This window comes from Leucopleurus acutus (genome assembly GCF_964270905.1).
Source record: "Leucopleurus acutus genome assembly, chromosome: 10".
NCBI classification, from domain to species: domain Eukaryota; kingdom Metazoa; phylum Chordata; class Mammalia; order Artiodactyla; family Delphinidae; genus Leucopleurus; species Leucopleurus acutus.
Genome location: NC_139153.1, coordinates 104813876 through 104885964, shown reverse-complemented (window position 1 = coordinate 104885964; position 72089 = coordinate 104813876).

The following is a 72089-nucleotide window of genomic DNA, read 5'->3' as shown; positions in this document are numbered from 1 at the left end:
CCTCAGTCATATTAAAATGTGGCCGGATATTCAGGCTTACTGGACTATTCCTGTAATTTTCTCTAGGTTGATTTCTTCAGATGAGAATGAGGAATTAAAATATTCTAGTTTGCGAGCAAAGCTCAAACCTCAACATTCAATATGCTGAGAGGTCTGATGGTGTAGACTGTGAAGTGTGCTGACGAGAACACCAGCTCAGTGGGAAATCCACATCACTGCCATCCATCCATCCATCCATCCATCCATCCATCCACCCAACCATCTATCCACCAATCCACCCATCCATTGATCCATCCACCCATCCATCTATCTATCCATCCACCCATCCATCTATCTATCCATCCACCCATCCATCTGTCTATCCATCCACCCATCCATCTATCCATCCATTGATCCATCCATCTATCCATCCATCTACCCATCCATCTATCTATCCATTGATCCAACCATCCATCCATCCATCCATTGATCCAACCATCCACCCATCCATCTATCCATCCATCTACCCATCCAACTATCCATCCATCCATTGATCCATCCATCCATCCACCCATCCATCTTTCTATCCATCCATCCAACCATCCATCCATCCATCCATCCATCCATCTGTCCATCCATGGACTAATAGTTACTCAACACCTGCTATGTGTCCAGCACTCTTTTAGGAACTCAGGTAGCAGAACTGAATAAAATAGGCCTCTGTTCAGAGCCTCTTGTAGTTGAGGCTGGTGCACATGGGAACGTTCTCCCATGTGGGGAGGCGTTGCTTGGTCTCTGCCCTCCCCCAATGGGTCAGTGTCCAGCAGGCCACCTGTTAGGACACCTCTAGGAGCACACATCAGGAGAGTAGTTTTCATCACAGGCCCGACTGATCTTTTGAAATTATTCTTTCTTGGAAGTGGGACTATTAAAGGAATTAAACAACAAAAGTCATGGCATCCATCCCCCAAACTGCGAAAAGAGCCATCACTGGCATGGAAATGAGGAACACACAACTGCCAGGACCCGGCTCTTCCCAGAGCACGTGATCGGTGGGGGGAGGGGGCAGGTGGCGGCCTGGGTTTCCAGTCTCTCCAGGCACGTTACCTCTGGGTCCCCGCCGTAACCGTCCTGTCAGAGGTCCACTTGTTTTCTCCGTGTCTGTGCCAGAATTTTGGACTGGACACGAGGCTGCCCACCTACAAGGCTACACACTCAAACCCTCGATGCTGTGGAAACAGCCACGTGGTTGAGCTCTGCCTGTGAGGAGGGAGAAGCAGTTCTGGGGAGGAGATAGGAGAGTGGCCGCCTCCATGCTGGCACTGGGATTCCATGGGCGCTGCGCTGCAGGGGAGCTCGGAGGAAACCCTTTCTCATGATGGGGTTCGGTGGTGACGTGCCTTGAACTCTCAGGAGACACGACGTTTTCCAGACACTTAACCACAGGGTCTGGGGGGTGTGTGTGTGTGAGTGTGTGTGTGTGTGTATCGCACATTCACATTCGTGGCCTGTGCTCTGGAACACCGTCTGGGGTTACGGGGCAGCAGGACCGGAGGGACAGGACCAGGGGGATGAGCTGTCCTGTCACCAGAGCCAAGCACATCCTAACGCAGCCTGTGGGATCCCAGTGTCCCCATGTTCCTGAGAAGGATGCCACGGGGCGTGGACGACACAGCACAGGTAACGAGCGGCTTAGGCTGGGAGCACCCAGCAGAAGCCCTGGCACGCCTCCTCCTGGTGGGCCTCTGGGACTGGCAGGCCTTCCTTCAGCCCCTGCCCGCGGCCCAGCTCCTGGCCTCCACATGGCCTGCGTCTCTGGGGGTGCTCTTGCATGAGTCTGGTCTCACGCCCCAGGTTCTCCATCACGTGCACCTCCCCCAGGACCGTCACGGCCACATCACGTCCTCTGGCCGGCAGTCCAGGACGGGATCTCTGAGCGGCCAGGGCCGGCTTTGTCTTCCTGAGACCGAGGCTGCCTTGACCAGTGACCAAGGGTCTCAGGATCCTGGACACCACCGCCTGGACCCAGAAGAAGCGATGTGGGAGCAGCACGTCCCTGTGGCGCACTGGTTCTGACCTGGACACAGAGCCTCTGACCGTCCAGCACGTGGCTGTGGCTGAGGACTGACCCGCCTGCTTCTGGGATAAGGGGCACCGTGGCCCCCATCAACTGGTCTGATTGCAGATCACATCCTGTTACGTGAACAGCTAACGTGGTGTCACACTCTTGCACTAGCAGGAGTCTTTGCTTAGGTGACTGTGCACCTCTTCAAAACAACATTTATGTGAATTGGAATATTCCAGAACCGTGAAATAATTTGGACAGTCCCCTGGGATACGTTAAAATGGGATTTTGCCAGAGGGTCAGAAGACAGTGGTTGTGAAGTCATATTAAAAACTGCGAGGAATTTGGGGAAGAGCCTTTTGGGGTAGCTTGTTTCAATGAGAGCACAGGAGAAAAGTGGGGTCCACCTGGTCTCTTCTGACCTCAGTTAGTGGAGCCATGTCTGAAGAGAGAAATAATCACCCTGACCAGCTTCTTTTTTTTTTTTTTTTTGCGGTACTCGGGCCTCTCACTGCTGTGGCCTCTCCCATTGCGGAGCACAGGCTCCGGACGTGCAGGCTCAGCGGCCATGGCTCACGGGCCCAGCCGCTCCGCAGCATGTGGGATCTCCCCGGACCGGGGCACGAACCCATGTCCCCTGCATCGACAGGCGGACTCTCAACCACTGTGCCACCAGGGAAGCCCGGAGGCGTTTACTTTTACGCACAAGGTTGGGTCTCCTCCTCTCCAGCTCCGTCTTGCCTTTCCTTGCCTTCTCTTATGAATCTTTAGAATCAACTTACTTAATTCTAGAAATCGTAACGATAAAGCAGTCACTGTGCACAAGTCCATAAAATGTTAGTTCAGAGGACGTGCAGGTGTGTTAGAAACACCCCAGGACCTCATTCAGAGTCAGCGTTGGCAGTTCTAAGACGTGGTTTACTTAACTACTACGTTTTCCTGGCCTTTCTTTTATTTCCTAGAAAGTCAAGATAAGTTCTTGTCAAGGGCACGTTGGGCTGTCTGAGCTTCGGCAGAGGTTTATATTCCACGTGCCACAACTTACCTTTTAGTTTATTTTCCAAGTCATTCCAGGGTCTGCAGGTATTTATTTTTTGCTCTCTGAGGGAAAGCACTTGCATGGGGAAAGGCCGGAAGGGTCTGCGTGTTTCTGGGTTTCTTCGTGGGGGGTGTCCTCACTGCCTTTCCCGACTCGCCTTCTCTTGCTGCCGTTTTCAGGAAGGTGTACAGCATCCAGGCCTGGCACCAGCGCGAGTCTGGGGCGGTCATTGTATGTTTTCCCCAGGAAACCTTGGAAAGATCTAAACCACATGCTTAGGAAGGCGTGTCGGCCCGCCCTGCACAGCAGTGTTTTGCTCTAACTTTCGGGTCGATGACAGCGTTGGGGACGTGAAGGGAGTGGCCTGTGCCTTGTTCGTCCGGCCTCTCCGGTGAGCCAGGCCCTGCGCCAGGCCCTGAGACACGGGCGCCTCAGAAAGCGCAGGGGTCCCACTCCTCCAGATGCTTACTGCCTCTTGAGGGGTCCTCGTTCAGTAGGACAAGGTGTCCGGCCCCCGGAGGCCTTTGCATCCAGCAGGACTTCCTGGAGGAGGTGCCGTGTCCAGCCAAGGCCCAGAGGGTAAGTGGACGTGAGGTGGAGACACTTAGATGGGGGTCCCTGGGGGCTTGGTGGGGGCTATGCCTGGACCAGCACCCAGCACCCCTGCACGATGACCCTCGGCCCCTGTGAAGTTGTTGGGAAAGGGCCGGAGGGCGGCCAGGAAGGAACGGCACGTCATTCCCCAGAGGCGTCTCCTCCCCCTGCCCTGCCCCATGAGCCAGCAGGTCTCCTGGAAGTGTGGTCGACAGTTCCAGAGATGTTTTTGTAGTTAATTCACAGTTTCCAAGGGCTAATCTTGGTGGGGTTTCTCGTGTTGACTATAAGTCAGTACACCCTATTCCATAATTCCTTTATCTTACCCAAATAAAGACAATAGATAGTGACTCCCTCACAAATTCACACCTTTCTTGACAGAAAAATGGTGATAATATTGAATGGACCCGTTTATCAGCTCCTGTTTCCATACCAGCATTTGGAAGGATAAACAGTGATATAAACAGTTACTTAAGAGAAGGGTTCACTAGCCCCGAGGGCCAGGACGAGGCTCACCAGATCCATCAGGACAAGAAAGAAGACCGGGAGGAAAAAAACCTAAGCGGAATCAAGTGAAACCCAAAGGAAAGAAAGCTATAGTTACCTTTTAAAGGAATTCTTCCATTTTAGCTTCTTTCGGCAGCCGAAGGGGACCGAGGTTTTCTTGGCTTGTCCAGAGGCAATGACTGGCCTCCGCCCCCTCCCCGACCCCAGCCAGCATCCTGCAGACCCCGGGCAAGTGAGGGAGGCTGGAGGCCTTTCAGCTGGAGGTCGTCTGTGTTGGGACAGCTACTTCCTGAAACTACTATGGTTTTTCTCCCAAAGAATCATCTATGTTGGAAATATCAAATATGGCAGATCTCCTCCCTAAAAAGGAATAAAGGGCAAGTTTAGCTGCGCATGTGTGATTTTTTTTTTTTTTTCTCCTCTGGTGCCTGAAATAAAAGCAAGTTGCCCGAAGGAAGTGTAATGAGGGAGGGAGGGAGGGGAAAAGGTGAAGTCTAAATTCAGACTTTGATTACTTATCTTAAGAGACTACAGATAAATAGGCCAGCTTGCACCAGCAGATTAGCCAGTGGACTATTACTGTTTATTTAAATTTAAGAAAAACAGGCAGAGATGCTGCTAACCCTTAAAGCCAGCCCTGTCCTAGGGAGTAGGGTTAGAATCGTAGCTTCCAGAACTGAATGTTTCCTTAGAGATGATCTGTGTTCTCTCTCCACTTCCCTTTGATAGATTTGAAAACTGGCCTCTGCAGAGTGCCAACAGGACTCTTAAGGAAGGTTTTTTGGTAATTAAATATAATCTCAAAATCTGTGATACGCGCAGAAGATGGATAGCTGGCAGATCTGTCCGTGTTAGGCAAATTTATGTTTGCTGAGACAACTACCCCTAACAGCAAACACTGCTTGTGTCGGCCACCACTCCGGCTGAGCTAAGACCAGCCTATAACATCTGAGCAGCTGTCGTCAGGGGCAGTGAACCCAGAAATTCAGAGGCTGAGCTGATGTGTGATGTGCTAATTAACATGTTTCATGCACTTTGAACTGAAATTTGCTCTTATGACTATTAAATGAAATGACTTTTTGCTAAAGAGAACCAATCTTTAGGGCTGTGGGTCTATTCTTGAAGATGGCTGGGTTGGGTCTCCGGTTTTACGTTTGCTCCCAAATCAATGACATCAGACGACCTTGACCTTGACACTGAAGCCATTGACTCTTCGTAGTCGGCTGTGACCTCAGGGCCATTGGGCCCGACTCCACCTCAAGCAGAAACGTGCCAGGCTATTCCTGCCTCGCCAGCCAGCCTCCTTCTGCACCCTCATGAAGGAAGGTTCTGGGTCGACCCCGTTTTTCTGCAGATCTTTCTTATTTGAATAAATCCCCGCCTCCCCTCTTCTCCCCCGGCCCCGCCACTCTCCGAGCCTTTGATGTTGGGAGCCTTCGCCTGTGGGCCCAGTCGTTCCACACCACCCCCTCGCCAGCTTGGCCATGCCCGGTGTGCTCAGCTGTTTGTGCCTCAGCTGGTTCTCAGACCCTCTTCCCCGCGGGCCCCGGGGGAGGCCTCTGGAGCTAGTCTGACCCACGAAGAGCAAAGCAGAGGCCCCTGCCTTATTTCCTGGGACCGAATTCTGCCATCTGGGCAACAGCTCTGACATTGAGGATGGGTCGGGATGGTGAGTGCACCTGAGGCTTGAAATCGTTTCGCCTGCCAGCTTTGAGGGAGCCCGGCTGTTTCCCCGCCCCGCTCCATCTCACCTGTGGCTCAGCCCAGGCTGCCCCGCAGATGAGGTCGCTCCCCGGGGCAGTAAGCATCTGGAGGAGTGGGACCCCTGCGCTTTCTGAGGCGCCCGTGTCTCAGGGCCTGGCGCAGCCTCCCCGACCCTGCACCTGCCCCGCGGCTTCCGGCAGCCTCACTTCTGTAAAGTTCGACGGTAGACTCCTCAGAACCTGAGCCAGGAGAGGGTTTTCCTTCTATGTTGCCCTCTCGAGGCCCCGACCCACTCCGCCTTCTTCCCGCAGAGAAGGGAAGACAAGTCACACACAGACGACGAACGAAGGGAATTCTCGGGCTCTTGAATTTCAAAGGCCTGGACTCTGACGTAAGACTAAGGACGAGCCTTGGCTGGCTGTCGAGCCTGGGGACACGATGGTGAGGATAGGTGGGCCCCGCACCGGGGGGCCCCTTCTCAGGGGCCTCTGCTCTGGCCCTCGCTCGCGGGGCCGCTGGTGGTGGCATGGCCGGTTACAGAGAAAGTCTTGGTAAAGAACTTCAGGGGTCCCAGAACCGAGTGGGAACAGGAAGAACCCTACGGAGTGCTCTGGTCTGGAGCGAGCGGACGTTTGCTGGGCACCTGGACATGGCGTGGGTGTGGCCCAGAGGGCAGATGCCAGGAGGTCATAATCTGGGGACAGCAGTGACCTTCCTAGACCAGTGGCCGGAAAGGAGAGGACCAGAAAGGCAGGACTGAGCGCGGACGGACCCGAGGCCAGGCAGCCCTTGGCTACCTCCCTCCCCTCCTGTGCAGCTCTGGGGACACTTCAGCTGGTCCAGCGGGTTCCCATCGCTCTGGAATGGGGCCCGCCAACGACAGCAGCTCACTTTCAAAACAAGAAAGTGGCTTCTTATGCACCAGTTTTTGAATGGAGATTAATGCCCACCATGTACTTGGTAATAAACAGCCTCTTATTCTGAGTTAAAATGTCTGTTGTGCAGAGGAGTTAAGTGGGAAACACCATCACCCGACCCAGCAGCAGGCTGCGAACCGTTTCCACAGGGCTGAGTCCCGTATGTCAGGGTGAGTGACAGGTGATGAGAGACTGAGAAGAATACGTAACGTTCACTCATTCATTCATTCAACAGACACTTACCAGCATCCGTGATGCCGGGAGACACAGTCATGCGCAACGCAGATGAGGTCGCTCCCTGGCAGGGCGCGGACACCTCGTCCTTTTAGAGTGTAACCACATCCCCGGGAGGAAAGTCTACCCGACCACACGGTCAGTGGTGCCGAGGGAACAGGCCTAAGTGTTTCTGTCTGTGTTTACCGTGGACCTTTCACTGGGGTGTGTCCACACCCACCAGTCCTAAGGAATGGGGTGGATCGCTGATTACACCTGATATTCTAAGCGTTTTTCTTGCATGGCTCCTGCCGTGGATTTCCTGCAGGTGTGTCGTATTTCCAACTGAGTTTACAAAAGCATTAACAGTCATGTTTTCTCAGGGGCAGGCCTAAAATATATATTGTCATTGTTTTTTAAAGGCTGGGGGAATAGGTACAGTGACATGTTAAATTGCCTTTATGTTAGGTGTGGCAGGGCTGAGCTTTTCTTGAATAACAGCTTTGTTGAGACATAATTCACAAGCCCTACACTTCACCTATTTAAAGCGTACAATTCAATGCGTTTAGTACTTTCACAGTTGTGCAGCTGTCAACACAGTGGGTTTTAGAACGTGTTCATCACCCCAAAGCCGCTGGCATCCACTCTCATTTCCTATCACCCACCTCCTGCCCTTGGCAACCACGGATCTGCTTTCTGTCTCCATAGATTTGCCTGATCTGGACACTTCATGTAAGTGGAATCATACGAATAGATCTTGTGGGACTGGCTTCTTTCACCGAGCATCCTATCTTCAGGATTTATCAGTACTTTATTCCTTTTTACGGCCAAATAGTATCTCACTCTATTGGATAGACCACATTACACTTATCCGTTCGGCAGCTGATGGACACTTGGGTTGCTTCCACTCTGTCTATTGTGAATAATGCTGCTGTGAACGTTCGTCTACAAGTTTTTGTGGGCACAGGTTTTCACTTCTCTTGGGTATATACCTAGGAAGGGAATGGCTGGGTCATATGGTAATTCTATGTTTAACCTTTTGAGGAACTTCTAGACTATGTTTCAAAGCAGATGCACCATTTTGTATTCCCACCAGCAGAGTACAGCATTCTAGCTCCACCGCATCCTCACCTCACCAGCACCTGCTGTTGTCTGTCGCTGCGATCACAGCCATCTGGCAGCGTGTGCGGGGACCTCATGGTGCTTTGGGTTTGCATCTCCCTGATGACTGAGGACGTGGAACTTTTCGCGTGTTTATTGGCCATCTGTAAATCTTTGGAGAAGTGTCTGTTCACACGCTTTGCCCATTTATAAATCGGATTAGTTACCTTTTTATTGCTGAGTTGCAAGTGTTCTTTATATATTCTAGATACAAGCCCTTCATCAGATAAACGCTTTGCAAATATTTTCTTTTATTCTGTGGGTGTCTTTTGAACCATAAAAGTTTTAAATTTTAATCAAGTCTAATTTACATATTTTGTCTTCTGGTGCTTCAGGACACAACTTCTTGATCTTGAACAAATAAACATTTTTGAATGCCAGTTCTCTCTAGAGAGACGATAGTAAGATTTTCTGTAATGTAATGTTGAACATGAAAGCACTTTTTAAGTTTTTAGCTTATAGGTGAAAGATTATGGTTATTTGAAAACAAAATGTTTATCGCATTACAGACACAAAATGCTAGCTCTCTTTCTACTAAATATTAGCCCTACCTTCACTGGCAGGATCTTTCATAAAAATCCTTTATGGCAATGTATGCATGTGTGTCAGGATATTTCTGTCATGTTATCACACAGGAAACGGTGGCTTCGGTATCCTTTATTGGTAAAGTTACAGTTTCTCTCTGTTATCTTTGTTTCGTGTCTGACCCTGGAGAGGGCCCAGGGCCCTGTGAACACATAGGAAATCTTCTGGGCTGTTTGGAGACTATTTGCAAGGAGCTCTCAGGAGGTCAGCTTTTCTTTTCTGAACTGAACAAAGAATAAGGTAAAGCCAACTTTGAAAACCTTTCAGGGAGAAGAAAACCATGGAGCCTGTCATCTCTGGACAGCCAAGCGCTCCTTGCAGAGCTGGAGAAAAGGCCCGCCCCCGGCGCTGGGACTCAGCTGCGCCTGGACTGGCTGGGGTGATGCTTCTGTTCTCCTTGGCAAGACCAACGTTCCGAGGCTTATTGGTACCTGCGGACGTTGATCAAACTGCAGAGCAAAGCAGGCCACAGCCCAGAGTCCCCGCATCCACTGCATCATCGTCTTTCTTGATAGATCTGCCCGTTAGCAGTGAAACGAGAAATGGGCAAGTTCAAATTCACAGGGGAGCTTCCGGCTTATCCACCTGTTACGGGCTGAACTGCGTCCCCGCAAAGCCCGCATGTTGAAGCCTGACCCCCCAGAACTGCATAAGGTGAGGTGATGTATTTGGAGAGAGGGTCTTTAAAGGGGCAATTAGGTTAAACGAGGTCACTGGCGTGGGCCCTAACTTAACCTGCCTGGGTCCTTATAAGAAGAGGAAATTAGGACACAGGCACAGAGGGATGGCCACGTGAGGACACGGAGCAGCTACACGCCCAGGTGAGGGGCCTCGGGAGGGACCACCCTGCCGACACCTTCATCTCAGACTTCCAGCCTCCCGGATGTGAGAAGATGAACTTCTGCGTCTGAGCCGCGCCCCTGTCCGTGGCATTTGCTACAGCTGCCGGAGCAAACTCTGTACCATCCATTTTCACTAACCTCTCTGAAAGGTCTATTTTTTTCCCCTTAGAAATGGGGAAAATGTAACAGTTAAGAGAATGCAAATTATCTTGTGTGGATGTGACCATTACGGGTTGCTTCAAGCAGATGTGTATCTTCCCAGCTGACTTTTGGAAAGCAATTACAAATCGCTTTTCTTTTGTTTTAGTTTTTTTTTTTTTTTTTTTGGTGGTACGCGGGCCTCTCACTGTTGTGGCCTCTCCTGTTGCGGAGCACAGGCTCCGGACGCGCAGGCTCAGCGGCCATGGCTCACGGGCCCAGCCGCTCCGCGGCATGTGGGATCTTTCCGGACCGGGGCACGAACCTGTGTCCCCTGCATCGGCAGGCGGACTCTCAACCACTGCGCCACCAGGGAAGCCCCGCTTTTCTTTTTATCTTCACTGATGATCAATGAAACAAAGCAGGTGACGCGGCTATTATTATTGTTAGCTACAGTTCGCACAGAGGAAGTGGACACACTTTCCTAAGAAATTTGGCCAGAAAGTAGCAGAGAAAGGGCAGCCCCCGTTCTGGGACCCCTTGCCCCTCGCCCACGGGTCAGGACTATGTTCCTGGGACCAGGCTGGTTTGCTTCTGGGAAAGGCACTGCAAGTTGAAATGATGTCAGTCCAGTCTAATTTATATTATATGTATAAATATTTTACATTATTTATGTCATAATGGAGGTCAGAATATGGACCAAGTGCTGGATTCTCAAATTATTACTCAAAAAACCAACATACCATATGTGGTCAGGGCTGAGTTAGGTCCTGTACAGCGTGCTGTGAAAATGGGCCTAGAGTACCTGCTCTAATAACACCTCACTTCATTTTTAATATAATCCCCAAGAAAGGGTCTGCGCAGAATGGGACGGTGGGCTGGAGGTGCCCTGGTTTCCAGAGGCTTTGCCTGAGGCTGAGGGCTGGAGCCATCCTTGGGAGAGGCTGGGGGCGGTGGATCATCTGACGTCTGGCCCCGGACTCTGTTCTCCCAGGGCCGTTGAGAGGCAGGCGTGCCGCTGGGGCCCTGGGCAGAGCTGGGGCCTGGGGGTCTCTGGCTGAAGCTGGGCTGGTGCAGGGAAGCCGCAGGTGTCCTTTGTTTTCAGGGCAGCCAAAGGGTCAGCAGCTGCTGCTGCTTTGGAGTCGGAGCCACTCCCTGGGGAGACAGCCAGCGCCTGCCCCTGGGTAGCTCCTGATACCTGGACGGAGCCGTGAGCAGCGGGGCCCCTTGGAGGGGGGGACAAAGCGGCCACCCAGACCAGATCCCCTTTGCCGAGAGGACAGGGATAGGCTCATGGGGGCCACTTCCTCATGGCCCTGCCGAAGGCACCCCGTCTCCAGCAGGGAGACCCTGTCACACTGGACGTGAACTGAGAGCATCCGCTAGGGTGTCTTTGGCCACCTGCGTCCAGCACCGGTGAAGCAGGAAGAGGTCTTTTGTCTTCTTAAGTCCCTGTCCTGAGCCTGCAGCTGGAGGGAAGGCCACCTGGAGATTTCTGGGAGGAGCTGAGAGCGCGGGTGGGTGTGGACGGTGGCCCGGCCTGGGCTCTGCAGGTGGTCCCCATCACCGTCAGCGACGTCACCAGGAGGCCCAGCAACTCCTCTGGGCCCTCGAATGGGGAAGGTGAGCCCGCGCCATTGAGAAGACGTGATCAGATGGAGACGTGGTTGGTCATGTCGCCCTTTCTGTGTCTTGACAAGAATCTCACAGCAGCCAAGTTAGAAGAGAAATTGAGGGCTTTTCAGTCAACCACAGACTTCACTCTCTTCTAATCCATTTTAAATATAAGCAAACAAAAAGCTCCAAAATCCAAAATGGGCCACTTGGTCATTTTTCTAAATTTCCTCCTGCCTGCCTCTCTCATATGCTGCACTAGTCTATTTTTCTTTCTATCCATCACCTATCTATATCTATCATCTATCTATCAATCATCTATCTATCATCTATCTATCATGTATCATCTATCTATCATCTATCTATCTATCTATCTGTCATGTATCATCTATCTATCATCTATCTCTCTATCTCTCTATCATCTATCTCTCTATCATCTATCTATATATCTATCATCTATCTATCATCTGTCTATCTATCATCTATCATCTATCTATCTATCATCTATCTATATCTATCATCTATCAATCATCTATCATCTATCTATGTATCATCTATCTCTCTATCATCTATTTATCTATCATCTATCATCTATCATCTATCTATCAATCATCTATCATCTATCTATCATCTATCTCTCTATCTCTCTATCATCTATCTATCATCTATCTATCAATCATCTATCATCTATCTCTCTATCATCTATCTATCTATCATCTGTCATCTATCTATCTATCTATCTATCTATCATCTATCTATCAATCATCTATCATCTATCTATCCTCTATCTATCTATCTATCTATCTATCATCTATCTATTTATCTATCATCTATCATCTATCTATCTATCATCTATCATCTGTCTATCTATCATCTATCTATCATCTATCTATCTATGTATCTATCATCTATCTATCATCTATCTATCTATCGTCTATCTATCATCTATCTATCTATCACCTATCTATCATCTGTCTATCTATCATCTATCTATCATCTATCTATCATCTATCTATCTATCATCTATCTATCTATCTATCTATCATCTGTCTATCTATCATCTATCTATCATCTGTCTATCATCTATCTTTCTATCTATCATCTATCTATCTATCTATCATCTATCTATCGTCTATCTATCATGTCTATCTATCTATCATCTATCTATCTATCATCTATCTATCTATCTATCATCTATCTATCATCTGTCTATCTATCATCTATCTATCATTGGTCTATCATCTATCTATCTATCTATCTATCTATCATTTATCTATCATCTGTCTATCTATCTATCACCTATCTAAATTTGAGAGGAAGCCAGAGAAGCACAGATGTCTCCCTCTCAACCCCACAATTTCAGTGAGAAAACGTCCTGTGAAATTCCCCTGCCTTGACCTTTGACAGGCCTCTGGGCCTGAGACGCGTGGCCCAGTGTCTCCTATTCCTCGAGCCTCAATGGATCTGAAACGGGAGAAAGAATGACGGGTCCTGGGAGGCTGTTCACCCGGACTCCAGCTTCTCTGCGGAAAATGAGACCAACTACCCTGATACATGAGTTTGTTCTGCCCTCAGGATTTCCTGGAGGAGGGGTCTCCCCCGGGGCTCTAGCCTTCTGTTTCCCGGGGGTCAGATTCAGCACGCTTTGTCTGTTAGCTTTTTCGTGGCGACAAGCTGGGGCTGGACGAGGACCTCATGGGACTGACTTCAGAGGTTCACGTTTTACAGTCTTCCTCTGGTCGGGATGCTTCCGGAGTATCTGCCAGCCTGGGAGTTCACGCAAGTCTGGAGCGTGGTCTTACTGGTTAGTATTTGGTGCCTGCACCTCGTCCTCAGCGGACAGCCAGTGCCCCTGGCCGTCGGAAGCCATCACAGACCCGCAGTCTGACGCTGGATTCTCATGAGAAAAGAGCAAAGGGGCAGGAAGTGGGACCTCGGAGGAGCCGGTTCTCATGACACGGGCTGGGGCAGACAATGGGATGGGACTCCCTTTCTTAGCCTTTCAGTTGGCTTTCTTTGATGCTCTTTCTTTCTCCTGACCCTTCGGCCCCACCCTCTCCGCGGGGTGGGAAGCAGGATATTTGCACAAAGTCTTTGTTCCAGAGGAGGCTTTCTCCTTCTCCTGACGAAGTCCCTCCACGCCCCCCAGCTCCCCAGCTCCTTGGGTGCTGGGCCCGTCCTGCGGGGAATCCTGGGGCTGAGGCTTTCCTGCCCATGAGCCATCCCAAGGGGAGGAAAAAGAACCCCTTGAACTGATAAAGCCCTATTTGCTTAAAAATATCACAGCATAGAAGATGAAAACACCTACCGAAGTATCAGTCGTCTTTTCGAAGTTGGCAAGGACGCCAGCTCTCTGAGCGGAAGGGGGCGATTGGGGCACGAGCTGTGGTCTGGGGACTGCAGGGGGCTTGGCCCCGGGGCTCAGGGCATGGTGGGAGCTGTCCTCTCCAGCTGGCTGGGCAGGGACCTCGGGGACGTGGCGGTTGTCCCCGTGCGGATGGCGAGTGGGTCCTGGGCTTCCTGAGTCCCTCCTCTGCCCATGTCCTCCCAGCCCGCGCGGCCCACAGAGGGACGGGCTGCCCCTCATGGGGACCAGCTGGTCAGGTGGACTCGGCCAGCTTCCCCCAAGCCCTGGGGCCTGGCCTTTCTCACCATGGCTGACGCTTCTCTAGACTAAACAGTTCCCCTTTGGAGAAACCCCATTTTCTGCCACCCCGTTCCTTTCCAGACCTTCTTTGCAACGTTATCTCAGCCCAGCCTTGAAGAATTACACAGGCCCTCAGCCCCTGTCCCTACTCAGGGTGGCCTTTTCTCTGGCAGATGTCCCAAGTCACAGTGGGTTAGTGAGACCCCATTCCAGGACCCTAGAACAGGGCTCTAAACACAAAGCTTCTTCCGACTTAATTCTAATTGGTTCGCACATAGCAGTTCAGGGGAAATCCATCTCCCTTCTCCTTGCCGTCGAGCGCGATTCCTGAAATGGGAGCAGCCTTCTCCCCTCGCAGGCTGCTCTGTAGTCAGTGTCTGAAAAGTGAAGGAAGATGGAGAGTGCTCAGAGCACATTCCACACACCGCGTGACGTGGGCTCGGGCACGAGCTACAGGCTGGTCCGCCCTGCGTCTCCTCCCCGGCCCCTCCCTTCCTATCGTTTAACCCCACACACACGTGGGGGGCACTTGCCGGCTGCAGGTGGTCCTGGGCCCACAGCTGGGCACTCTGAGCTTGTGTACTGAGGTCCTAACCCGCCCCATGAGGACACCCACATCCTTATGTGACTTGCTGAGGTCGCTACCCAGTTTCCAGAGAAAGCCCTCTTTCCTGAAGGACCTCATTGTCGTCGTTACACGACGGGAAAGTAAGAAGTGTGGGGCAGGATGGGAATAAAGATGCAGATGTAGAGGACGGCCTTGAGGACATGGGGAGGGGGAAGGGTAAGCTGGGACGGGGTGAGAGAGTGGCATGGACATATATACACTACCAAATGCTAGTGGGAAGCAGCCGCAAAGCACAGGGAGATCAGCTCGGTGCTTTGTGACCACCTAGAGGGGTGGGATAGGGAGGGTGGGAGGGAGGGAGATGCAAGAGGGAAGAGATATGGGAACATATGTATATGTATAACTGATTCACTGTGTTATAAAGCAGAAACTAACACACCACTGTAAAGCAATTATACTCCAATAAAGATGTTAAAAAAAAAAAAAAAGAAAGAAATGCGGTGAACTTCCCCACAGCAGAGCAAGATTCTTCTTCTGCTCGGAGGCTCCACGGCCCCTGGAAGACTGGAAAAGAGCCGTCTGACCCGCAGTGCAGGCCTCAGCGCCACCTGCCACCCCTTCTCACCTGCAGGAATGTGCCCGCGATGGTCACGTCGCTGCTGAACTATACGTTCAAGGCAAAGTTTACTCAACTAGATAAACTGGTTGGCCGCAGGGCAGGATGCCTGATCCTGCTAATTTGTTTTAGGTTCATAACTGAATTTACAGCTCCGAGCTTATTGCTGTAGAAAAGTCACTAATGGCTATGAGCGGCTTATCTCCTGTGAACCACTATCGATGGCGCTACAGGTGCAGAGCCAGAGCCGGTAAGCTGCAGCCACAGCAAGAGATAAGCTTGGCAGAGACTCCTGCTGACAGAACGTTCTCCACAGCAAATGCCTACAGAACGGACACAGACGCACAGATTTCGAAAATAAACTTACGGTTACCAGAGGGGGAACGTTGAAGGGGACATAAATCAGGAGCTTGGGATTAACACACACTCACGACTATATATAAAATAGATAATCAGCAAAGACCTGCTGTATAGCACAGGGACCTCTACTCAATACTCTGTAATAACCTAAAAGGGAAAAGAATCTGAAAAAGAATGAATATACGTATATGCACAATGAAATTCCTTTGCTGTACACCTGACACTAACACAGCATTGTAAATCAACTATACTCCAATAAAATTTAAAAAAAGAAACACCTACATAAAAAAAATAAAGCAAATCCTGTCTCTCTCTCTCTGTTTCCTTTGTGCCTCTCCCTACTCCAGGCTCCAGAAGAGAGAGACAGAAAAGGAAGGCAATGTCTCAACTACCAAGGGTACAATTTTGCAAAGGCAAAAATGTTTTACTTTCCACCAGGAAAAGAGAAATGCAAGTTAAGAAGCTTGTAGGACAAGAGACACTGATTTAAATATTTTCACCCAAACTAACAAGGGTCTGAAGAAAGGACTTCTCCCTTTTCCTGGTGGAACCCTTCTACTCCCAGAGCAGAGGGCTTTGCTGTCCCAGTCCTATCCTGGGGGTGATGTCAGGGGTGGGGTGACTGGGTGGAGATGACAGGGATGCATCTCACCTGGATGAGCCCAGGACAGAGGTGAGGGGTCCCCAGGCGCCCACCTCACACCCCAGCACATGTGCAACACATTGTCAAAATGGGACCTGTTTCGATGAACTGGTGACGTGGGTGGGGACGGATTCTGCCTCTGAAGGATCACCCTTTAGGTGATCACAGGGTCTTCAACACAGACACACCCTGGCCTGGGTTCATAAAGCATTATCTTGTCCCGAGGACCTCACTAGACAAGGTGACGGACGAGTGGCTGCTTTGCCTGGGACTGAGGGGTTTGCAAGGGTGAGGGGCTTCCGGTGCTGAAACAGGGACAGTCCCAGGTGAGCCAGGACAAGTTGGTCACCCTAAGAGATCACTCACTCTGCTTACTGTAAACTTTCAGGTTATAAAACATAAGCGCTGGGTTAAAAATCCTCGTAGAGAACCTGTAGAAGGTGAGAACACCTGTCAGACACCCAGGGCCAGAACACAGGCGTGTCTGCCTATTTTAGGCCAACATACTTACTTTTAGGTCCCCCTCCATCACTCAGTCTCTCATTCCAGTCCTGCACGGTTCGCCCGATGGCCGGTCGGTCACCTGGCGAGCAGAGCAGTCAGGCCCCGACCTCGGCCCCCAGGGAAGGGCTGTCTTTGCGAGTCTTGCTGCTTTTGTCACACACACGACTTTCTTAAATAAGTGGCCTTAGCAGACGTACCTTTACCTACTTGTTGTTGCTTGTTTGTTTGCTTTTTGAACCGTCTGTAGGCAGAGGGGAGGGATTTATTTTGCCAAATAAAGTCAAGGAAGGCGTCATCTGTCCTGGCCAGACAAGAGATCAAAGGTCAGAGAGTGGTTCTACCTCCTTCTGTGCTGTCACATCTCCGACCCTCTGTCCTATCAATAAAGTGGGGGAAGCGATCGTGTCCTCTTTCTCCTCCTGGACAGACTGTGGTTTTTGGAGAAACGACATCTGTGAGCACAGAAGTGCTTTTGGAATTCTTGCACGTGCACGGCTGTTAAGATTTCACGGAGAGGCTGGAATACAAACTAGATGTTAAAGAATAGGTACGATTTTGTTAAAGATTACTTTTTCTTATAATGAGAATTTTGGAATGCTTATTTTAGAAATTAGAGAAATATCAAAATAAAATCACCTTGTCACCAAACACAACCAGTGGGAGAGGATTTTCCCCTCTTACTCTTACTTAGACCAAAAGCTGGGCCCGGGACTGGTGGGCACTCTGGGGCTGTGGCCTCAGCCCTCTGCCAGCCCCGCATACTTCCTCCAGGGGACCAGGCCCTTCAGTTAGCGGGCCGGGTCCTGGGCTGCCAGGGACAGAGCGGGGACTCAGGACAGACAAGACGAGCCAGCAGGCGGGCAGCTGGGTGGGGAGCTCAGCCTCTGCCAGGGCGTCGCAGGCAGTGGGCATCGCAGGCAGTGGGCACGGGATGAGGAGGGCCTGCCTCAGCTCGGAGGCTCTGCTGGGGACCAGTCATCTTTTCCTTCAAGGTGATGTGACCTCGGTATTTCTGAACTCCAGGCCTACATCACCCTGAGGACAGAGCGGCTGCCGTGAGTCTCGTCTAATTAAAACCGTTCTGTGCCATTTTGCTCTGACGGCTCCACTGTGCCCTCCCCACACAGGGGATGGTCACTGTGCCTCGATCCAGCATGAAGCTCTCTCAATCAGTGGCAGTAATGACAAGTCCAAAGTCAATGGCAGCATCGAACAAGGTCGAGTAAGCGCTGCAGAGGTGTTAGGGAGGAAAAGAACTACAGTCGCAGGAATATGGCTCATAGACTCACCTTAGGGGCTGGATGTCACGTAAGCCTTTCTAAAGGGTAGGAAATAAGAGTTGGGGACAGTGGACGGAGGTGGCCTGGCCAGGGGCTTGTGGGGGGGGGGGTAAAGCGGAGCTGCCAGCAGGCTCCCAGGCCTTTTGCTTCAAGGACTTGGGTTTAAAGCCACCCAAGGGCTGGTGGGGGAGAATTTTCAGAAAGTCCTAAGTGAGGAAAGTGAGGATACCTCCTGCCACCGTCCCCAGGGAGCTGTGTGGACGCAGCCCCGCTGGGGAGCAGAAACAGCAGGAACAGAAGCCCAGATCGTGAGCAAATCTAATCAGAGCTTCGGCAAGCATTTGTGGAAGGAAAGGAAGTGGGGCGTGTTGACTTAGCCAACGCCTGCCCTTTCAGGTGGTGCTAATGCCCCAGGCAAACTTCAGCCCACACCCTGGAAGGGCAAGAAAAGGTCCGATTGCAGGGTCAAGCCCTGTTCCATTCTCTCCAGAACGCACAGAGTCCTGCTTGGAGTTAGAGCCTCTCACTCCGGGGGTGCGGGAGTGGGGTGGGGTGGGTGGGTGTGGGTTGGTAGAATTGCTTGAATTAGTTTCACCCCCAAGGAGGAGGCTGGGCTTGACCTCCCTCCCTCTCTGCACCCTGCATGTCTACACTGACGGGTTCAGTACCGCTTGGTGACACGTACGTGTGTGCACGCACCGTGACTGTGTGGACGCATTTCTCTCTCGCTCTCTGTCACACACACACACACACACACACACACACGCACACGGCTGCCCATGCCAGCTCGTAGACGAACATGATGCAGCACTGGGACCACATTTGGTTTTCTGCTACAACGGCTCCTCGGGAATACTTTTAGGCCATGAGAACGATTAACTTTGCATGTCAAACAGGCTTCACGTGCACGGGTTATTCTCGAGAATAAAATAATAACCACCCCCGCTCCCCCCAAATAAGGCCTCTTTCTCTCTTATTTTCTCTTCTGAACTTCTTGAAAATTTAAGTGATTTCACGACCGCATCTCCTTTGTCGCCAGTGAAGCCGGGAACACGTGGCCCATGCCCCCAGGCCCCACCACTCCCCACGGGGGTCGGTGCTGGGGAAGCACCAGGGCTTGTGCTGAGTGAACACTTCTCTGCACAGGAACGCGTTATTCTTCAGAAGCAGAGAGGATGTCCGTCTACATGTGTGTTTGTGATAAAATACGCAGAACATAGAACTCACCATCTGAACGCTTTCTAAGTGCATGGCTCAGTGGCATCAGGCACATTCCCAGTGCTGTGCGGCCACCCCCACCATCATCCCCAGAGCCTCTCCATCCTCCCAAACCGAACCTCCGTCCCCGTTAAACACGGACTCCCCACTCCCTCCCCCAGCCCCTGGCGCCCACCCTCCTGCTCTCTGTCTCCGTGAATCTGATTCCTCCAGGCACCTCACATACGTGGAACCACAATGTTTCTCCTTTTGTGTCTGGTTTATGTCACTGAGCATCGTGCCCTCAAGGTTTGCCCATGTTGTCGCACGTGTCAGAGTTTCCTTCCTTTTCAAGGCTGAGTAATAGTCCACTGCAGGTGTGGCCACATCTTGTTCATCTGCTCATCCGTCCACTGCCTGTTTCTGTAAAGGAAGTTCCTTTTGGAAAACAGTCATGCCCACTGGTTCACACATTGTCTGTGGCCAGCAGAGTGGAAAAGTTGTGGGAGAACTTTATGGACGCAGAGCCAAAAATGTTTACTCTCTGGCTTTTTAAAGAAAAAGAAACGTGAATCCCAGTTACAGAGAATACTCTAGAATAAGAAATGGTCTGGGCGGGCAAAGAGGCCAATGTTCTGAGGCCTCGGACGGTCAGAACTGGCCCCGCCAGCACCGCCGTCCACGCTGCCCGGCTCAGCCAGGTGGCCGCTCTTTACCTTTGACCTGTGTCTGCCCCTCCCCGGGGGTGGGTGACCTCCAGGTTGGGTACAGGCAGCAGCTGTCTGCTTGTAGTGGCTTGAAGAGCTCTTTGCAAGCCCCCCAGACCCTCGTTTGTCTCCACTGCTGTTCCGGAGCCCCATGAGAGTGTGGTTGGCTACACAGCTGTGCAGGAAGCCTAGATGGTGACCGGAGCAGAGGGCCCGAGTGGGCGGTGTCTCCTTCCCCCCAGCACGTTCGATCATGGTCACGGTCGTCCCTGCTCTACACCTGCAACCCCCATGCCCCCGCCAGCGATGCTCCCAGACCTGGACCCAGAGCAAAGCGGGCTGTAAGGTGAGGGGATGTGGCTGTTTGTCCTTGCCGTGCACAGCACTTCCTGTGTGATGGGGGGCCCTCCCTGGCATTGCCCTGTACTCAGCCCGTCACAGGGTGCCCATCTGAGAAACATTAGTGACAGGCATTCCTAAGCCCAGGTAGGCCCCTCTTATGCCTCTGAAAGAGCGCCCAGAAGAAGTTTCAGTGCTGACCGCCTTAAGGAAAGTTTGCTAGAAACGTGTATTTTTAAAGATAGAATTCACGGACGAGGAGTTTTGGTGGAAGTTCCTGCCAGTTCAGCCCACAGGACACTTCCTAGGTTAGAAGGAACTTGAACTAGACTCTGAAGGCCAGTGAGTTGCTCCATGGCCACTCATGAGGAAGTAAGTTTTCTGTGTCAGAGGAGGAAACGCCCTTGGGCTGGGAAAGGTTGTTGGAAACAAGCTAAATTTCCTATGAAGGGTGTTACTTCTACCATCAATCAGTTCTGCGAGTAGCTGTTTCCTTGATGACAGAACGGCACCATTTTTACGGCCCCGAGTAAGCTGGTTGCTTGCACATGGTGACACCTCCCCTGCCCGCAGCCTGTCTTCACTCTGCTCATCGGACCTCTGGGGACCTCCGCCTATGGACTGCATTGCTTTTTTTTTTTTTTTTTCGGTACGCGGGCCTCTCACTGCCGTGGCCCCTCCCGTTGCGGAGCACAGGCTCCGGACGCGCAGGCTCAGCGGCCATGGCTCACGGGCCCAGCCGCTCCGTGGCATGTGGGATCTTCCCGGACCGGGGCACGAACCCGTGTCCCCTGCATCGGCAGGTGGACTCTCAACCACTGCGCCACCAGGGAAGCCCCTGCACTGCTTTTTAAAAGTGTATTCTCATTGTAGTTTTGCTGTGTACGAACTCTCTACAAAGCAAACGCTGAAGCAGCGGCCCCCGATTCCCTCCCCCAGTGGGCGTTATGCTCCTGAGAGGCCGTGTGCTGTCACCCGGGCACATTGGATGGGGGGTCTGCTGCTTACAGTTGCCCCGGGAATACGCTGGACCTGCTGTCACAACTGCTAAGGTGTTGAGGCTGAGAAAAAGGGACGTTACTTCCGGTAAGAGGAACCCTGCTTCTGCTCTTATCCAACTTTGGAAGCAAAAACCTGCTTCTGGCCATCCAGCGTCTGTAACAGCCCTACTCGGAGGTCCCTGCACTTCAGGCCATTTCCGTGGGGCCCTGGGGTGTCGCGTGTCACTTGCGGTCTCTGAGCCCAGGGCCCATCTGCGTGACTGGAAAGAGAAGTAGGACTTTATTACTTACCTTTACCTCTGTGACTCTGGTGAGCACGTCGGAAGCTCCAGGGTTTTATCACGTGCACGAGCTAGACAAAGGGCTGGCAGAGGACGGCTCTCAGGCCAAACCCACCTTCCTGCTGTTTTATAAATACAGTTTTACTGCAACTGAGCCACGCTCATTTATTTACGTGTCGTCCACGCTGCTTTCCCTTTACCACGTTCCGCGTGACCTTATGACCTTACGATTTGCAAAGCTCCAAATACTCGCCGTCTGGCCGTTGTGCCCCTCACGAAGCTCTGGTGCTTCAGGCACACCCACCCTGGGCCGTGGCTGTGAGCTGGGCTTCCCGCCTGCCGACGGCTCCTCACTGGTTCTGACCAGGAGCAGGAGAGGGCAGCTGCACGGCTGCACGAGGGCAGAGGATCGTCTCCTCGCCAGGGCCGGAGCTCCTTCAGGAGCAAGGCGGACAGCACCCCTCCCTGGCTGCACCCGACGCCTGGCTTGGGGGCCTATTGCACCCCAGCCTCCCCAGACCAGCTTCGCCATGCCTCCCGGACATGCCCCCCCTGCCCCCCAGGCAGCATCCCCTCCTGGGCCTGAGTCCCAGCTCTGCAGCCCTTCCCCCTCCCTGAGCGCAGAGCTGGTACCTCAAACCTCTCTCCTCTGGTCACAGCCGTCACAGCCAGCGAGGAACTGCTTCCTGCAGTTACTACCTCTCGGTTACCAAGGTTGAGTCCAACACCATAGAACAAAGCCCCTATGTTAAATCCCCACTGTCCAATGCACTAGTGTGTTTTCAGTTTTCCTGGCTGGACCCTGACAGACACAGCCATACCCCAGCTGAAAGCACACACTGAATGGGGAGTCTTGTATTTTATTTGCTTTTTAAGAGCATCTGAGTCACCCAGGTTGCTGGCCACCCTGCAAAGTGCCGGTCAGTTCTGAAAACTACTTGTTTCTAAGCAAAAATATTTTGTTTCTATTTTAGCATATGAACTTGATTTATTAGAGTAAAACACAGCAAAACTGTCTAAGAAGAGGCAGTCGGAATGTTTACACTCACAAAATTGAGGTCAATTACTTGCCAAAGAAAGTATCTTTGGCATCTTTTAGAAATTGTCAGGTGCAAGTTTGCCTGTTCCTCCGTCCCTTTTTGGTTTGAAAACCAAAATCAGTTTTAATGTAAGTAATCTGATATTAATGGTCTTTACAAACTAATGAGATCTTAGTGTAAGCACAGACCCTTTATTCTACAGTTTAAACAGGTGACGATGACTGCGTCCTGTGTGTTTACTTTATGCCATGTGGACAGTCACCACGATGGGTGTGGAGGCAACCCTCCCCCCGAGTATGCAGTTACCCCACTTACGTATCCCCTCGGCTCCTACCTGCAGCTGCTGTGCCTTGTGTCTGCACATCCTCCCTGCTTCCTGGGCCAGGTTCCCCCCTTATTCCCATGACTGTGCTGCCCACTCCTATCAGGGCCCCTACCAGGCGACACTGGGATGATCTCTCAGGAAACGTCTATCCCACTGCACCATGGACATCTTGAGGCCGGGATGTTAGTCAGTCGTCCATGTAAATCGGGGGTCCTCAGAAGCCCCCTGAAGGCTTGTGGATGAAGCACTGGGCAGGGGTTCTTTAGCCAGGTCCCCCTCGTGTGGGAGGGCTGAGCCTCTGTGCGTTGATGAGCCGTGAGCTGACGGTCCGCTCTAGATCCGCCCCCTTAAGCGCACCTGGCGCCCATGCGCTGAGGCCGCTGGGAGGGAGGCCGAGAACGGACCGGCAGTGGCACCTAGTGTGTGAGCACGGCTGTCCTCGTGTGGGGACTGGACACGGTGGGTGCTGGCTGGTGCCGGCGGGGTGGGGGGAGCAGCAAGAATGCGCTGGGTCGGCCTCTATTCGCGTCAAACCGGGAGGATCTAGAGGGTCCTTTCTCTATCCCCACCCGCGGGTCCCCAGGAGCCCGCGGGGGGTCTGTCTGAGGGTCAGGAACTGGGGGAAGGACGCCTTTCTCTCTCCTTCAGCTTAAGTGACCGATTATGGGAAGCCCAGCCGTGCCTGGGGCTGCTTTTGAGCGGAGACACGTGCCCTTTCTCGGGGTCCCTCTGGCAGCTCCCTTAATTGCCCCAAGTCTCAGATTCATGATAGAAACTGTTTCCGCAGCAGCTGTTCCGAGGGTCTCGCACACTGTTTTAAGGGTTAAGGCTGGTTGAGACGGAGGCTGGTGTGACTGATACTTTTACTTATGTTAGCATTTAATTGAAATACTTAGTTTATTGGCACTAGTTAATCCAAGTTATTTTTTTCCTAGTTAAAGAACATGCCAAAAGCTGTAATTTGATCATTTCTATACGAACCAGAATGGATTTGGCTTCAGGACGGGAGGAGGACGGGAGGAGGGACACAGATTTTACCCCCTTTCAAAGCTGGCCTGACAGCTTTGCTACCAACGTTCACAGAAACAAGAAGAAAGAAATTTCATCGGGAAAAGAAAGCTGTGAAAAGCCCGAGATGTTTTCATAGAAAGCTGCCTGGGGCAGCGGCTCATCGTGCTCCGCAGCTCCCCGCACGGACGGGACCCTCTGCAGTCGCCTGACGTTCTCCCTGCTGCAGGCGCCGCACTTGACGGGGTTGCCGCGGAGGCGTGGAAGCCCAGATGTAGCCAGGTCAGCAGGGAGGGCGTGGCAGAGCCCCTCCTCCTGTGTCCCCGCCGTGAGTCCTCCGAGGCTGGCGGGGCCTGGTGACATGCCTTTGCCCCCAGCATGTGCCAGATGGGGTGAGTGTTTGATGCCTCCCCCAGTGTGGCCCCCGAAACGGCGACCAGAACCTGCCCCTGAGCCGCAGGCGTGGCCGGGTCCCTCTAACGGCGGCCCAGCACTCAGTGCTTACCGACCATGTGGCACACGCGCACCGACCAGGCAGGAAGTGGTCGGTGGTGGGAAAAAAAGACACAGTCCCTGCTGCCAAAATATTTACTGCCCAGTTGGACACACCATACATGCCTGCATTAAAATTCAGAGAATGACGAGAGTTAAACGACAAACCAAGAGTGTCAGACACAACGTCTCGCCAGGTGTTGCACAGTTGGCTCAGGTAAACGTCACAGACACAAGTAGTAAGACTTGAAAGGCAGGAGGTACAAGGTTCTCGGAACAAGTCAAGGCTTCGGTGCTAATTTGCGGGCATTTCAGGCTCATGGCGTCCACGCATCACCGCCATCATCACGGTCCCCGGCAGCGTCACCTCCCTGAACGTAATCATATCACCACCAGCAGCCACCCCCCTAACTGACGTCTCCCCAGATCCCCTCCACAGGCCTGTGCAGGGCAGGAGCAGGTTCAGCCGACGGCCGGACCCCCACACCCACGCGGGGGGACGGCACGTGGCAGGCACCCACGCGCTGGCGCGGGCTTCGGCTGCGTCGCCTTCAGAACAGACCTGAGTGTGTGAAGCGCTGCTGCCTGGGTTCAGCTCCTGGCTGATTCCCGCTCCGTCTCATGTGGTCCCTGCTCTTGGCAGTGGTAAACTGTAAAGGCCGTAAGATTTCCTTCTTCCCACTCCCGGGGACGTGGCTGAAAATGGTTATTAATGAAACAAATTGGTGAAGGGCTTGGACAGCACTTTATAAACACAGCATCACGATCCTTGGGGATCCTGGGACTTTATGATTTTTCTTACATGAGATACAGCAAAAGCTTTAATCAGAATGCCTTCTTACTCTAATGAAAGCCGCTCAAAGAGAGAAGCGCTCCGCTTTGCAATGACCATGGCTGCTGAGTGGCGGGGGGTGGCAGCGCTGCTGGGTGGTCCACACAACTGCTCCCCACACCGGCGTTCAGGGGCCTGGAGTCGGCGCTGGTTCCCAACGTGGCCCCTTTCTGCAGGAGGTTTGGGGGTGCGGGTGGACAGACGAGGGGGCCATGAGTGTCTGTGAAGAGCCAGCCCCTGCCCGGCTTAGCTCTGAGCCCATGACGGCCGGCAGCGTCCCTGGGGGGCTAGGAACATCTTGTCTGTTCCCATTTCACTCCTCATACAGACACTTTTGGGGTCAGGAGTCTGCAGCAAATGTTTCTGCGAGACCAGATTTTTGAATTTTATGCAAAGATGTTTGGAGGTGTTTATGCTGAATTGTCTGAATAAAGCACTTGGACGCCCAGCATGGCCCGAATCTGGTATTATTTTGCTCTAATGTAGGTCCTGGCAGAGAACGTGGTGATGTGATCTGGCCTCGGTCTCCCTTGTTTCCCCCCCTGCCCTAGGACTGTCAGCGTCCACGCCTCCCTCCCCTGCATCCTGAGCTCCAGGGCCTCACGGCTCAGGAAGGACGTGGCTTCTGCCTCTAGGTTTGCTCCGGCCTCTGCCCCGTCCGGTCTCTGCGGGGAGCTGCTCTCCAGGCTGGGCGTCCTCGGGCTCCCAGACCAGACAGGAGACTGGTGGGCGGGAAGGGGGGAGCTGACCTTTCTTCCCCCTGCCCCCTCCTGGGTCTCCCTCGAGGCTCCAGCTCCCCTCCCTTCACAGTGGGGTGGCACCCAGGCTGACCGGGCAGCCTCGGTCTGGGGGAGCTTGCGGTGGCCCCGGATTCTGGCTTCTGGCAAAGCACTTCCACCACCTGCTCCTTTGTCCTTTTCTGCCTCTGTCTCTCCAGCGTGGCTCTCGCAGGCCCGTCACCCCGAGCCAGTGCCCTGCTTTTCTGTGACATGAGCGTCGGGCAGCTCAGGGATGCCCCCGCCTTCCTTACCACGGTGTGTCCTGCGCGCAGCAACCTGACAGTCTGCTTGACAGCACCCCCCACGCCCGGGCCTCTGGGTGCTCCCGTCCTCACGGGGGTCTGGCTGCACCCTCACTGAGGACGTGGGAGCTGCACACACTGCACCTGTGGTCGTCACATGCCTGAGTCCCTGGGCCTACCCCTCTCCCCAAGCAGGATAAATGGTGGGTCCTGGGCCCTTTCGCCCTCCTCATCCCAGAGGAGAAAAGGGCAGAGAGGAGCATATGGCAGTTAGGGGACCCTCAAAATGTGCAGGAATGAGACTTTCCAGGCCCATCGTCCGCCAGCCTCGGCCCCTGTAGTGGATGCCCAGCCTCCGTCCGCCAGCTGCTGTTCAGAGCCGTGCGGGCAGCATTGCCAGAGGAGATCGGTGGGCGTCTGGGGACCGAGGGGACCCTGAGGAGAGCGATGAGGTGTTTCTTTTACTGAAGATACAGCTTGTCTCCCCCCATTCCCATTTTGATTTCTCTGTAATTGAATTCATTCTTTAATGCATGTACACAATGGAGAAGTTGTGGGGTTTTTTCCTAAAGAGCTGTCATTAAATCAGTGATGCCTCTTACGCTTGCTGTCCTTCAGAATCAGGGATATCTTACCTTGTGTCTCTCACACCCGACAGGTTGCCTCAGGAAGTCTTACCTGGTCCCATCGAGATGCCCGGGAGTGGTGGGCACGAAGGTCCCTTGCTATGTCAGGCTGCGAGGTCTGGCTGTTCGCGGGAAGCAAAGCCAGGCTCTCTGTCCTGTGGGCCCGCCTGGGCTCGGCAGGCAGGCAGGGGGGCATCTCGGCTGGCTCTGGATCCCGAGCCTCTGGGCACAGGGCTCGTGCGCAGGGCCTGGGCAGGCGGGGTCGAGCACGTCACCCACACGCACGGTTCTTCGTTCCGGGGGCCCCGCAGAGACAGCCGCTCACTTAGTTGTTACAAGTGGAGGCCAGACTTCAGACGGTGCAGTGAGGACCCTTTGTGTTCATGGGGAAGGCTGGCAGCTGCACTGGCCCCATATCAGAGGGATGGAGGGAGGACGGACTGGCCTCGGCAAAGCGGGGGTGACCGGGTTCTTTCCAGGCTCGGTCCCTGAAGGCTGCCGTGCCCTTTGGACGTTCAGCATATCTGAACCCAGTGATATATTGAGTACATATCGTATTTAACATGTGTATTAATAATAGTATGTATGTACAGATTTTTAAAGCGCATATGCGTGTATGCATGTACGTCTCAGCTCTACCTATGCTGGAAGGGCCTGAGAACAGTGACACTCTGGCAGCATGAACATCCGGTGTCCAGAGCTTGGCTTCCAAACGCGACCCTGCGCTTCAGGGCACCGGGGCTCTTCGGAGAACCGGCCGAATCCAGGTTTGGGCAGAGTAAGTACAAGTTGAGTCTGGAGCGTTTATGTTGTGCCAGAAAGTACGGAAGTGTTCAAAAAATGATTCTGACGTGTTAAACCATCGTAAGACCCGACCTGAAGGCACCCGCCGGCCCAATGGACGTTTGTGCATCAAAACACACAATGATAGTTTGTAACCGTTCAAGCATGAGTTCATACTGATACAAATGAACAAAAGGAGAGATGGGAAAAGGGAGAGCTACCAGTCTCGAAGCCTCCCCACAAAACACCCATTAATTACTCATCAGCTAGCAAGCATAAGGTACGTAGTCACTAACTTTCCAGTGGAGAAATCTGGCAGACGCCATCTCAGCCAGGGATAAAAGTAATGTCCCCCCAAGGTTGGGGGCCCCCAGACACGGAGAACAGCGCCACCTGAATGCACAAACAACAAGGAAACACCAGCCAAGCCCAAATCAGGGAACTTCTTCATCAAGTGAAGATCTGTACTTTTCAAACCTGTCAAGATCACGAAAGGCTGAGAGATGTTCATGGTTTGCAGGGACCAGTGTGCTCTGATTCCGCACGCAGCCCCGGGCCTGTGGGGGGCCCAGACCCTGGTCGGGCAGTGGTGGTACAATTGCGGAATCCGAGGGGGACCGGAGGTCTGATGGTCCCACTGGATCGGTGGGAACTCGACGTTGGTGGTTGCACAGTGGTTACGTAGAAAAATGTCATCATTCGTAGGAAATCCAGTCAAGTAATAAGCACTGGAGCGTCACTTGTGAGGCTCACTACCTTGCACGCACACGGAGGCCCCAGGCGGTGTGATGACGTGTGACCGTTAGGGAGGCTGCGTGCAGAGTGTACGGAAGTCCTCTGTCCCTTCACCTCCAGTCCCTGAACACCACCAGCAGCGATCCCGCAGCGCCCTGGCTGGGCCCAGGGCCTCCTGGTGCAGGAGTCTGACCACCGAGCGCCCAGGATGGGGGACCCCGGGGCGGGAGGCCGGGAGTTGGGCTGCCCCCCCGCCCAGGCAAAGCCAATCCGTAAAGAGGTGACTATTGTTGAGTTGCTGGTGTCCCTTTTGTGTCATCACCCAAAAGCAATATTAACCAATTTATGGTGTTACCTGTGCGTCTCTCTTATCACGTGCTTCAGGAGCAGCTCTGCTTCGTGCAGGGCACCTGTCCCTGTGAACGTGTGGTCTGTAAATGCTTTCCACGGACCTCCGAGTGGCTCTGGGCCCACAGCTGCCCAAGCCCCGGTGCCGGGACAGCTGTTTGGCTGACAGATTTGGAACCAGTGCCGGACATGTGCGGGGCAGTAAACAGGAATGAATTTTCCCTAACCTTTATGAGTCAAATATTTATTTCTGGAATATTAACAAAATCAAAAGAATTACTGGGTTCTTTTAATTTTGAGTCAGAACACACTGACGTGCAGCTTTTAAGAAATTTTATTTAATGGGTCATCTTAAATTGAAGCAGAAACAAATTCAGAAATACTGGGATTTCTTGGCCAGTGTATATAGCACTGAAGCAACATTTAAAAAAATCTTTAATGCTCTATAAAAGAGGCAATGAAATCCCTCTTTCCATAAACCGTCCATCAGATATTGATGACACCATTAAAACTCCCAAGTATACTGTGGACAGAAAGCTCTTGGTGTGTGTGTGGTGTGTGCACGTGTGTAAGCTCCCCTGCCCCCCCTTTCCCTCTCAGAAGCACATGCCCCCAGGTAGGAGGATGGAGGGGTCGCTGTTGTAGTGGAACAGCATGTGTTTTTAGTAACAGACAAAAGGAAACCCACTCTTTCTCTGGGGTGGGGATGAGACGAACTGCAAATCTTCCCAAACTTTGCCAAGAATTGTTTCTGCACGTGGATTGCAATTACAGAAAAGCAGCAGAACAACGAAACCCCAAATACCAGTCGTATTGTCTAGAAACTCTTGACGTCTTCCTCTGGGTTCTGTTGTGATCGTGCATCTTGGAGAACTTTGTGTACAGGTGATGACATACAAGATACCCAGCACCAGCTACATCATTTGCTGGCCCAGAGCAAAATGAAAATTCAGGTCCTCGTGCAAAAGGACTAAGGATTTCAGAACAGGGACATGAGCTTTAAAACCAGCCCGGGGCCACTGCTGCTGCCCAGGTCTCACGCCCGTGAGGTGGTGCTGAATGGTGAGCCTCCGAAGCAGAGAGTAAGTTAGAAAGCTGAGGTTTCCAGGGAAAATAACAGTCAGCGACCGAGTCCCTGCTGAGCATGAGTTTTAATTTGAGCCTGTTGCCAAGTTCAAGGAAAAATTATTGTCATTATTTTTAAACCAGTAGTTGGAAGTAAGACTTCACAGTTTGAATCAAAGGATTTCGTGGTAAGAAGTTTTCAGAACCTTAATAAGTTTCACAGCTTGTCAAATATAAACCTCTCTCCTCCTCTGTAAAATAGAATTACAGTATTTAAACATTTCAGAGCTGGTAGGGTCCTTAGAAGCTCTCCAAGTTAATGAAATCAGACCCGTGTAAATAAAGTGACCAGGGATTCGAATCTGCCGCTTTTGACCCAATACTTGACCCTTTCTTCTACATTAAATTCATTTCTGTATTTTTCTCTCATGAGGTGGGTACATGACTCCATAGGAAAAAGTAAATCAGCTGAACGGATTGACAGACTCGGTTACAGGGGCCTGGCTGGGGGTATAAAGCACAGCGGCCTGGAGGCATTGCGAGGCGGAGCCCCAGCTTCCCAGCGCCCGGCAGGCTGCACGTGGAAAAGGAGGAAGTATTGGCGAGCTGTGGACACAGAAAGCCTTACACACTTATGCACCCTGGTGTGAGTGTAAGTGCTCTTCCAGGATCCAGAGGCAGCTCTGCAACTCGGCAATTCTATTTCTAAATATTTATCTCATATAAAACCGTGTATATGAGCTCCAGTAAACATTTTAAAAAACAGTCATGGTAATATTCTTTGTAAAGATCCCAAACTGGAAACAACAATCCAAACCTGTATAGAAAATGGATACATATGCTTGGGATATTCACACCCTTTCTCAGAGTGAGGAAGAATGAGGCACAGCTACCTGAAGGATGTGGATGATGTGTGAAACATACGTGACATTGGTGGAAAAAGAATTAGGGAGAAAAGCAAACAGCTGATGTCTCAGGTATCAAGTTATACAAATTTGAGCAATGTTGCTTAAGGATACATACATGTAAACAACATCAAGGGAATGATAAAGGTAAAATCCACCAGCGTGGTTGCTTCAGGAAGAGGTTGAGATTCACGCGGTGGGGCTGGCACTCAGGACGTGGAGGGGAGCAGAGGGGTCTCTTTCTGAAGCTGCTGGTGGTGTGACTGTGCGTTATTTAGCTGCTGGTTTGATTACTCTTAGTGCCTTACTGTACCTCTGCTGGTCATATCTACCATCTGTGTATTTAAGTATCTCGTCTATCAATCCATCCATCCATCCATCCATATATTCCTTTCTCAGTGGTGCATATTTCATAAAAAAATGTGTAAAGAGTAAACACGGAGGACATAGACTCAGGACGGCATGAACATGCATGTCCCTTTCAGAGCATATTTAATAATTATGAACAAGAAATGTGAGTAAGAACACAATATTGATGTTCTTCTCATCTTTGCAGTTTATTCCTTATCTTACTTAACTATCAATTTGAACTTTGGTTTGGCTGTATTTAACTGAAAATTCCACAATAAGTAGCTTATATGAGAAAGATGTTTATGTTTCTCTCACCTAACAAGAAAGTAGGTCACTGGGGACTTGAGCTCATCCTAAATCCCTGTTCCACCATCCACAGGGTGTGAGCTTTTTCTTCAAGCTCACAAGATGGTTGCTGGTACTCACGCCATCACATCCATGTTCCTGTTTCAAAGAAAGAACAGGGCAAAGGGCACAGAGACAAGCTTGTCAAATCTGTTCACTTGTAAAGAGCTTCCCCAGAAGTTTCACCCAATGGCTTTTGCTTAGATCTGGTTGGCCACTATACGCTGCAAGAGAGGCTGGGAAATGCCCTTAATAAGATTGGTCTTGCTAGTAAGAAAAAAGAGGACGCATGATGGGTAGGCAATTAACAGCCCCTACCATGCAAATTCATTGTTTCTGAATAAGAAAGCTCAAATGCAGCTGTGATTCTGAAATTAAAAACATTCTTTAGGCTCTTATTGGCAGATACGGGGCTGGCATGGGCATAGCTGGTTCTGCTCACCAACGTGGTGGGGAAACCGCGCTTTTCGTTTTAAGCCCCTGAGATGTGTTTTATTTTAATTCCTTTGTTTGTTGTCAGAGTATTAATTTGACTACATTTAATTTGACTTACATATGAATATATTTGAATTATATGGACATATATTTGAACATATGTGCATTTTATCAGTTTGGCTGTATTTGTTGATTTACATGTGACTGATACATTAAACTCCTGTTTATCCAGAGTCAAAATGATCAGAAAGATCAAATACTCATCCAAGAAATGCTAGATTAGTATCATTTCTAGTTTTTCCCACTTGGTATATATCTTTTACTGCACTCCAGTTTTAAAATCTCATTCATTGATATACAGTCAGTACATAGTCTTAGTAAATGAGAATACTTATCCAACGTATAGAATACAGCGCCACGTTTAGCAGGGCGCTCATGTAACACTTCTAATATGAGAAAAACATATTCCTTTCAAGCCACTTAAGCTCTCTCTTTCAGATATATCTGAAAGAGTAAAGAAAATATTTGGAAAGCAAATTATTCTTCTCTTCTGTGAGTAAAAAAAGAAAAATGACTTTTTGTATCAGGAATTGAAAAAAGAGATTTCTTTAATCCCCTGGATTATTTTTCAAAGTTTGGCAAATGCAAAATTCCGTGAACACACTGAGAATTCGAGGGCCAGATAAACAAAGATCTAACGCGGACCCCCGCCGCTGAGAACAAATTCTTCCAGACGGGAGCCGGCCCACGCCCGTCACAGCGGCATCAGCCTATTGTAAGCTCTCCGCAGTGTAGACAAAACACCCCCCCAGTCCCTCAGATCTGCCCGTGAGTCACCGCCCTGTGCCTGTGACTTCCTTTGAGACAAAACACGAGGGGCCGCCTTTGAACAGACGCCCCGAGTGCAGTCGACGGGGAAGCCGAGCAGGTGGGACAGGAGCCCCTGCAGGGCCACGTGGAGCCCAACCCCGCGGGCCGGCGCCACGCAGGGGCCCGCAGCCCACGTCACAGCTGAGCACGTGGCCCCTCTGGGGCCCCCACCTTTCTTCTTCCCTCTTTCTACACATCTCTCCAGCTCTGCTGGCTGCACAGATTTCCGCAAAACTCTGAAAGCTGAGGATCGGGGTGCAGTTTGCTGACACCTTAAATGTCTCTTAAACACACAAATTACAACAACAAAATCAAATTTAAAAACACACACGTCTATCGGGCAGCCGAAGTAGTTCTCTGAGTGCCGCAGTGATACTTAATGAACGATGGGGACTTCTGTCTGCGCAACAGTCTGCTTTGCCCACTCTCTGGCCTCTGACAGGCAAGAGGGCCGAGGTTTGGACCAGTTCCCCTGCCCACTGGTCACTTCCGAGAACTTGGGCAGATCACACGGCCTCTCCAGGCCTCAGCCAATCGGAAGTGTTACCTGCCCTACTTGTTACCCCACCATGTGGGGGGGTCACTATTAAGTAAGAAAAAAGAAAAGCCTCTCATAACCCTTTAAACCAGCAGCCTAGGTGATAAGAACACTCCTTTTGTGGACATGGGGTAGGTCTGGAGGTGATGTGCGGAGGGGCCCCGTGGCCACTGCCCTTCACCTCCAGGGACCCGGAGTTCCCACACAGCGGCCAGGACCTCCCCAGGGCCTCCCCTCTGGCCTCGGAGGACCGCTTCCCTCTTTTGGCCAAAGTGGAGAGTCTTTGGGAACTAAGGCTTCCGAGTAAAAGTCATTCACCCCTGGCAGGCGCTGGGGCTGCAGTCCGCCAGAGGGAGACGTGCTCCTGGCACCTCTGTGGAGAATCCCAGCGGAGCTGCCCTGAGTCTCACATGGAGCCCAGACGCGCGAGGCTGCGCTGTGTTTGGGCGGCAGGATGGTGGAAATACGGGAGAGCGAGGTCTTGTGTTTAAAGATGTGGCCTCCAGGAGGACAGGGACGTATCCGTCTGTTCAGTCCTCAGCCCCTCGGGAAGAGACTGGCACGTGGTAAGTGGTGGGCACGCAATACATATTTGTTAATTCAAGAATAAACGACAAAAGTGTGTTTTGATGCACTAAAATAAAGGACTCACAGAACAAAAATGATGCTTCATGGCGAGAGAGCACAGCAGCTGCTGCCCTGAGCTCTGGAGTTTCAGGAGAGGAGAACCTGGGATCCCAGAGGCTCACTACCGGCTCCTCTCCAGCCCCATCCAGAACAAGACACGCTGTCACCTCCAGGCTGGGGGTCTACGCATCACCCGCGCTGTTCACTCCGCGCCCCACACCGCAGGCCTAGGACACTCTTCAGCGGGACCCCAGCTCACCAGGCAGCTTCTCTCCTCATGGGCACAGCCATCTGCATCCTTTCATGACCCACCCCAGCAGGTGATACTCACCTGGCCAGGGCACTAAGCAAGGATCTCCTCCTTAGTATCCATTCTCTGGAAAGTCAGCTCAATTCTGTCTCAGCTCTTAGAGGACCAGCATGCAGGACCTGGCGCTCTCGTTGCTGCCTGAGTTCATCCGAAAACCAGAAGCACATGGCCTGCCAGCAGAGGACAGCAGTGGTCCGAGATCCAGGTGCTGCCCGCCCCCTCCCTTTGGGCCCCACTGACGGCCTTCCCTGCTAGATTTAAAGACTTGCTTTGTCCCCCTCCCAGGGTTCTGATGTGAAGAGATGCTTGTTTACTAGAACGTGCTGGGAAATCCCAGAGGATATCAGTGTGGCCAAGCTGAAGCGGGGCTGTGTTTTCCATGCTTCCAGAATACTCTGGCATCACTGTTATTATCAGAGTCTCACTGAGAAAATAAGTGAAACGATTCACCGACAAGGCAGAACAGAAGCAAGTCCTGTGGTGTCTGTGGCTCCGTCACCCAACTGCACTCAGATCTGAGCTCCTTAGTGGAATCTGCTCCTTGTCAGGAACTGTTATTTCCATATCTTATTACAACATGCCTTTATGCAGGGATCCAACAAGGCTTTATGGCTCTTATACATTTTCTTTACTAAATAAATATTTTATTCAAAAAAAATTTATCGAACCCTTCCTACGTGCTGGGATCATGTAGGATGTGCTGGGAACACAGTTACGGCCGAGCCGCTGCTCCGCGGGGGAGGGGCTGCTGACCTGGCGGGTCACGTGCAGGTTGTGAAAGGGCCGGGCTGGGGGGAGGCTGGCGGCCGCGCAGGGGCCGGCTGGACAGGGGCTGAAGGGCCACAGGGGGAAGGTTCTCTGGGAGAAAGGGCTGAAGCCCCGGTCCTCACCCGGAAGGCGGCCCTCCTCCGACAGCTGACGCTCAGTGGGCTTGGGTCTCGGGGTGCGCCCGGCGCTTCCGTGCCTGACCTCAGCCCTTCTCTGCACATCTGGGAGGAGCGTGTTGGGCCAGCACCCGATACAGCTGCAGAGACCGAGGTTCGGAGGGCGAACCGAGCTGCCTGGGGTCCCGCACGCAGTCACCGGGTCGGGACGTGAGAGCAGCTGCTCTGGACCTTCGTCCTCTGCCTCTGGGTCCCATTCTGGACGCGGCCCCCCCCCCTCGCCCCCCACTAACACCTCGGCCCTTTTCCGGGCCCAGGCGTCCCTCCGCCTCCTGCTTTTCCCGGGTCAGACCCGGGAACTTCCCGCCGATTCAGGGATGCTGGTTGCCCATCCCCCCACTGCAGAGGTGGATGCGGCGCCCGGGTCAGCGGGCTCGGACCAGGGTGACCTTCTGCAGGCCTGTCCTCGGAGGGACTGCTTCGGCCTGACCACCACGACCCCGCTCGTCACCCTGATTCTAAGTTAAGGCGTTTCCGTGCCAAGCACAGGGCCTGGCGTGTCCACCAGGGATTCATTGTGAGTAAACCAACAAGTGACTGGAAGTGACAAATGCTGCCCTTTAAGGGCAAAACTTCTGGTCCTAAATGTCCCTCTGCCGGTCACTCTGTGGGCGGGGTCTGCAATGGCTGCTCTGCCGGACGGAGCTTCTGGGAAGGTTCTACCTCCTCCAAGGCTCCTGGGTCACCATCCTTTACACACCCAGCACGTGTTCACGTGTCTCGGGCAGCATTTTTACATCAGTTGTTCTTTATTTTTGTTCTTTACTCTTCATGCTATCTCCCTGGACAGGATTTTGATCAAATTCAACGAAACCAAGTTACAGGAAACGATCACTGTTCCAGGTCAGGCTCTTTCAATTGAAACCACTCCTCATGTTCACTTTTGAAATGAAAAAAAAAAGACAGAGTTCTACGTTTAGTTTAAAGGTATTCAGTGGCCTCTATGAAGACAGGTGAGTAGAAAGAGACCGACATTTGGACTCCTCTCCCCACCAGGACTCCTGGCCCACGAGCCCCAGGGGACATCTGCGTGTTTAACTCCCTTTTCCCAGAGTTCTTTCTGTCCGTGTGTCACATTGCTGTTTGCTGGGCTGTGCCCGTGGCTTCCTGGGCCCCGACCTTGGCGGAAACTCAACTCTGTGACACAGGAGGTTGGGGCCTGGCCCAGGCAGTCTGGTTCTGGCCTCCATAGCAACGCAGCGGTCCAGCCGGATAAGGTACTTCCCTCCAAGGACACCTCACAGCCAGGTGAGGAGTGCAGACTAGGCCACAGGAGACTTCTCTGGCCTGGTGTCCCAGCCGCGTCCTGCTGCCCTGCGTCCCCCATTTTGACCCGGGCTGGGCACCGCAGGCCAAGCCGCCACCTTCCTGGGTCAGCCTAAGAGCACGGGCATGATACTATCACAGGGTTCTCGAGTCATGAGTAATTTGTAAAGCAAAGACATTCTTAAAAGCTGTCATGAAGTTCCTGTCTTGCCAGCCTTTTCTGTGGTGTAGATAAAGGTGACGCTTCTATAGGAAACACATGTTAGGTTCCTGTCTATCAATGAGTAAAACTTTGCCGCTTCTCATGTCCTCCCTATTTGCCTCCAAATTACTCAGAAAGAAATTGTCTCCAAGGTATTATGGAGAAAGCACTAGACCACAATGAAAACCCTGTGTTCTTCGTCTGCCTCTAAGCTGCGTAAGTCTCGTGACCTGCTGTCAGTCACTGGTGCTCCTTGGCCCCAGGGCCTACACTGTTCAGAGCGGAGAGCGTGTTATTCCCAGGACTCACGCCTTTCACAAGGATTTACCGAGAGCATACAGTGTGCGCAGAATCCACCCTGCCAATCACTGCCAGCAGTCAACTCCGTCTTCTGCCCCTTCCAGCTCTTTTCATCGGCCAACACTTTTGTGACTGCCTGGTGTCAAGGGCTCTGGCAGCCACGGGGGTGTCAAGGTCACTGCCGCATGGTCCCCGTCAAGCATAGGAGACAGAAGACTCTCACTGTCTCACGACCCTCCAGATTCAGCAATAAGATTGTTCACGGGACTGCGGGGCACATGGGGGCACTGGCCATGCGTGGTCTGTGAGGGCACGATGCTTATGGTGACTCTTAAAGGTGGTGGAAACCCAAGTAAAGAGGGGGCAGAAGTGCATCTGGGCGGGAGGGGGCGTGTGTAAAGACGGCCTGAGAATCAGGAGCGTGGGGCGTGGGCCTGGGACGGGTCCCCGATGACCAGCATTAAAGGCGTAGGCTCACAAAAGAAGCAGCTGGCGGCACGGGCAGGAAAAACTAGAAAGACAGCCAGAATTCAGGTGTTGCAGAAGCCAAGGGAAGGGAACACTTCGTGAGGAGGTTCCTAATCTCTAAGGTGTTCACGCCTCAGGGGGCTCGGGAATCAGATGTTTTCCTTTAACTTTCCACAGAGATTAGAATGTGAAGATATGGGTTTGATTGTGGATTAAGGCAGAATATTTCGGAATACGGTAGGTGATGAAATAGTTTTATAAGAATCTTAGATAGGCCTGTGGGGAAAGTGAGGAGATGGACTCTGGAACGCGCGGCAGCGGCCGGACCCTGCCTCAGACCCGCCAACGTCACGCAGTGCAGGGCTGCCCACCGCCCCTGCCGGCTGCGCAGGGAGACCACGCGTGCGCCTGAGGCTACAAGTTACCAGTTAGGGAATTAGGCAGATTTAGAAGTGTCTTAGTCGTGACGCTTCTCACTGCCTCTTAGACCCGAAGCCTAAAGAATTAACTGCTGCCCATCTAATCAGATTCTTCACTCGTTGTTCACATCGGTCGGGCTGTGTTTTCCACGGTCTCTAGACAGTGTTGCTGGGAGATGCATTGTCGTGGCTCGGGCAGGTGTACGGGGATAGTCTGTGGCTCTGTGTGCACTAATTTTTATTGTATGCATATTATTGTAATGATATGGCTCAGGAATTATTAAATTGTGCACCTGGAAAGCGTAGAGTTTGCCAACCTTTCTTCTCTCTCCCTCCCTCCATCCCTCTCTGTCTCTCTCTGTCCCTGTCTCTCTCTCTGTGCCTGTGCCGCGAGACCCACCATGATGAGTCACCCAGGACAGCGCTGCTCGCCTGAGCCGGAAGGAGCCGCACGGCTCAGCCAGGCTCATCACAAAGGGAGAATAGGTACATGGAATGTTTATTTTTCCAGAAGAGACGTTAGAAGTGAGTGTGAAATCTCCCGTCTCCAGCACAGGAAAAGCTCTGGGAAAATCAGGATGTGTCCCTAAATGGACGAAGAGAGTCAGGTGGACCTGCTCCCCGGTGCTGAGGAAAGAGACGGCCCCCCAGATGCTGGGAGAGGAAGCGGGGCAGGGCAGCGGGTGGCTGGGATTTTAAGCATAATAGTAATAAAAGCAGAGAGCTTTGCGGGCTCAGGTACCCCTTTCCTAAAAGTGATCGTTTTGCTTAAGATCAGAAAACTTGAGCACTGCTTTTTACGTTTTTAGCTTTTTTTCTTCCATCTTTTACTTTTATTATGTTTCATTTACGAGATGCCAAACTAGTTCAGACTCAAGGACACACTTAGGTCGCGAGTGGCCTCAGGTCAGGGTGGGGGAGGGGTTTGAGGTGAGCCGCTGACTCCCTCTGCTTCTGCTGTGGCTTCTCTTAGGAGATCTCTCTTCTCTCTGAAGAGCGTTTTCTTACGTGGAATACAGTTTTTGCTCTATAATGGGTTTGCAAAACAAACAAACAAAAAAACCCTAAACATTCTATGTGTTGCAGGACTTCTTGCTGGGCGTTTGGGTGGCATTTATCATCCTGAAAGGGGTCATTTACGTAACAAGACCCAGAATCCAAAACGCTGTGCAGGCAGCAGTTGTACTTCTTCGGGGCTCCTTGGGGGAGGGGCTCCCAGGGCCATGCTCTTCTGCTATGTTTTACGCTAATGACACCGTGGAACCTGCTGAGAAGTGGCAGCGGGTCTGTGCTCTGCCAAAGCCCCGTCCCCAAACCGCCATGGCTCAGCACTGCGTCTCCTGTATTTCAGGGGTGACCATGTGGGGTTTTTTTGCAAGAACAAAGACAGAACTAACCAGTGAATAGAAATAATCCTGAGGCGTTTTCTAAATAAAAGGATGCTAGAATAACTTGATAATGGAACCAAAAAGGATGAAAATACTGAAGATATAAACTCATTTGTGGATAAGAGTAATTCAGTGAACACAGAGCAACCTCTCTCAACATTTTCTGTAACACATTTTTGTAACTTAATGGACAGAGAAACATTATGTGGTTATAGAATTACTTTCAGGACCTCTGGCTGGACTTTTTAAAATGCATGATTATGAAGCAAGATTTCACTATGATGAAGCTATTTAAATGTGATCAGTTGCTTTAAGGGCATAAATCCCAATGGAAAATTTCCAGGTATTTAGTAATTGTTTCCAGTTCTAATTTCCCTCATAAGAAGGTCAAGGAGAAGCAGACATTTTAAGCTCTTTAGAGAGTCCATTAAGATATAATGAGTTGGAAAAAACAGCTAATAGAAGGGTATTTTCAAGATAGAATTGCAGAAATTCCAAATATTTGCAAGGCAATATTTATCCCAGCAATGTCCTATTACCCAGTGTGACGTTGTAGACATATGTGAGCCCCTGTTAATTTTTACCTCTCCTTCCTTCCCATAGAAACTGCTTGGAATCGGGATCAGGCTGGATTCGGAGCTGGACTCACTGGTCGAGCCCCTCGCGGACCCCGAGGCTGAGAAAGCACAGCGCGGCCGGTGCTCTGAGGCTCTCAGGAGCCCCACTCTGGCTGCAGGTCGGTGCGGCCCACCTCCTTCCCTTACGTGGGGTAGAGTTGCCCCCGCTCTCTTATTAATTAGTGCAAAGATAGTCACTGATGAGCGCAGCACAGAGCTGGCCCTGAGGAGGTTGTAAAGAATTAACACATTCTCGACTTTCAAGAAGTTTCCCCTTTTGTTGGTTGGAGGCAAGGCCAGGGCACGACCGACTTAAGAAGCTAAATAGGGGCTTCCCTGGTGGCGCAGTTGTTGAGAGTCCGCCTGCCAATGCGGGGGGACGGGGGTTCGTGCCCCGGTCCGGGAAGATCCCACGTGCCGCGGAGCGGCTGGGCCCGTGAGCCATGGCCGCTGAGTCTGCGCCGGGGCATGAACCCGTGTCCCCTGCATCGGCAGGAGGACTCTCAACCACTGCACCACCAGGGAAGCCCTATTTTTGATTTTTGAAGGGACCTCCATACTGTTCTCCATAGTGGCTGTATCAATTTACATTCCCACCAAGAGTGCGAGAGGGTTCCCTTTTCTCTACACCCTCTCCTGCATTTATTGCTTGTGGATTTTTGTGATGATGGTCGTTCTGACCGGTGTGAGGTGATAACTCATTGTACTTTTGATTTGCATTTCTCTAATGATTAGTGATGTTGAGCATCCTTTCATGTGTTTGTTGGCACTCTGTATATCTTCTTTGGAGAAATGTCTGTTTAGGTCTTCTGCCCATTTTGGGATTGGGTGGTTTGTTGTGTTGATATTGAGCTGTATGAGCTGCTTGTATATTTTGGAGATTAATCCTTTCAGTTGCTTCATTTTGCAAATATTTTATCCCATTCTGAGGGTTGTCTTTTCATCTTTTTAATGGTTTCTTTTGCTGTGCAAAAGCTTTTAAGTTTCATTAGGTCCCATTTGTTTATTTTTGTTTTTATTTCCATTTCTCTAGGAGGTGGGTCAAAAAGGATCTTGCTGTGATTTATGTCATAGAGTGTTCTGCCTAGGTTTTCCTCTAAGAGTTTTATAGTGTCTGGCCTAACATTTAGGTCTTCAATCTATTGGGGGTTTATTTTTGTGTATGGTGTTAGGGAATGTTCTAATTTCATACTTTTACATGTAGCTGTCCCGTTTTCTCAGCACCACTTTTTGAAGAGGTTGTCTTTTCTCCATCGTATATTCTTGCCTCCTTTATCAAAGATAAGGTGACCATACGTGCATGGGTTTATATCTGGGCTTTCTATCCTGTACCATTGATCTATATTTCTGTTTTTGTGCCAGTACCATACTGTCTTGATTACTGTAGCTTTGTAGTATAGTCTGAAGTCAGGGAGCCTGATTCCTCCAGCTCCGTTTTTCTTTCTCAAGATTGCTTTTGCTATTTGGGGTCTTTTGTGTTTCCATACAAATTGTGAAATTTTTTGTTCTATTTCTGTGAAAAATGCCATTGGTAGCTTGATAGGGATTGCATTGAATCTGTAGATTGCTCTGGGTAGTATAATCATTTTCACAATGTTGATTCTTCCAATCCAAGAACATGGTATAACTCTCCATCTGTTGGTATCATCTTTAATTTTTTTCATCAGTGTCTTATAGTTTTTTGCATACAGGTCTTTTGTCTCCTTAGGTAGGTTTATTCCTAGGTATTTTATTCTTTTTGTTGCAATGGTGAATGGGATTATTTCCTTAATTTCTCTTTCTGATATTTTGTTGTTAGTGTACAGGAATGCAAGAGATTTCTGTGCATTTATTTCGTATCCTGCTACTTTACCAAATTCATTGATTAGTTTTAGTAGTTTTCTGGTGGCATCTTTAGGATTCTCTATGTATAGTATCATGTCATCTGCAAACAGTGACAGTTTTACTTCTTCTCTTCCAATTTGCATTCCTTTTATTTCTTTTTCTTCTCTGATTGCTGTGGCTAAAACTTCCAAAACTATGTTGAATAATAGTGGCGAGAGCGGGCAACCCTGTCTTATTCCTGATCTTAGAGGAAATGGTTTCAGTTTTTCACCATTGAGAACAATGTTGGCTGTGGGTTTGTCGTATATGGCCTTCATTATGTTGAAATGTGTTCCCTCTATGCCTACTTTCTGAAGAGTTTTTATCATAAATGGGCGTTTAATTTTTTCAAAAGCTTTTTCTGCATCTATTGAGATTATCACATGGTTTTTATCCTTCAATTTGTTAATATGGTATACCACACTGATTGATTTGTATATATTGAAGAATCCTTGCACTCCTGGGATAAACCCCACTTTATCCTGGTGTGTGATCCTTTTAATGTGCTGTTGGATTCTGTTTGCTAGTATTTTGTTGAGGATTTTTGCATCTATGTTCATCAGTGATATTGGCCTGTAGTTTTCTTTTTTGAGACATGTTTGCCTGGTTTTGGTATCAGGGTGATGGTGGCCTCGTAGAATGAGTTTGGGAGTGTTCCTCCCTCTGCTATATTTTGGAAGAGTTTGAGAAGGATGTTAGCTCTTCTCTAAATGTTTGATAGAATTCGCCTGTGAAGCCATCTGGGCCTGGGCTTTTATTTGTTGGAAGATTTTTAATCACAGTTTCAATTTCAGTCCTTGTGATTGGTCTGTTTATATTTTCTATTTCTTCCTGGTTCAGTCTCGGAAGTTGTGCTTTTCTAAGAATGTGTCCATTTCTTCCAGGTTGTCTATTTTATTGGCATATAGTTGCTTGTATTAATCTCTCATGATCCTTTGTATTTCTGCAGTGTCAGTTGTTACTTCTCCTTTTTCACTCCTAGTTTTGTTGATTTGAGTCTTCTCCCTTTTTTTCTTGATGAGTCTGGCTAATTGTTTATAAATTTTGTTTATCTTCTCAAAGAACCAGCTTTTAGTTTATTTATTGCTATCATTTCCTTCATTCCTTTTTCATTTATTTCTGATCTGATCTTTGTGATTTCTTTTCTTCTGTTAACTTTGGGGTTTTGTTTGTTCTTCTTTCTCTAATTGCCTTAGGTGTAAGGTTAGGTTGTTTATTTGAGATTTTTCTTGTTTATTGAGGTAGGATTTTATTGCTATAAACTTCCCTCTTAGAACTGGCTGCATCCCATAGGTTTTGTGTCATTGTGTTTTCTTTGTCATTTGTTTCTTGGTATTTTTTTATTTTCTCTTTGATTTCTTCAGTGATCTCTTGGTTATTTAGTAGCATATTGTTTAGCCTCCATGTGTTTGTATTTTTTACAGTTTTTTTTTTCCTGTAATTGATACCTAGTCTCGTAGCATTGTGGTCAGAAAAGATACTTGATATGATTTCAATTTTCTTAAATTTACCAAGGCTTGATTTGTGACCCAAGATATGATCTATCCTGGAGAAAGTTCCATGAGCACTTGAGAAGAAAGTGTATTCTGTTGTTCTGGGATGGAATGTCCTATAAATATCAATTAAGCCCATCTTGTTTAATGTGCCAATTAAAACTTGTGTTTCCTTATTTATTTTCACTTTGGATGATCTGTCCATTGGTGAAAGTGGGGTGTTAAATTCCCTTACTATGATTGTATTACTGTCAATTTCCCATTTCATGGTTGTTAGCATTGGCCTTATGTATTGAGGTGCTTCTATGTTGGGTGCCTAAATATTTAGAATTGTTATATCTTCTTCTTGGATTGATCCCTTGATTGTTATGTAGTGTCCTTCTTTGTCTCTTGTAATAGTCTTTGTTTTAAAGTCTGTTTTGTCTGATATGTGAATTGCTACTGCAGCTTTCTTTTGATTTCCATATGCGTGGAATATCTTTTTCCACCCCCTCGCTTTCAGTCTGTTTGTGTCCCTAGGTCTGAAGTGGGTCTCCTGTAGACAGCATATGTACGGGTCTTGTTTTTGTATCCATTCAGCCAGTTTATGTCTTTTGATTGGAACATTTAATCCATTTACATTTAAGGTAATTATTGATATGTATGTTCCTATTACCATTTTCTTAATTGTTTTGGGTTTGGTATTGTAGGTCTTTTCCTTCTCTTGTGTTTCTTGCCTAGAGAAGTTCCTTTAGCATTTGTTGTAAAGCTGGTTTGGTGGTGCTGAATTCTCTTTCTTTTGCTTGTCTGTAAAGGTTTTAATTTCTCCAACAAATCTGAATGAGATCCTTGCCAGGTAGAGTAATCTTGGTTGTAGGATTTTCCCTTTCATCACTTTAAATATGTCCTGCCACTCCCTTCTGGCTTGCAGAGTTTCTGCTGACAGATCAGCTGTTTACCTTATGGGGATTCCCTTGTGTGTTATTTGTTGCTTTTCCCTCACTGCTTTTAATATTTTTTCTTTATATTTAAGTTTTGATAGTTTGATTAATATGTGTCTTGGAATGTTTCTCCTTGGATTTATCCTGTATGGGACTCTCTGTGCTTCCTGGACTTGATTGACTATTTCCTTTCCCATGTTAGGGAAGTTTTCAACTATAATCACTTCAAATATTTTCTCAGACCCTTTCTTTTTTGCTTCCTCTTCTGGGACCCCTATAATTCGAATGCTGTTGTGTTTCATGTTGTCCCAGAGGTCTCTGAGACTGTCCTCAATTCTTTTCATTCTTTATTCTGCTCTGTTGTAGTTATTTCCACTATTTTATCTTCCAGGTCACTTATCCGTTCTTCTGCCTCAGTTAATCTGCTATTGATTCCTTCTAGAGAATTTTTAATTTCATTTATTCTGTTGTTCATCATTGTTTGTTTGCTCTTTAGTTCTTCTAGGTCCATGTTAAACGTTTCTTGTATTTCCTCCATTCTGTTTCCAAGATTTTGGATCATCTTTCCTCTCATTACTCTGAATTCTTTTTCAGGTAGACTGCCTATTTCCTCTTCATTTGTTAGGTCTGGTGGGTTTTTATCTTGCTCCTTCATCTGCTGTGTGCTTTTCTGTCTTCTCATTTTGTTTAACTTACTGTGTTTGGGGTCTCCTTTTTGCAGGCCGCAGGTCTGTAGTTCGCATTGCTTTTGGTGCCTGCCCCCAGTGGGTGAGGTTGGCTCAGTGGCTTGTGTGGGCTTCCTGGTGGGGGGGCCTGGTGCCTGTGTTCTTGTGGGTGGGGCTGGATTTTGTCTTTCTGGTGGGCAGGGCCACGTCCCGTCATGTGTTTTGGGGTTTCTGTGAACTTAGTATGATTTTAGGCAGCCTCTCTGCTCATGGGTGGTGTTGTATTCCTGTCTTGCTAGTCGATTGTCATGGGGCAACCAGCACTGGAGCCTGCTGGCCGTTGGGTGGAGCTGGGCCTTAGTGTTGAGACGGACAGCTCTGGAGAGCTCTCACGGACTGATATTACCTGGGGCCGGGAGGTCTCTGGTGGTCCAATGTCCTGAACTCAGCTCTCCCACTTCAGAGGCCTAGGCCTGACACCAGGCCGGAGCACCAAGACCCTGTCAGCCACACGGCTCAATATAGCTGGAGCAAAGCCATTTCCCTTCTGGATACATATCAAGTAGGAGACAGCTAAACATGTAAGCATCTCAGTGGCTTCTTAAGTGATGGGAAGATGTGATGCATGAAGGACACCAGCTCAAGTCTCACAGCTTAGCTCTGTGATCGTGGACCAGGCAGTTAACTTCTCTGTGCCTCAGATGTCCTGTCGTGCAGCACCTCCTCAATCCAGAGGCCCAGTCAGGTGCGAGGGAAGGGCTGTCGCTTGCAGGCTGTGCAGGGAGGGAGCCCGCAGGGCTGGCACAGGACACTGGCGCAGGCAGCAAGGTCTTTTTTAAAAAGATAATACAATGTGATCAAATTGGGTTACTATACAAATTGAGTCTGCTTTAATATTCAAAACTCTACTGACACAATTCAAGACGTTAACAGAACCAAAGAGAAAAATCATATGATCATCTCAATAAATGTAGAGAAAAGGCCTTTGATAGAATTATAACCTGCTAATCCACACACTTTCAGCAAAGCAGGGTGTAAGGGCAGGTCCAGTGCCACTATCGCTTCCTCTGTCCATTGAATGCTCTCTCCCCAAGATGAGGAAAAGGCAACTACATCTACCACCATCATTTCTAAGGCAGAGAAAGGATATAAAAGAAAATTTTGTAAAGGAAGAACTAAAACCACCTTTTTGCAGAACACAAAATTGTGCACATGAAACACCATAAAGAATTTATAAAAAGCGCCTGGTCTAGGACATTTACTCAGCAAACTCACAGGACACAAGCTGATGCATGAAACTTATTTGCATTTCTGTATTCTAGCGACAAGCTAGGAGAATTGAAGGGAAAAGTAAAATTTGCAACAGCATCAAATATCATCAAAGATCAAAAATCTAAGAAAAGCATCAAACATCATCAAAGATCAAAAATCTAAGAAAAGCATCAAATATCATCAAAGATCAAAAATCTAAGAAAAGCATCAAATATCATCAAAGATCAAAAATCTAAGAAAAGCATCAAACATCATCAAAGATCAAAAATCTAAGAAAAGCCGTGTACAACCGCTCACTGGAAAACACAAAACGTTGCTGAGAGGAATTAAACAAGACCTACGAAGTTATGCAATAAACTGTACTCACTTTGAAAGACACAATGTTGCTAAGATACCAGATCTCCCCAAATTTATCTGTAGATTCAGTACAATCCCTGATCAAATTTCCAGCTACTTTTTAGATATTGACAAGTAGATTCCCAAATTTATATGGAAATGCAAAAGAATAGATAAACTAATACTTTTTAATAGAAATTGGAAGAGTCATTTCATCAGGGGGCAGGGAAGCAGATATGAACTTGGAAGGTGAAGGGGGAAATCTTCTGAATCCCTGGAAACTTGTGTACCTGAGCAGGGTGGTGGTGACACAGGCATTTATGGAAATAAAATCCCATCAACCTGTACAATGGAAATTAATGCTCCTTAAACAACTCACATGCAACTCAAAAACAAACAAGAGGAGAAGAAACAAAACCTGTCATAATGTCATTTAAAAATCTTTAGGATTGGTCCACAATGCATACACCACATAAAAACCTGTGATATAAAGCTACAGCAACACGTAAAGGAATATTTATAATCTTAAATGATTATATTTGAAAAAATAATTAATGAGCTCCTAGTCCAGAAATTAGGACAGGAACAACCCAACACATCCAGAGAAACCAGAAGGAAAGAAATCATAATAACACAGAAATCACTGAACTAGCAATGGAATCTTTTATTTTAAGGATTAATGACTGAAGAGCTGTTGTTTTGAACAGGTTCCTGGGATAAATGAACCTTGGCATGTATGGTCAGGATGGGAGAGCGAAGACCCATAAAATATGTCAGGATTGATGACGGTGAGAGGTGCAAACACGTTGGAATTGAAATCATAAACAAATATAAACGAGTCTTGAACAAGTTTATGTGATAATGAAAAACAAATGAGAAAATTCCTACAAGACACGATCAGTGTATTTCATAAACAGTGAACTAGAAAGTGGTCTCTGTCAAAGCACAGTGGACACTGCAGTCGGTGGGGAAACTTCGGAAGCTCCTCTGTCAAGGCCAAGGGTGAGGCCAGGCTGCCCACGGTGGCAGCTCATGTGTCACGTGGAATCCAGGTCCAGGCCAGAGTGTGCGTCACAAGAAATGGAAAAAGGGAGAAACATAGCTGACGTTATTCCCTGAGTTCACCCCATTTGCTGATGAGCATACCAGAACTGAGAAAACAGTAAGATCTCCATTCATCACCAATTTCAATAAGAGTATCGGAAGAGCCAACAGGAGAAAAATCCCATTCACAGTCACATCAAAAACTGTAATATGCCCACCCTTGCAGGGACACCTCTGTGCACATACACGTGTGACACCACAGGGTGGGGGGATCGCAGAGCATCAGTGGGCACATGAAGGAAGCCCCCAGATCAGTGTAAATGAATGCAAGTGCCACTATCAAAACGTAAGTGATTTCCCTCAAGTCAATCAACAAATTAAGGGCAAATTCAGCAAAATAAGGATTCTCGTAGGAGGTAATTGGCTCAGCCTAAAATAAATATGGAAAAGCAAAAGGCCAAGTAGAGGTGACAGACAACTTTGAAAAATAGCGAGTGGGCCTTGTCTCAGGAGGTGTCCAGACTTACGAGGAAGCTGGACTATTTAAGACCAGGTGGTCCTGACACGGGGATGGGCAAAAAAACAGGGCAATAGGACCAGTACCGGATCCAGAGACGTGCAGACCTGGCTGTGATGGGAGTGGGATTGTAGAGCAATGGGTGAAAAGACGTGTAACTAAGGCCGTAGGGCTGGTGGGTGGCTCTCCCTGTGGGAAATAATAAAGTTGATTTTTATCTCGCACCAGCCATAGAAGTATATTTCATACATCAAGACCTAAATTTAAGAAGTAAAAGTCTTAGAAGCTTCAGTGACTCTTTTGATGACACCATGTTGTGAAAAGATCAGCAAGATAAGAACTGCACAAATACATAAAATAAAATGATATTAAAATTATATTTTATATTAAAAATAAAACCTGGACTTCCACTGCTGGGGGCCCAGGTTCAACCCCTGGTCAAGGAACTGAGACCTCACAAGACACGCAGCACACCCCCTAAAAAATTACAAATTACAAAATAAAATAAAATCTCTACACAGAGACTCCAGCAAAGAGAGAACAGAAGCCACAAGTGTTCAAAGTTATTTGTAAGAAATGAAACTGACAAATACCTAGAATATCTTTTAAATTTCCTCAAAGAGATAAGAAAAGGAAAAACAAACACAATAGAAAAATGACAAAAGATAGGAAAAGGGAGCAAAGAGCCCAACAGCCAGCGAGCACGGAGGAGAGGCTTCACGGCGTGAAGTCGGCGGCACATCTGCACGGCGGAGGCGACTCGGGGTGCGAGGGCGGAATCGTGCGCTCAGGGTGAAGGCGAGGCGGCAGCTTTGAAGCTGCCGGGGCAGCATCTGGGGGCTGACGTTGCGAGTCCCTCACCACCGTGAGGGCGCACCTCCAGGTGCCGTGGAGAGACCCTTGCTCCCCTGCGCCCGAGATTAGTCCAGGAATTGCCAACCCCATGTTTTAGTGGGGGGCTGGAAACTGTAGTTTTGAAATAACCAGCTGTTAAAGTGGATGAACTAGGTCTACATGCATCAGCAAGGATAAATTTAAAGCGTTAAATTTTTGAAGCTGGTTATAGGATGTTACATGCCATGCACTTAATTTATGTGATATTTAAATACACAGAAGGATACCTATTGTTTTTAAACACATGCACACGCAGTAAAAGTCTAAAACGCGTGGAGTAATACACACCAACTTGAGAGGAGGCGGTAGAGGCAGAGGGTTGGTCTGTATTTAACCGTGTTCGTGATGCTTTATTCAAAAAAATCTTGTCAGCAGCAATATAGTAAACGTTAGCTTCTGTTCGGTCTCAATGGAAGGTAGTAGCTGTCTGTTGCTCTAATCTGCCTTTTTGTGTTTAACACGTTGCCCAATTCAAAATAAGGAAAATGTAAAGCAATAACCGAGTACTTTTATTAATAATTGAGGAAATTAATAATTGAAAGCAAAAGCAGGGGGCCAGGGGGTGGGGTCAGACCCCAGAAGCTTTGTCGCTGCACAGGGAGGGTTTCACCAAGGAGGTGTGAGCAGGGATGGGGGAGCGGGTGGGCAGGGCCCTGCTGAGACAGCTGGACTCCGAGCTCCTTGGATGGAGCCCCTCCTGGGGCTCGGGGTCTGCTCTCAGCCACCCCCTCCCAGGGGCCATTTCCCATCCACACTCCCCCCGGATCATGGGAGGAGAACCGTCCAGAGAAGCCTGGGTGGCTGGGTAGCTCAGAGCAATCAGGCCTCCACCCCACCTGCAGCTCTCTCCAAACATAGCCCCAGCGGCAGAGGCGGCCCCAGTGCTGTCCAGCCCGTCTGTGAGCCCATAAGAAGGTCCTGCCTTCCCCACGCTGGGTAGAGGCGCCTGAGGGCCAGCTGTGGCCACATGGATTGAACGGGTGCACGGTGGCGCCCAGGCCTCTGAAATTGCCCGGACCAAGGCCGTGCTTCAGGGGGAAGCAGCCTCGCTTCGTAAGGGCAAGCTGGGGGTCTGGGGAGGACAGAGGGTTTGGAGTCTTCAGAGGCGACTCAGCTCCACCCTGAAGGGCGGCTTGTACGGGTCGGGTTTGTGCCCTGGGAGCCTCATTTTCTCATCTGCAAAACGGGACCGGTGTTTCTCTCACAAGGTTACTTTGAACACTTAAGTCGCTGATCAACAGGCAGTGCTCAGCCCATGCTACTGAACACAGTCTAGAGCAACAGCAGAAGTGCCTGGGCCTCAGAGCCCCAGCTTCTGTGCTGCAGACCCAGGCGGGCAAGGTTGCTGGCGCCAGCGGAGAGGGTGCCGCCTGGGACTCCAGCCCCACTTGATTTTCTCCTCCCTGCCGCTTGCGGACCAGAGTAAATGAATAGCCTACCATTAAGGGCCTCCAAGGTACACAGAAGAGAGAGCGGAAAAACCCCGGCCAGAAGGACCAGGAGGTGGCGGCGTGGGGTGAGCCTGGCTCCCACGTCCCCGCGTGTGAAATGACCCCTCAGAGGCCTCACATCCTGAGGCCTGTGTGACCCGAACTCATGCTGTCTCCTCCGGGTGCCGTTCCGGGCCTGGTCTTGCTTAGACTCACTTGACCCTGAGGACGGCCCCGAGGGGCAGGGGTCTGATTCCGCAGGCGAGGAGACCGAGGCACGGAGGTCACGGCCCGCGAGCGGCAGAGCAGGACCCAGGCCAGCTCCCCCAGCGTGCGCGGCTCCACACCGATCGCAGGACCAAGCCCAGCACGAGGGAAGCAAAGTCGGGAGAGGCTGGCTGCCGGGACTACGGGGACTCTGCCCTCTGTCCCCGGAGAGACTGCGTCCACTGGCTCCGCAGACAATCGCTCCTTCCTGGGTGCTCCTCCTCCGCCGGACGAGGATGTGGAGCAGAAAGCCCGTCCCGGGCCCCTTGGTGCCAGGACCCTGACTGTGCCTGAGACCCTGGGACGCGGATTCAGCGGGAGGAGGGCGAAGCTGGAAGGGGCCTGAGCCCAGGGCCGTACAGTCGGGCTCCCCAGGCCCTAGAGCACAAAGGGGTCAGTCAGGCATTGCCAGACTCAAGGCAGCCAGCGGAGCGGAGGACAGCTGCTCGGGATCCCAGGAAGCTGTCTGCCAGGCGGCCCAGGCCCTGGGCAGCTAGCTGGGTGGAAGCCAGCCCCAGGAGGCCCATGGCCTGGTCAGCCGTGGGTGCAGCGCCTGCAACGTGCACGGACCAAGCACCCATCTGCTGAGTGTGTGGACAGGAGGGCTGGTGGGACCTGGCTGGGATCCCAGGTACCAGCTATGCTCTGGGGCCCAGGGCAGGACCCTGGGTCTAGAGGAGGACCAAGGATGGAGGGAGGTGCTGAGCTAGGGCTCCGGACGTTTGCGGCTCCTAGGCTACTTGGGCTCTGAGGGTGCAGGAGAGGTGAGGCTGGGCCTCCGAACTCCGGGTCTAAGTGGATGACGCAACGCCCAGCCCCAGTGGTGGGGCTCATGTTTCCATCCACTTTCTCCTCCAGGAGCAGCCCAAGTACAGAGCATTAGGGATCTGCACCAAGCAAGTCCCAGGGGCTGATTTAGGAAACTGCAGAGGACAGAGTGGAGGAGACCACACGGGACTGACGGGGCCGAGCCTGCCCAGTGGGGAGCAGGGGTGGTGAGCTGGTGGAACAGACGCAGCACAGATCCTCACCCACTGGCGGTGGCACGACACCTCCCCAGGAATCTGTACCTGCCTTTGGTGAAAGACTGCTTTGCCACTGTCCCAATTCTAAATAAGCCAATTAACCGACCACTGGCAGGTGGGCTACTTGCATAATTTAGAAGTGAGTTCATTAAAAGTTCAAAATCAATGGAGTCTTGACCAATATTTATAAGGAATGAAATAGATAATAGGAATATCCACGCATTGCACGAAGCAAGATTGAATGCTTCTTCATGAAACTTGTTCCGATTGGTGTAGAGCGGTGTCTGTGTCTCCTGAGTGCGTTTGTGATGTGGATTTCAAAGGCTTGAGGGCCCCTCCTGGGAGCATCTGCTGAGACTGAGGCAGGCTCTGCGTGAGAGCTGGGGCTTTAAAAGGTCAGTTCTGGTCCAGGGGAGGAGCTGAGGGGCCCAGTGTCCTACTGGGAGGAGGAAGTGACACAGAAGCTCGGGGAGCAGAATGATGGGCACTTCGGGTGGCCAGCAGCGCGGGCCCAGCCCTAGCAGGAGCCCAGAGCGTGTGCACAGAGAGTTCACATGTCCGCCACCCCCGGTCCGGTCCATCTTAGCTTTGTTCAGGGTACCGGCTCTCACGCTGCTCCTTCGGGCCGACTTCCAGTACCATCTCGTGGGGCCCAAGGGCTGAGCTATCTGGATTACACTGACACCTATGACATCACAGAAACAGACTCTTCCGGCTACAATAAAATTTTCTTGTAAAACGACATCAAATATCTGCTTACACTTGAAGAAGTTTAAACAAGAGTCTTGCACAAATGTAGCGTTCTCTTTGGCCATTTTCCGCTCTGCAGTGGTGTTGAGAACCTTTCTCTGGCTGAATATCATCATATCTTTGCTTCCAAATAAATATGTACCAGAAAGCAGCTTCTGCTCTGCAAGCACCACTGCTCAGTCCTAGGCCGGGTCAAGGCGACCCTCCCCAGACGAGCTCACCAGCTAAGTTGTTTGGAAGTGGGTGTGGATGAAAATTGGGGCTGCCAACCCAGCTAAGGAAGATACCACAATGGCGGTGGGTCAGGGCCCGTGTGATACTGAAGGCGAGGTCTCGGGGACCCTCCCCAGAAGGTAGAGGCTCACCCCCCTCCCTAGGGACAGACGGCAATTTATAACTGGGAAATCGCTGTCTTTGGTTTAGAATGTCCCTTAAAGGGTTTCTTCTTCAAAGCGAAGAGAGCGGCACAGGGATTTAAGGGCGTTTTGGTATATTTAGGGATCAGTTAGTCCACAACCTTGAGTAAAAGTATAAATTATCTTAAGATGGTCATTATAGTCTGCCTGAATCGTGATTTTCAGCCATGCTCTCTTCCCGTGGTGGTCGCTGTGGCACAATTGCATCATTTGGTTTTAGTCAAAAGTTTTTTTGGAGCCATAAACTTTTCCCCAACTTTTTATTGTGAAAAAATTCTAGGGCTTCCCTGGTGGCGCAGTGGTTGGGGGTCCGCCTGCCGACGAAGGGGACACGGGTTCGTGCCTCGGTCCAGGAAGATCCCACATGCCGCGGAGCGGCTGGGCCCGTGAGCCATGGCCGCTGAGCCTGCGCGTCTGGAGCCTGTGCTCCACAACGGGAGAGGCCACAACAGTGAGAGGCCCGCGTACCACAAAAAAACCCCAAAAAACCAAATTCTAATGTATAGAATGACTGTTGAAAAAAGGGCACAATGAATGCAATTTAACTTCCATCCAGATTCAACAATTGTTACTATTCTGCTGTGTATGCAAACACACAGATATGTATACGCAAACACACAGATATGTATACATATAAATACATGTAAATATAAATGTATGTAAAATGTAAATATTCAATATACAATATAATGCTTATGATGTAGATAAACGTATATTAATATAGTTAAAATAGTTAAGTAAAATGTAAATATTATAAAATATTAAATTATAAAAATATACATCCCTAAGTATTTGAAGGTAAGTTTAGCCATCACGATATTTCACCCCTAAATATTTTAGTATGTTTGTTCTAAAAGTAAAAACAACCTCCTGTGTAACTATGATACCAGTATGACCACTAAGGAAATCAACAATTCCACATCTAGGATCCAGTCCACATTCAGATTTCTCTGATTGTTTCAAGGATGTTTTTATAGTCGTTTGGTGCTTTTTAAACAAGGATCCAGTCTAGGGTTACACATTGCATTTTGTTATTTCTCTTTAGTCTTTTTCTAACCTAAACCAGCACTGTCCACATATGCAAATATAAATATTCTAGCAGCCACATTAAAAAGTAAAAAAGAAACAGTTGAAATTAATCAATCATATATTTATTTATATGACTTGTATGACTCTAAATCATGATGATGTGAACATGTAATAAACATATTTTAAAAATTATACCTTTTTCCATGCTAAGTCTTCTCAATCTGGTGTCTTTTACATCTGCCGTAGATCTTGGTTGGGACTGGCATGGACACGGTGGTCTCCCCACTGGGAGTCCCTGGATTTTCAGTGGTGTTTATTTTCTGCACTTTACTTTTCAAAACAAATTCAAGGTTCTCTTCAGTCAGACAACTGACAATCGCGCCGTAAGTTCAGGATCTGAGGACGCTTTGTGCTGCTCCGGGCTGTCAGCGGTGGGGCCCTTGGTGTGAGCAGGTGTCTCGTGTCGACATTACCAGCCTCCTCTCAACCGCTCGCCGCCGGGTGAGATCACGGCAAACAAAGGGGTTAAAATGGCCTTGCTGCTTTCCAAACTCTCAGCCCCACTATGCACAGTAAACAAAGAGCAAGCTTACTAAGTAACTGATCGTTTCTAAAGAAAAGCAAATTAGGAAACTCGAGGCCTCTCTTAAAACTCACTGAATAAGGGCCCCTGGGGCACACCAGCGAGGACGCAAAGACCGCGCTCCCGCCTAGTTTACGTTTCAGTGGGTGTCAGGTGAGGGAGCGAACGTAACCTGAACAATCTGAGCAAAAGAAGAGATACGGAGGGATTAAAGCTGGAGGGCGACCAGGGTGGCTAGCAGGTGGGGTGGGGCCTTCGGGAAGGCCTCATCCAGGGGGAGCATCTCCGCTGCAGTTGGAGGGGAGGGGAGGGGAGGGCGTATGGAGTTCTGGGGAGTGGGTCCCAGATAGAAGACCACACGTGCAAAGGCCCTGAGCTGGAAAGGTGCCTGGAGTGAGCGAGGGGTACAGAGGAAGGCGGTGGGCGGACAAGGGGAGGAGGGGCCACTCCAGGGGCGGGACCAGCTGGACGCTCGGGGGACACAAACACACAGCCTGTTCTAGCAGCCGTGAGATCAGATGCGAGCACCAGGGGGTGATGCAGATGGGGAGGTGGAGACATCCAAAGACTGGGCCTTGGGTCTCCAATATCAGGGCCCAGGGGAGATGAGAGCCCAGTGAACGAGGCTGAAAAAGGATGGCCGGGGGAGGGAGACCCCAGGAGTGTGTGGTATCCCGGGAGCCACGTGAAGAAAGAGTTTCAGAAGGAGGGGATGGTTGACTGGGGCTTAAGGCTCTTCTATCTTTCCAGCGAAGTAAGAAGCAAGGTCATGGTCTCAGCCCCAGGAAAGGAGAGGCGCCGTCAGAGGCCCGATGAGAGTAGAGGTAGAGCATCTCCAGCTGTCATTCCCTGTCTTTATCGGCGTGGACACCACCCCAGGCCACGCCCTCCTCATCCCAACCTTACGTGGAGAGGTCGGGCTCCTCACTTTCCCCCCATCTGCCAGCCCTTTTGGCCCCGATTCAGCCCCCTTCTGCCAAGTGCAACCTTAGCATCTTATTCCCTTGCTAGAGAGCTTCCAAGAGCTTTCCAATCACCTACTTCTCAAGTCCAGAGTCCCGGCTTCCCGTCCAGATCACCTGTGAAGAACTGGTTTATTCGTTCATGTTACCTGTCCTGCCCCCATCGTGATTCCCTGCCCCCGGGTTAGCTCTGCACGGCTTTGTTACCTGTGTGACTTCTCGCCTTTGCAAACGCTGCCCTACACCTGTCCTCTGCTGCTCCTGTGGCCTCTAGTCTGCCTCTCTTCTCTAACTTATTACACAAAACACCTATTTTTTGTGTCACCTATGTCGGTATTTGCATTCATTTACTCCTTCAACAAAAGTCTACAGAGTATGGCTTCTGTAAAAGAAGAGAGATTCTTCTAAGCACCTGGCCAGATTTATTTTACACAGTTCTCTGTTTACCATCCACATCTTGCCTCTTTAACTAGTCTATACATTCTTACAATAAGAATTACAAAATTTACTATGTAAATTACATATTTAGCTACTTGGATTATAAGGTTACAAGAAAACCCAAGAGGGAAGCAATTGCACAGGAACTATCAAAGAGGAGATACAATATCAAAGGTACCCTTACGGAGCATAGGAGAGCTGTCAGCGAAAATAAATCACTTCCTTCATTGTGTTGGCTCAGTTCCTGCTAATGTAGCCTGGCGCCACTGATAATAAAAGTAATCCGATTTTTTTAAGGTGGGGAGAGGGAAACTTTACCCAAACCTTAATGTTAAATTTCCACAGACCATTTCATTTTATGATATATAGGCACTGAGATATTCTCAATTGATTTAGCAAATAGTGAGTGAGAATTTGCCAATGTTTGGCCAGCAAATGTTCCCCAGTCTGGCAATCAATGTTGGTTAACTCCAGGGAGAAGACATCAGGTGGAGCCAGGAATCTGAGGATGGTGGCATTAGTTGTGTTCACTTTACCCCCCTTTTCTCTTTCTCCTTGATTTCAAAACGGCAACTTGTAATTATGTAACTGAAAATAACTTCTGCAGACACGTGTGTTCTTTCCTGTGTAAGCATCTCCTGGGAATCGGCGTCTTTCTTCCACAACAAAATGTGCATCTTTTTACACTAGAGAAACATCAGGGAAGAAGCCAGACCCCCACCTGGTTGCCGACCGCTTTCTGTGCGTCTGTCTCTCTGTCTGCTGCACTGTCCCTCAGCCCCTCGTTTCTTCTCAGTGAATATGCACTTATTGCATTTTCCTCTGCCTCCTACTGTGTAACTACATATATACTTACATCTCACTCTGTTTATTTAAAAACTGTTTTTCTGTTCATGAAACTAGCTGTGCTTTTGGTGGAAGATGTAGACAATATATAAAATATAAAGAAGGGAAAAATGAAAATTACCCATGATTCCACTACCTTCTAACATTTTCTAGACTTTAATAATATTATTGCATAATAAGATTATATAACAGGTCCAATGTATCATGGCACACATTTTCATCATGAGGATTTTTCCAAGGTAATAAGTATCCCTTACAAAACATGATTTTTAGCTATGGTGTAATATTTCACTGTATGTACAGTTTAATCGTTCCTTGTGTCAAGCCATCTACCTGCTTCCTGATACTTAGCTATTAAAACGTTTCAGAAAGAAAGTACAGCCCTGATCATATTTTTGGTTGTTCTCTAGGATAAAGTCTTATATGTGAAATTCCTAGAAGGTTCTTGATACATCTTGAAAATTTGCTTTCCTAAAACCTGTACTAAATTATTCCCTAAGAGTTCTGGGATGACATTGTTTTTACTGCACTCGGTTCCTTCCTAGTATTAGACCAAGAAATACGAAAGCTGACAGAGCTATTTTTTTAATGTGTTTCTCATCTGCTCCTGTGGCTACGGCTGCTTCTGGCAGATGCGTCCAGGTCCACACCTCCTCCTGCCTTCCCTACTCTGGCCATCGGCGCTCCGCGCGCCCAGTTTTCCTAACTAGGAACCTCGGAATTGTCCTTGACAACTGCGCTCCCTCGGCCCCCACGGTGACCCCACCGACCACGCTCTGGATACTGCCGTTTCCCTCGCCTGCTTCTCTGAACTCTGCCTTCCTAACTGGCTTTTCCATCACCGTCTAACCTGCCCTTCTTAGATTCCTCAGCGTACCCTTGAAAAGTAGGTACAGTTATGAGATCCTCCCGTTTGATGCTCAGGAGTATGACCAGGTACTTTAATATGTCACGGAGTCGTGTCAGCTTGCCATGACTTCACGCCCCCTCACCCCTGCGCTCCAGCCACACGAGCCAAGACTGCCCTCCCCTGCCCTCTCACTTTGTCCCTCCTCTGCCTTTGCTGGAATTCCCATCCTTTTCCTCGCTGGGAAACTCAGTTCACATATTCCGTCTTCCCGTAGCTGACCTGACTCCTTCAACCACGAAAACCCGTAACCGAGCTTCCCGTTGGTTGTGTTTGCCGACGTGCAACGCGACTGTCTTCTCCTTGGAGCTCTTGGAGGTCAGCAACTGTGTCCCTTGTGCCAATAAGAGAGACTGGCACCTGCAGCGTGTGCTTCAGCGTCTGTTCGTTGTGTTGCTCTGTGCGCTCTTGAGTATGCATAGCGCTGCCTTCACCAGGCCCCGTACGTGAGCCCATGTGCGTTCACTGACCATGGTTTTAAACCATGCATAAACTTTAATTTAATCCTTAGCAGGTTATTTGGATTGTCTTAAGAATCATATCGGTTCCATTTCTGATCCACTGCTTGGAAGTGAACGTTTTAAAGGCAGAAAAATCAGAAGCTTGCAGAGGCTCTGTCCAGAGGACCCCAGACTGGGAACAGCCAGGGCTGCTCGTAATTCATGGTCAGTTGATTGGATATTTTGTCTTGTCCTTAAAAATGTTCAACACTTAACGGGAATTCCCTGGCCGTCCAGCGGTTAGCACTTGGTGCTTTCGCTGCCAGGGCCCAGATTCGATCCCAGGTTGGGGAACCAGGATCCCGCAGGCCACGCGGTGTGCCATCCCCCGACCCCCCACAAAAGCAGTTAAGTCATGAGAAACTGGAAAGACCCAGAGGTTGCAAAAGACAGCGACTTCTGGCGTAAAAATAAAGATTACAAATGGGTCCAGTGAATAGTTTCCGTTACTCGTAAGATGTTATGTGGTCTTTGGAGGAGGACCATTCTGTGGTCAATTCAGCTGTTTTCCATACTTGGGTTGTGGTTTTCCTCTTGAACTTGAACTTGCTTTGCAAATGCCAACCATAGCAGCTTTTCTTTTCTTTCCTTCCCCTTTGATCACAACCCTACGTGTTCTAGGATGGATGTGCTAATATGAAAGGTTTAATGGTTCTACAACAGGAAAACCAGCCTAAAATAGTTTCCTTTGGCCAGAATTTCTCCTTCTCTTATCACCAGTTGCACCAAGGTTTCAGATGGCAGCATGTGGTTTACTGCGTGGAGCTGGGTTTCCATCAACGTTAATTCTGGTGAGCAGATCAATGTCTTCCTGGATACTAATACCCTTTTTTAGATTAATACTCTAAATGTATGAAGCCGTCTTATCAGATAACTTAAACAAGCAATCTCTGTGCATTAATTGCTATTGAGGGTTAATGTTATTTTTAAAATGAAATCAATATAATCTCTATTGCTCATTAACTGAGATGTTCTGGGCTCAATTCTGTTTTGTTTTCCAATTAAGTTCTATTATTTTTTCTTATTGGCCCTTGAAAAATAGCTGTGGAAACAAACTTAATGGTTCTGAAAATGTCAGAGTCAACCAAACACCCTAATGGAAAACCCTATATATTTGAGTCTAAAAGGGATCCAATGTTCAATTATTAGAAATTGCAAGGTGCTTTATTATCACATATCCAGCCCTTATTCTGCACATTTAAAAAAATTGAGTGACTTGATGTAGAAGTCACATAGAGCCTTTCTCTTGGTTCATTTCATTCTCTGAATAAAATCAAAAGCCTCCCAGCACTTTTTTTTTTTCCTGCGGTACACAGGCCTCTCACTGCTACGGCCTCTCCCGTTGCGGAGCACAGGCTCCAGACGCGCAGGCTCAGCGGTCCAGCCGCTCCGCGGCATGTGGGATCTTCCCGGACCAGGGCACGAACCCATGTCCCCTGCATCGGCAGGCAGACTCTCAACCACTGCGCCACCAGGGAAGCCCCTCCCAGCACTTTTGTTCTTGCTGGTACACTTGGGGCCCTCCGCGGTGAGGAAGGGCATTTCCCAGAGGACGTCGCCGCTGGAAACTGGCTGCCCCAAGGATGTGCTCGAGGCCCAGCCTGTGTCCCTCTCCTGTAGGCTCTTGGTTGGCTGAGCAATTGTCCCCAGAGACACCCTCATCCTAACCCTTAGAACCCGAGACTTGTCACCTCATGCAGATGTGATGGAGGATTTTGAGATGGGGACATGATTCTGGATGGTCCGGGGAAGGGCCCTGAATCCTACCACAGAGAAGCAGGAGGGTCAGAGAGAGGACAGGTGATGGCAGATGTTGAGGTATCCATGAAAGCGGGCGGCTTCCAGAAGCCGGACAGGGCACAGAGTGGACCCCAGAGCGTCCTGAAGGAGCCTGTTCCACCACGGCTAGATTTTAACCCGGTGAGACCCATTTCAGAGTTCTGACCTGTTAGATAATAAATGTGGGCTGTTTTAAGCCACCAAGTTGTGGTCATTTGTCACAGTAGCAACAGCAAACTAACGCAGGTGAGAGGGCTCTTCAGTGTGTGACTCTGGACCATCGCTGGAGCTGGGCTGGGCCTTGAGTGGCCCATTCGGTGCCTTGAAAGAGATGACTGACCCGAGAAGGTGAGAAATTTCCTTCTGAGAACGTTTTTAATAGCGTGGCTCACAGTTTTGGAAACACGGGTAAAGTCCTGTCCCAGGACGTCTCTAGCTGAACGTTCTAGAACCTGCCTTTTCTCAGACACCGCCCACCAGTAGCAGGTGAGGACGATGGTGTTTCAGGATCAGATTTACCTGGCCTCTTCCAGGAACACGGTTTGGACCTTCAGAGGGTGTAGGTAAGGGGAAGCGATGAGGTGTGATTTTCCGGGGATTGCTCTACTCACCATCTTTACTTTTCTTCGGCTGGTAAAGTTTTGTTTTGTCTGTAAGCTAATAAAATCCAATGTTTTGGGGGCAGGTCTGCCGTTCACCCGACACGGCACCTTGGTGTGAAGCAGAGAATTGACAGCCGTGTTTCTATTCACTCCAGAGCTTCTGGACCACAAAGTCTTCAGGGAGAGAACTTTCTGGACCATTTTATCAAAAGGATAATCCAAATATAGCACGATTTAGCCCACACAGCCTGGTAAAGTGGGGGCTGGGGCCGGTTGTCAGCTCATGTCCCCTGGAGACATGTCATTTAGTCGCTAGAGGGAAGATCAACGTCATAAAGAGGGAGCACACTAAAACAACAAAGGCAGTGGGCCTTGGGGTGAACCCCCAGCCTCAGCCGAAAAGTCCCCCTCCTGCCACAGACAAGCCTCGGGTCCCCAGCTGCCAGGGACAACGCTCCCCCAGGCCCTGTCCACATGCTGAATGGACGTGACGTGCTCGCGGCCCAAGTTGTCTGAGCCATGAGCCAGGAGTGTGGCTTTGGACAGGTCGCCTAAACCTTGGGGGAACTCCACCAACAGGGACTCAGAGACAGCACGATTCCTACCACCTTGGGGATTCATTCAGGGATGCAGGAACAAGTCTTTACCCAGAATCCTTCCATCTCCAGACAGGAGCTCACACAAGGTGCGTGTTTGCTGTACTTCAGGCCTTGCAGTAAGCCCTTTGGTTCGTTCGTTACAGCCCTGTCATGGTTCTGAGAGGAGAGGTGGGTGCGGCGTCTGGTCGCACCCCGCGTGGGAGCCCCTGCCTGCAGCTCATGGAGCAGTAGCTCAGACGAGAGATGAACCGGCCTGCAGAGCCCTGCCCAGCCCCACCAGCCCCTCACCGGCCTCCCCGCAGCCTCTGCACTCACGCGCTCACCGCCATCCACAAGCTGGTCTTTCCTAAAGGAAACCCCACAGTCTTTCTCCCGGCAACCTAAGAAGAGGTGGGATGATGGCACGACCCTGTAGTCGCCGCTGCATTTAAACTGCCCCCCCCCCCCCACTTCTTTACAAGACAAGACAACTGATGGCTTTTGCTTCTGTGCTTGTTTGGGTGGAGGAATTGCACAGAAGGCTGAGGTGCTGAACGGCCAGGAACAGTGACGAAATCCTGGAAGGGAAATCTGACGCCCTGGCGCACCTCAGCCGGGGTCCTCAGCAGGTGTCAGCTTGCTTGTCCAGGTAACAGCCCCAAGAAACCAGGCCCTGCTCCCAGACATCTAAGGGCCTGGGAAACATCCCCATCGTGCTGTCCAGGCACTAACTTTAGTTTGTCTGCAATTCCCACTGACTAGACGTGGGAATGGCATCAGGGTGTACAGAACAGAGGTGCTGGGAAACTTCTGACAGTAACCTGGGTGCAGACACTGCTCTGACTGCTTGTTCAGGCTGGTTTGCTTTTGTCTTGGTAAACAGTTTTACTGTGTATTTGTTTTAGTATGAAAATAACTTTTCAAACTCATTGGGTTAATTAATTAATTATTAATTGCTGCTGCCATTTATTGGCTGCTGGCTATGCACCAGGTGGTGCATGGGACGTGCTACACGTCTCACCTCTTTAATCCTGCCCACCCCTCCAAGGCGTAAATGTTATTATTTCTGTTATCTGGACTGGAAAACAGAGGCTCAGGTCCCATCGAAGCCAGAAGTTACACTATAGAGAAGTAGCAGAGGTGGGATCTGAACCCAAGTCTGTTTGTACAAAGCAGTGCTCATCCCTGGTCCCACTGTTACCGTGCCTCTTACACACGAGGTCTGTGTTCCCTGAAATACTAGGGGTGGGGTCTTTGTGGAGCCCAAGGCAACCATTTCTTTTGCTTCCTTGCTCTTCAGAATATCAAATGTGGTCATGTGATTGATAGGATTTTTTTTCCTTTTAGATTCAGTGATCTCCAGAAACATAACAATTTAAAATGCATACACGTATCCAGAGAGACCCAGGCTCTCTTTCCCCAAAGTACACACAGCCCAAGACACTTACCATCGTGTGCAGTGGGCTTCAGTGTTTCATCCCAGAGACTCTCTATGGGAAGCAGATGGGATGGTTGAGTGAGAGCTGAGTCAGCCTCTGGCTCTAAACAGGCTGTCACCACGGAGCCGTTGCCACTGGTGAGGAGCCTGGGGACCAGATGGGGTGAAACTGCCCTTCTCTGCTCTGGCGTCGAGGAGTCCTCCCCTGGATACGGCTCTTCTTACTGAAGGCCAGAGAGTAATGTCTTCACAACTCACCATTTACTATGTAAAATACAAACGAGGGGCCCCTTGCACAGACACAGTTCCCAGGACTGTTCCATTCATGTATTATTTGCGCTCATCACAGCCTTTAACTTTTCCCACGTGGACCCAGCGGTACATAGCTCTGCTCGAGGCTGTGTCTGACGGCCTGGATCAGAAGCATCTCACTCATGATTACAATTTTAAAAATCATGTCCCACTAAATTGTAGCTACCTTAAAGCCAGATCAAATTGAAGCTTGAAAGAATACTGCTTACAAAGCACTCTGATCAGACGCTTCCTTGCGTAATCCACCTGTTTTTGTATGAAAGGCAAGTGACAATAAACAGTATCTCCAACAAATTATTTCTATTATTAGAACTTTCATAGTATGTTGTATTTCTAAATACGGCTGTATTCTAAAGTAGTAGTTAAATAAAAGATTTGACTATGTTGAATCATATCAATCTCCCTTAATCTACTCTGCTTGTTTTCCCAGAATAAATTTCTTTAAAAAATGAATCAATAATTTTAAGAGTTGATGTAATTTGTATTTTTTGTCTATTTTTGAGGGCAGATTGGTTGACCTCGAGCTAATTTGTCCAGCGTGGTAGCCACTCAGCTACGTGTAGCGGGCAAACACCTTAAAGGTGGCTGGCCCAGGTCGAGAAGTGCTCTGAATGTAAAACACGGACCAGATTCTGAATGTAAAACATATCAATGGTTTTTAAATGGACTGTTTGCTGAAATGATAGTATTTTGGATATGTTGGGTTACACACACAATATATTATTCAAGTTAATTTTACTTCTTTCCTTTAAAAAATGCAGCAACTAGAGAAAAAGCACAGGTGCCTTACATTTGTGCTCTTGTTCTATTTCCATTAAACAGAGCTAATGCAGAGTCACCTAGAACACAGAGCCCCTTTCTGGGCTTTCAGCCATCTGAAAAAGCCAGAGTCATTCCTTTAACCCAGTTTCACTTTTAAGAATTCAGTGGAGCCATCACTTACTAAGTTGTACCATTTAATTGTAAATCGTAACCTAATGGCAAGAAGCATGTAATTCACCTTCTAAACAGGCTCTGTTTCCAAGCAGGGAGTGACTTTCTCTGGGAAGGTTTGGCTTCATAAATTTTAGTTGACAGTAACCCTAATAAACTAAGGGGGATTAATTTACAATTACGGTTTATAAAGAATAAGCAGTAGAAAACTCTGTGAATGTGCTATAATATATGATGCATATAAATTAATACTGCACTGTTACAACGTTAACTTGCATTATTCTATATCTGTCTTCACGATTGCCTTCTTGGCTTCTGGTAAATTGGCAGAGGTTTAAAATATGAAATTAGCTTCTTAACAACCAGGCATAATTAGTTATAACACTCTTCGATCAAATCATTAAACACGCACACATGCAATGACTTGTAAGAATAATTCACTCTGGTTTCGTTGCAGGTCGGATCTCCTTGTCTCACAGTTTCCAGTTTAGCCCAGATGAGCAGGTGCCCTTTGAGATGGAGTGAGGTTCCCGCAGCCTCTCTGGCAGCCATGGAGGAGCTTAAAGACCAGCGGGATGCAAGCGTGTGTCACCTGTGAGCCTGTCATTTATGTGTGATGCTCTTTTTGTTGTAACACTGTAACACTGTAACACTGCTGGTTCCTCTCCACACTTGTACACACACACAGGTCATCTCTTCACGAGTTTCACTGTCATGCACAAGGCTCCTCCTTCTTTTCCTCCTTTAAAGACAAACGTCCAAGTTCTCCATCTTCCTTGACAACAGTATGTTGAGAAAGAAGAGGAGGGGAAAGTTAGGTCAGTTTATTAAGCATGATCAGTTAAGAAAATGAGCATCAGGTATAAAATACCCAGGGGTGGTTTGTTAAAAAGCAGCTCCATGAAACGACATGCTTTAATGTTTAGAAAAACGATAAATGCTCCATTAAATGGTAGCTGTCTCATTATAGACTCAAACATTATGGCAACAGATGAGGTTTATTTACAAACTTGGTTTTTTTTTTCCTTTTTTGGTTCATTAAAAAATTAATGTCCGAAGAGATTGGTTCAAGATTGCGGAGTAGAAGGACGTGCGCTCACTCCCTCTTGTGAGAGCACAGGAATCACAACTAACTGCTGAACAATCATCGACAGGAAGACACTTGAACTCACCAAAAAAGATACCCCACATCCAAACACAAAGAAGCCGCAATGAGACGGTAGGAGGGGCGCAATCACAATAAAATCAAATCCTGTAACTGCTGGGTGGGTGACTCACAAACTGGAGAACACTTATACCACAGAAGTCCACCCGCTGCAGTGAAGGTTCTGAGCCCCACAAAAGGTTTCCTGACCTGGGGGTCCGGCAATGGGAGGAGGAATTCCTAGAGAATCAGACTTTGAAGCCTAGTGGATTTGATGTCAGGACTTTGACAGGACTGGGAGAAACAGAGACCCCACTCTTGGAGGGCACACACAAAGTAGTGTGTGCACCATGGCCCAGGGGAAGGAGCAGTGATCCCAGGGGAGACTGAACCAGACCTACCTGCTAGTGTTGGAGGGTCTCCTGCAGAGGCGGGGGGGGGGGGGTTTGCTGTGGTTCACTGTGGGGACAAGGACACTGGCAGCAGAAGTTCTGGGAAGTACTCCTTGGCTTGAGCCCTCCCAGAGTCTGCCATTAGCTCCACCAAAGAGTTGGGTAGGCTCCAGTGCTGGGTCCAGTGTTTGGCCTCAGGCCAAACAACCAACAGGGAGGGAACCCAGCTCCACCCATCAGGAGACAAGTGGATTAATGTTTTACTGAGCTCTGCCCACCAGAGCAACACCCAGCTCTAACCACCACCAGTCCCTCCCATCAGAAAACTTGCACAAGCCTCTTAGATAGCCTCATCCACCAGAGGGCAGACAGCAGAAGCAAGAAGAACTATAATCCTGCAGCCTGTGGAACAAAAACCACATTCACAGAAAGATAGACAAGATGAAAAGGCAGAGGGCTATGTACCAGATGAAGGAAGAAGATAAAACCCCAGAAAAACAATTAAATGAAGTGGAGATAGGCAACCTTCCAGAAAAAGAATTCAGAATAATAGTAGTGAAGATGATCCAGGACCTCAGAAAAAGAATGGAGGCAAAGATCGAGAAGATGCAAGAAATGTTTAACAAAGACCTAGAAGAATTAAAGAACAAACACTTAGAAGAATTAAAGAACAAACAAACAGAGATGAACAATACAATAACTGAAATGAAAAATACACTCAAAGGAATCAACAGCAGAATAACTGAGGCAGAAGAACAGATAAGTGACCTGCAAGACAAAATGGTGGAATTCACTGCCGCAGAACAGAATAAAGAAAAAGAATGAAAAGAAATGAAGACAGCCTAAGAGACCTCTGGGACAACATTAAACGCAACAACATTCACATTATAGGGGTCCCAGAAGGAGAAGAGAGAGAGAAAGGACCCAAGAAAATATTTGAAGGGATTATAGTCGAAAATTTCCCTAACATGGGAAAGAAAATAGCCACCCAAGCCCAGGAAGCACAGAGAGTCCCAGGCAGGATAAACCCAAGGAGAAACATGCCGAGACACATGGTAATCAAACTGACAAAAATTAAAGACAAAGAAAAATTATTAAAAGCAACAAGGGAAAAACAACAAATAACATACAAGGGAACTCCCATAAGGCTAACAGCTGATTTCTCTGCAGAAACTCTACAAGCCAGAAGGGAGTGGCACGATATATTTAAAGAGATGAAAGGGAATAACCTACAACTAAGATTACTCTACCTGGCAAGGATCTCATTCAGATTCAATGGAGAAATCAAAAGCTTTACAGACAAGCAAAAGGTAAGAAAATTCAGCACCATCAAACCAGGTCTACAACAAATGCTAAAGGAACTTCTCTAAGTGGGAAACACAAAAGGTGAAAAGGATCTACAAAAACACACCCATAACAATTAAGAAAATGGTCATAGGAACATACATATCGATAATTACCTTAAACATGAATGGATTAAATGCTCCAACCAAAAGACACAGGCTCGCTGAATGGCTACGAAAACAAGACCCATATATATGCTGTCTACAAGAGACCCACTTCAGACCTAGGGATACATACAGAATGAAAGTGAAAGGATGGAAAAAGATATTCCATGCAAATGGAAATCAAAAGAAAGCTGGAGTAGCAATACTCATATCACATAAACTAGACTTTAAAATAAAGAATGTTACAAGAGACAAGGAAGGACACTACATAATGATCAAGGGATCGATCCAAGAAGAAGATATAACAATTATAAATATATATGCGCCCAACATAGAAGCACCTCAATACATGAGGCAACTGCTAACAGCTATAAAAGAAGAAATTGACAGTAACACAATAATAGTGGGGGACTTTAACACCTCACTTACACCAATTGACAGATCATCCAAACAGAAAATTAATAAGGAAACACAAGCTCTAAATGATACAATAGACCAGATAGATTTAATCGATATTTATAGGACATTCTATCCAAAAACAGAAGATGACACTTTCTTCTCAAGTGCACATGGAACATTCTCCAGGGTAGATCACATCTTGGGTCACAAACCAAGCCTCAGTAAGTTTAAGAAAATTGAAATCATATCAAGCATCTTTTCTGACCCCAACACTATGAGATTAGAAATCAATTACAGGGAAAAAAACGTAAAACACACACAAGTGGAGGCTAAACAATATGTTACTAAATAACCAAGAGATCACTGAAGAAATCAAAGAGGAAATTTAAAAATACCTAGAGGCAAATCACAATGAACACATGACCATCAAAAATCTATGGGATGCAGCAAAAGCAGTTCTAAGAGAGAAATTTATAGTGATACAAGGCTACCTCAAGAAACAAGAAAAATCTCAAGTAAACAATCTAACCTTACACCTAAAGGAACTAGAGAAAGAACAAACAAAACCCAAAGTTAGTAGAAGGAAAGAAATCATAAAGATCAGAGTAGAAATAAATGAAATAGAAACAAAGAAAACAATAGCAAAGATCAATAAAACTAAAAGCTGGTTCTTTGAGAAGATAAACAAAATTGATAAACCATTAGCCAGACGCATCAAGAAAAAGAGGGAGAGGACTCAAGTCAATAAAATTAGAAATGAAAAAGGAGAAGTTACAACAGACACTGCAGAAATACAAAGCATCCAAAACTGAACCAGGAAGAAATAGAATATATGAACAGACAAATCACCAGTAATGAAATTGAAACAGTGATTAAAAATCTTCCAACAAACAAAAGTCCAGGACCAGATGGCTTCACAGGTGAATTCTATCAAACATTTAGAGAAGAGCTAACACCCATCCTTCTCAAACTATTCCAAAAAATTTCAGAGGAAGGAACACTGCCAAACTCATTCTATGAGGCCACATCACCCTGATACCAAAACCAGACAAAGATACTACAAAAAAAGAAAATTACAGACCAATAGTACTGATGAATATAGATGCAAAAATCCTCAACAAAAGACTAGCAAACATAATCCAACAACACATTAAAAGGATCATACACCATGATCAAGTGAGATTTATCCCAGGGATTCTTCAATATATGCAAATCAATCAATGTGATACACCATATTAACAAATTGAAGAATAAAAACCATATGATCATCTCAATAGATGCAGAAAAAGCTTTTGACAAAATTCAGCACCCATTTATGATAAAAACTCTCCAGAAAGTGGGCATAGATGGAACCTACCTCAACATAATAAAGGCCATATACGACAAACTCACAGCCAACATCATCCTCAATGGTGAAAAACTGAAAGCATTTCCTCTAAGATCAGGAACAAGACAAGGATGTCCACTCTCGCCACTATTATTCAACAGTTTTGGAAGTCCTAGCCATGGCAATCAGAGAAGAAAAAGAAATAAAAGGAATACAAATTGGAAAAGAAGAAGTAAAACTGTCACTCTTTGCAGATGACATGATACTATACATAGAGAATCCTAAAGATGCCACCAGAAAACTACTAGAACTAATCAATGGATTTGGTAAGGTTGCAGGATACAAAATTAATGCACAGAAATCTCTTGCATTCCTATACACTAATGATGAAAAATCTGAAAGAGAAATTAAGGAAACACTCCCATTTACCATCGCAACAAAAAGAATAAAATACCTAGGAATAAACCTACCTAGGGAGACAAAAGACCTGTATGCAGAAAGCTATGACACCGATGAAAGAAATTAAAGATGATACAAACAGATGGAGAGATATACCATGTTCTTGGATTGGAAAAATCAATATTATGAAAATGACTGTACTACCCAAAGCAATCTACAGATTCAATGCCATCCCTATAAATTAACAATGGCAATTTTACAGAACTAGAACAAAAAATCTTAAAATGTATATGGAGACACAAAAGACCCCGAACAGTCAAAGCAGTCTTGAGGGGAAAAAAATGGAACTGGAGGAATCAGGCTCACTGACTTCAGACTATACTACAAAGCTACAGTAATCAAGACAATATGATACTGGCACAAAAACAGAAATATAGATCAATGGAATAAGATAGAAACCCCAGAGATAAACCCACGCAACTATGGTCAACTAATCTATGACAAAGGAGGCAAGGATATACAATGGAGAAAAGACAGTCTCTTCAATAAGTGGCGCTGGGAAAACTGGACAGCTACATATAAAAGACTGAAATTAGAACACTCCCTAACACCATACACACAAATAAACTCAAAATGGATTAGAGACCTAAATGTAAGACCAGACGCGATAAAACTCTTACAGGAAAATGTAGGAAGAACACTCTTTGACATAAATCACAGCAAGATCCTTTTGGATCCACCTCCTAGAGTAATGGAAATAAAAACAAAAATAAACAAATGGGACCTAATGAAACTTCAAAGCTTTTGCACAGCAAAGCAAACCATAAACAAGACGAAAAGACAACCCTTAGAATGGGATAAAATATTTGCAAACAAATCAATAGACAAAGGATTGATCTGCAAAATATACAAGCAGCTCATACAGCTCAATATCAAAAAAACAAACCACCCAATCCCAAAATGGGCAGAAGACCTAAACAGACATTTCTCCAAAGAAGATATACAGATTGCCAACAAACACATGAAAGGATGCTCAACATCACTAATCATTATAGAAATGCAAATCAAAATTACAATGAGGTATCACCTCACACCAGTCAGAATGGCCATCATCAAAAACTCTACAAACAATAAATGCTGCAGAGGGTGTGGAGAAAAGGGCACCCTCTCGCACTGTTGGTGGGAATGTAAATTGATACAGCCACTATGGAGAACAGTATGGAGGTTCCTTAAAAAACCAAAAATAGAACTACCATATGACCCAGCAATCCCACTACTGGGCATATACCCTGAGAAAACCATAATTCAAAAAGAGTCATGTACCACAATATTCATTGCAGCACTGTTTACAATAGCCAGGATGTGGAAGCAACCTAAGTGTCCATCATCGGATGAATGGATAAAGAAGATGTGGCACATATATACAATGGAATATTAGCCATAAAAAGGAACGAAACTGGGTCATTTGTAGAGACATGGATGGATCTAGAGACTGTCATACAGAGTGAAGTAAATCAGAAAGAGAAAAACAAATATTGTATATTAACGCATATATGTGGAACCTAAAAAAATGGTACAGATGAACTGGTTTGCAGGACAGAAATAGAGGCACAGATGAAGGGAACAAACGTATGGACACCAAGGGGGGAAGCGGCGGGGGTGTGGTGTGGTGGTGTGATGACCTGGGAGATTGACATATATACACTAATATGTATAAAATGGATAACTAATAAGAACCTGCTGTATACAAAAATAAATAAACTAAAATTCAAAAGAGAAAAATTAATGTCTGAAGTCGCTGGACCACTGTCTGTGGTTTACATGCCAGACTGTTTGCAGGAGAGGATGCTGTGGTTTGGGGCAGTGAGATTTAGGGGCCCCATGGCATTTTGTGTTTCCACTGGGAAGAGACAGCCACGGTCACGCAGCTTTTCCAGATGGAACCAAAGCGACAGCATGCAGCAGGCTCCTGGCCCGGGCTCAGGCCCCTCTAAGTATCTCTCTGGACAGCAGCCCCACTAGCTTCACTGAAAAACTCCAGCCTGAGAAGAGCACGTGGACCCGTGCCAGTGAGGACGGGCCGGAGCTGAGCAGGGATCTGGGCAGGGGTGTCCCTCTGGTCCCCCGGGTTCAGGGCGGGAGGCTGGGCGATTCAGGGGCCCTTCATCTGCCAGGCGACCTCCCCTTTCTCCTCCTGCCCTTCTGGCTACTCTGCCTGTAGTGCATGTTCACAGAGAAGCCCCCCGAGGCTGGGCCGGGCGGTGCAGAACGCGGACCCCGAGGGGCTAAGGCCGCCCCCGCGCGTCCCGCACACCCCGCCCCCGGCTCTGCCTGCACCGACCGCGCTGGCTCAGGGGCCTCTTTGTCGGGCTGTGCTGGGTCCTTCTAGCAGGAAATCCCGGATGGTTCCTTTGGGAGGGACAGGCTGGGAAGGCACTGCCATCTTGGGCCCTGACATCATTGCCGGTGTTTCCCTTTCTCAGTTCTCAGACTCCGTAGCTGCGCACACGTGCTTGCACCTCGGTCACCAGCTTCCTGCCCCAGCTTTCTGCCCCGCCTGCACTCTCGCTCTGACCAGCGCCACGGCCTCTGTTCTTACTGCTTTTCTCCAGAAGGACCTCTGCCCCTTCCTGACTGTCTGCAGCCCCAGCTTCACGTCCAAGGGGACCTTTTCCCAATCACTCAGGTTTTCCTTCCACTTTTCCTGTTTCCTCGGCGGTCACTCCCTTGGATCCGGGCCCTGCCTTGCGCGGGGCCTCCCCGTCACCTGACCTTCTGAGGACCCGAGGTCATCCTGACCCCCCATCCTGCGGGATGAGCCCCGGCCTGACGTCAGCTTCTCCCAGCAGGACGGTGGTCTCGTCTGTCTCCCTGGGTGGGGCCCACACTCTCCTGGCCCAGGCTTCCCGGGCTCTGTGAGCCCCTCGCCTCACATTTCCTTCAGAACCGTCTCCCCTGATGGTCAGCACCGCCCATTCTCAGGCTGGGGGGCCCACCTCCTCCATGAAGCCCCCCAGGTGGGCGACCCCAGCCCCCAGGCCACCTCTCACTCCTAACTCAGGGCTGTGAGTGATCCGACTTCTTTGGCAAATAGCTGGGTCCTGCGTTTTGACACTGCTTCAACTTCCGCCTTGAGAAATCAGTCTCCTACTGCTTACTTTTCACCCGTGTACATCTCTCTCCCCACAAGAATATACTCATGGAAGGAATTCCTTGAGGCTCTCAGATTCAGGGATCTTTGTTTCAGTCCGGGCTCACCATCCAAGGCCCCGGTCTGTGTCCCTAGATTCAGTTCTTTCCCCGTGGACATCCATCAGAGTTGGTTTATTAAACAGATTATATGCATCATGTTCCAGTAAGGTAGCAAAATTTCTTCTAGTTTTTTCTTTTCTATGTAAAATTTTCTTTAAATGTTATTTT